The sequence below is a fragment of the Leptodactylus fuscus genome, chromosome 6, assembly GCF_031893055.1.
Source record: "Leptodactylus fuscus isolate aLepFus1 chromosome 6, aLepFus1.hap2, whole genome shotgun sequence".
NCBI lineage: Eukaryota > Metazoa > Chordata > Amphibia > Anura > Leptodactylidae > Leptodactylus > Leptodactylus fuscus.
The window spans coordinates 34,673,311-34,734,777 of NC_134270.1; the positions used below are offsets into that span (position 1 = coordinate 34,673,311).

The window sequence follows — 61,467 nt, forward strand, 5'->3', positions numbered from 1 at the left end:
ACTCAAATAGGTGTGGGTGCAACCTACAGGACCCACACCTATCTCCAAAATAGATGCCCCCCAACCATCTTGCCTGGGTAAAGCAATCCCTAGAGAGGGTGGGAAGTGCACTTGGTCCTTGCGACTGACGGGGGACAAAGCTGAATGGATTTTTACTCTGCCCTTGGCCTCTGTAACTAGTTCCCATTGAAGTCATCTTACTTTTCTATGACTTTGTTACATGTTCTATGATATTATGTGTGAGTACGCCAAACTGGAATGATTGTAGATTCAGAGCAATTGATAGCCATTAATGCAAATATGACTATGAATGAGATTTCCCTTTAAATAAACATTAAAAAAAATATGATAACCTGGAAGAATTACTAAGAAAATGCAGACTGTGCACCGGAGTTACGTGCTGCCTCCTTTATATAGTGGTTGGTACCTTTGGATGGGGGAAGCTTCCACACCGCCAGCTTCTGCCACTCCTCCCCGAGGTGGTACAACATGTTCTGCTTCTGCACCGTCAGCTCTATTCCCAGAGATTTCAGCACCTTCAGCTCAAAGCCTTTCCGGGACTTGAGGATTTTAAGGCAATTCTGGGCCTGAAATTCAAAAAAGATCCTACAATTATTATGGACAAGAGAAAATGAAATAAATGTCCGACCAGCAAGGAGAAGATTACTAGTAGTATCAATAGGACGTCTCATGAAGACATCCCCCATTCTCTAAAGTCTGGCTCCAAGAAGGCTCAGTTATTACTGGCAAGGGAAACTCCTCAGCAATATATTGTGCTGGACACTTAAAGGAGTTTTCCAGGTTTAATTTATGACCTATCCTTAGGATCTGACACCAGGGCCCCTGGTCCATCAGTAGTTTGAAGAGACTGCAGCATTCGAGTTCAGTACTTACCAAGGACAGCGCCATAAAATTGTACGCCAGCTGTGACTGTTATCATAGCTCAGCTCATTCGATTGAATGGGACTGAGCCGAGATCAGACTGTGTGACCGATGAACGTGATGTCACATGTCATGGTTAGCACTGTTGCCGTGAAGGTATATCCATCAGAAGAACGTTATCATTTGCCTTGGATGACGCCTATAAAGTAACTAGGTCACTTCTAAGGTGTCCACCACTGCAATCTTCATATGATTTTATTTATACGTCTTCCGCCGCAAGACGACATCAGAGCAGCAGAAGCGGCGCACCCTGGATAACCTCTTTAATGTCCACACATACGACAAGTAGGATGTAACAGCCTCAGGCTTGGGCCTGCAGTTTCATGTGCACATTATATAACACGTTATAATGGTTTTTCTGGTATGTTAAAATTTTGGTTGCACAATTGTAAATGAGGCTGCGCTGCAGGAAGTAACCTAACATGATTGCGATATGACAGTCGCCAAAATACGAAACGGCTAACTTTTGTTTGCAGATATGCAACCTTGTCACAATAGCTCGCAATGCAAGTCACATACAGCTGCAATTTGCTGCTGTGTGACTATCTGATGCAATGAAATGGCACGCAAGTCAAACAAATCGCACAAACCTTTTGGTCACAGACTCGTCTGAGACTTCATGTCACCCAACCACTGTCAGTATAAGCCCTAGCTTCAATTTAGTCCTTTCCAAACTTGGTAAAACAAAAAAATACTGTAGTTGTACCAAAGGTTTCTAAAAATGCAACAGTAATGTATTAAATTTACCTTTTCGAGTTGCTCGGCTGCACTGATGTAGTTCCTTTCAGACAACGCAGTGTTGTATTTCTCTATGGCGCTATTGAACTGAAGCAAAACACAAGACGACTTCAGGTTAAAGGGTTGACTGTAAAATACAGGGGAGTTTATTCTATATACAGAGCCAGTCTGTCGCAAGAAGTTACTGAGTATGGCCACCTGGTGGTTGGGATGTGAATTACACCCTGTGTATTGCACAGAATTTATTTCATGAGAAACTTGAGTCCTTAGCCAAATTCATTCTGGTATAAGATTCTGACTATGTGGACACCAGACACATTATTGGGAATTTAGTATACGTTCACACATACTGGATGCAAGTTTGATTTGCTAAAAGTCTATCAACTCAATGAAACACTGCAACAAATAGCAATAGCGAATAACTAGGATATGTCATCACTTTATGATCATGGGGCTCTGACCAATGGAAACCCTACCGATCCTGAGATTAAAGGGGCCACAGAAATGGATCTCCCAGTACAGGATCATCAGCCGTCTGCTGTGCAGGGAACTGCTGCAAAGTCCTATACGGTGAATGGGGCTCGATGCAGGAACAGCCAGAAGAGACGCTGTGCAATGTATAACTTAGAAGGGGATGTAACACTACACCTGCACTGTGCCCACTTCTGTACATTGGGGTCCTAGAGGTTGGAGCAGCATGACCATAGTTAGGACATATCCTACCTTGATAGCACTTGGCGAGAAATGCTATTGTGAGCAGTGAATTTGAAGCACAAAGAGTGAGGGTGTCCCCATCCTCTATAGCCAGGAAATCCCAGGAGTCCCCCGGCCTGAATGTCACATGAGCAGGTACTGACCTCCTGCAGCTGCCGCAGCACTCCCAGGATCATGGTGTTTTTCTCCAGCTGGTGCTTCAGTTCTGTGAATTCACTGATGGCCACTTTCAGCTCGTTCTGAACCTGAATAAAGAGAAGTCTATACATCTAGATCTCATCATGTAGAAGTGCAATGTCCGTGTAAGGAAGGTTACCATAAAAACAAAGCGAAATATTATAGGATCCAGCAATGGCGGACGTCGTCTACTTGACTTACTGCTGAGATACAGAACAAGTCTGTAACTAAAGGGTTAATACATCTTATAATATAGTGAGAGGATATTCCATAGCATGACCCCTCATTCACATCTGCGCTGGTATTCCGTCCGGTGGAGTCCACATGAGGACCCCACCCCCGAACGGACTACCGAACACAACTGCAAGCGGTGTGCAGCGAAAGCACATGGACCCCATAGATTATAATGGGGTCCATGTGCTTGCCGTGCACTGGTAAGCGCCATTGTTTCTGAGACTAATCTAAGAGCTAAACAGGAAAGTCGTAGGAATCCTCCACCATTCTCCATACAAGGAATTTAATCCTGAAAACCTTGCACATAAGGGGCAGACATGGGGGCGCCATCACGGACCACACTATCTAGCACTTACCTCATTGTCTATTGTGGACTTTAAAATATCCACATCCCTGTTCAGACTGTTGACTTGTGCCACAAGATCTTCAGCGCTCTGCATGCTGGGGAGGAACTCATCATATTTCTTATTGATCATGTCACACACTTCACCCTATAAAAGGTACAAACACATAATGGAGGTGAATAGAGTCCTACAGTCACTGATACAGCGACCATTACAGGACGTCACATACTCTTATCATCCAAAGACATCCTGTGATCTGATTGGTGGATGGGGGAGCATGTGCAGTAATAGGAGCGGCACAGCAGGTCCATCCACTGTGTAGTGTTGGATCCAGGGAACTGCAGCGTCGCTCCTATTACTTGAATAGGAGCACCATCTGATGAAAACACAGAGCGGCAGTCACCATGGACTTTATGAACTGGATTCCCCCATACAGGTATAAAACAGGCATCACCGATCACGCCAGAAATGGCTGTTTTGCGCATGCGCTCTATCTACAGCTGATCGGTGCAGAGTCCAGTTGTCGGATCCTTACAGATTAGATACTGATGACCTAATCCTGTGAATTGATCATCAGTATGAAATATTACTATGGGGTTGGAAAACTCTTTTAGGCTGAGGCCCCACACTGCAGATTTTGCTTTGTTATTTGTGTCAATGTCAGTAGTGACATCACAAGGAATGGGAAATATAAAGGAAGTTCTTATACTTCTACCTTCTGCTCAGTCCCCTCCTGCAAAATCTGCATCATGGGGTCTCAGCCTTGAGTATACGTGACAATACAGAGCTTTCCAGAGATGGCAGCCTGTACCCTGCAGACTACACAGACGGGGTTAATACAGGTGGAGCTTACCTGTCAGAAGGCGACATGATAGCGCACACATACTACGCCCATTGTACGGTGTATTAGAACAAGTCTAGCGACTAGTTTACATAATGACTAGGCCTGAAACACAACAGGAGTAGTAGTAAGTATCTACAGACATTGTATGACTGGCAGGTTACCCAAGTGTCACATGGTGCTGTATATAGTAACATGGCATTACCCGGGCGCAGCGATCACCTCCGTGCCCCGGCTTCATGTTACTGACAAACTGCTTGGTAAGAAGAAGGATAATATGAACTGTGGCGAAGGCCTAGAATTATAGAGAATGCAAGTAAACAGGTCAGGAGAGGCGATTACATGGTGACTATACATAGCCGGGCGGTGGCTATATAACCTGCAAGGATGTACCTAGTGTATACATCCTTGTAGAGTGACACTACAGGAGCGAGGAGGAGACAGACGCTTTATTACCATCGCTGTATACACTGAGCTCAATGAGGATTGCGAATGCAACGTCCCCTGGGCCAAGAACTGGAATATTCCTCCTGTAACTGGGGTTAATATAGCACAAATCTGATGTTATAATACCCCCAAAGGTCTATGGTTCATGGGGGGCACGATGTGGAAGAAATAAGTAAATAAAAATGTCACCAAAGATGTAAAAAATAAAGTGAAATTGAAAAGAACCCCAGGGACATAAAACACTATTGGTTACCTACACAAAGATTATCGGGAAAACTGCTTAAAAAATATTTTTGTAACCAAAAAAACCAAATATATATATATATATATATATATATATATATATATAATATGCTTTAGTAACAGTGACCAGGTGACGGCCCATTTGTGTGCCCCATGATGCCATCCGTATACCGCCAATGCCCCCATTCACTGCTATCCGAGACACCAGGCTGAAAACGTTTTTCCCCCAGACTCATGGCCGCCGACGCGTGTTTGTGTGTGTGTATGGGGTCATCATAGAAATAAAAGGGTCGGTGTGTCAGCTGTGAAATCCCTTGCTCGCACACTGACACAGCCTATGATGGTGCGAATGGCGGCTTAGGATGCGTTTATATCCATATCATACAATCCGTTCTCCTGGACAGTCATAGGAACAAGAAGAAAACATTAAAAAGTTGGATTTGTCTAGTGATGGATAACAATGGACCCCAAGAGACCCATATGACTATAACGAGGTCTGTTGGGTATGGGCTGTTTGTGATAGACATATCGCCAGACGAAAAAGTAAACGGACGGACTTCTTCCGTAATTTTAGACAGACTCGGGTGCAAGATGTCAACACTATGTGGCTGTACCTGTATGTTATTGTTAGGTTGTCATTATTACTGAATGGCGGCGGTATATATGTGTACAGTCAGGCTGCACACTCTGTACACACACGCCAGATATCCAGGGATCAGGGCCTATGACAACTCTGACTGTCAAGCATACAGAACAAAACAGATGTACTGACAGTGAGGTCTACCGAGGGACATCCAATGCCAGTCACAGCAGCAGAGTCACCTGACAGCTTAGCAGTGCCCTATATATAGCACAAAGCCTATACCTTCACTTCTTCCACCCTCCGAGACAGGCGACTGATTTTGGTGCTCAAATCCTCCTTCTCCAGACGCCCAGAATGGGCCAGCACCTCCGTTACAAAGGACGCCATCCCGCCTGCCAACTCGCAGCCTCCACCGTCCCGGGCGCTGACGGGGCCGCGTTCAAATCAAGAATTCGCCTATCATGCGAGGAATGCCGGGAAATGTAGTCCGTCCTGGGTGCCGCGCGCGTCTGCGCAAAGGGGGGTTCTTACAGCACGAACTACAAGGACCGGCATGCAAAGCGACAAGCCTGATGACGGCTCAATAGGGCCTAGGGTTGTGTTTGCAAAGGACGATGGGATTTGAAGTCTATACAGCGTATACAAGGCATAGCCGATTCACGGGAGGAGACTACAACTCCCGGCATACTTAGACTGTACAATACGGAAAACAGGTTGCCACGTCATTCTCACGGCGGGATGCTGGGAAATGTAGTCTATTTATTATATGAGACGATAAAATATAATTATAGCTCCTGTATATATACTCAGGGTAGTATAGATTATACAGCTGAAGGAGAGTGTGGATAATAAGGGGCAAATGTAGTTACAGATGGAAACATACTCTACTGCCCTCTAGTGGGAAAGCAAGATACAAGGTTATGTACTGCCCTCTAGTGGGAGATATATTTATGTAATACCGCCTAGCATTCAAAGCACTGAGAAAATCTGAGAAGTTACATATTGTAAGCCATGTCTCCTGCCCGTGCCCAGTCCCAAACACACTGTTATCTGCCCTATAAGCGGGCATCATGGCATGGTATAATGTACCCTAATAGCCTCTACAATGTAATGGCTTTTTCAATGTAGCTCCAATATTATAAGACACCCCCCCCTCCCCATTGTAGCCACCGAAATACCGTATAATGCCCTGCTGATAAAGGTCTACACAATATAATGTCTCCATCAGTGAGGCCTCCCCAGTATAACGTATCAATGTCTACTATGGGACATTATACTGTATGGAGGACACTATGGGACATTATACTGTGTGGAGGGGCCACTATGGGACATTATACTGTGTGGAGGGGCCACTATGGGACATTATACTGTGTGGAGGGGCCACTATGGGACATTATACTGTATGGAGGGGCCACTATGGGAGATTATACTGTGTGGAGGGGCCACTATGGGACATTATACTGTGTAGAGGGGCTACTATGGGACATTATACTGTGTGGAGGGGCTACTATGGGACATTATACTGTATGGAGGACACTATGGGACATTATACTGTGTGGAGGGGCCACTATGGGACATTATACTGTATGGAGGGGCCACTATGGGAGATTATACTGTATGGAGGACACTATGGGACATTATACTGTGTGGAGGGGCCACTATGGGAGATTATACTGTATGGAGGACACTATGGGACATTATACTGTGTGGAGGGGCCACTATGGGACATTATACTGTATGGAGGGGCCACTATGGGAGATTATACTGTATGGAGGACACTATGGGACATTATACTGTGTGGAGGGGCCACTATGGGACATTATACTGTATGGAGGGGCCACTATGGGACATTATACTGTATGGAGGGGCCACTATGGGAGATTATACTGTGTGGAGGGGCCACTATGGGACATTACACTGTATGGAGGGGCCACTATGGGACATTATACTGTGTGAAGGGGCCACTATGGGACATTATACTGTATGGAGGGGCCACTATGGGACATTATACTGTGTGGAGGGGCCACTATGGGACATTATACTGTGTGGAGGGGTCACTATGGGACATTAAACTGTATGGAGGGGCCACTATGGGACATTATACTGTGTGGAGGGGCCACTATGGGACATTATACTGTATGGAGGGGCCACTATGGGACATTATACTGTATGGAGGAGCCACTATGGGATATTATACTGTATGGAGGGGCTACTATGGGACATTATACTGTATGGAGGGGTCACTATAGGACATTATACTGTGTGGAAGCCACTATGGGACGTTATACTGTGTTCAGGGACTACTATGGGACATTATACTGTGTTCAGGGACTACTATGGGACATTATACTGTATGGAGGCCACTATGGGACGTTATACTGTGTTCAGGGACCACTATGGGACATTATACTGTATGGAGGCCACTATGGGACATTATACTGTGTTCAGGGACCACTATGGGACATTATACTGTGGGGGGCACTAAGGATATTACATTTTCAGCAGTCTTTGTGCCAGGACTTGTCCATCCTGAGTGCCGCCCCCTCCACCCAACCAATACTAATATCAATCCGCTCAGTGAATCCAGGAAACGTCTAAACATGGCCAACCCCTGTACTGTAGTGGTGCAACCAGGATGTCCTCAAATAATGTGGGGATTAATGTGTTAATATGTGTTTTTTCACAGTTTTTTTTCTTTAATTTTATTACATTTTTCACAGGTTTTTTTTGTCCCCTTAGGGGACTTTATCTTGCGATCTTCTTATTGCTATTATAATACATTGCACTCCTATGTAACACAATGTATTATAATGCCTGACATTTTATAATAGGCTTTTTTATTGGGCCATGCCTTTAGGAATTGACATAGGAAGCTGTGGAGGCCTTCATTAGGCTTCACACTGCAATGTAATGGCATAGGACCCCTTCGATCTTGTAGGTTTCCAGTGCCTCCAGGAGGGGACCCTCTCAGTCCAAAATCCCTTAGATGCCATGGTTACTATTGACTGCAGCATCTAAGGGGTTAAAAGCCTTGGATAGTTAGGAGTACACAGCCTGCATTATTCTATTGCAAATGAAGTAGAAAGTCAATTGCGGTGGAATTACGGCCTATTAGTGACCAACACAGAAAGTCTATACGTTGGTCATTAATAGGTTAAAATGTATTACTAGATCTCATAGTGGACTGTAATGGGGAGTCGCAGTGTGCACCATTATGGACAGTAACATGGTATATGTGTCTGGATGACTCCCTCTGGCTAATATGTTTCTAGCTTTGTTTAGTGTCGTCTTGTATGTTTTTTAATGTGACATTTATTGATGGATATGGATAAGGCTATGTTCACATCTGCGCCAGTGTCTCTGTCGAGTCAGTCTCAGAGTCCGCCAAAAATCAGCAAAGGAAAAAGTCCTACACAGATGACTTGTTCCTCTGATGGTTACAATTTAAAACTATGGATACCCAACGATACCCATTATAGTCAATGGGATCCTCCAGGCTCTGTGAGTAACCGCTATTTTAAGCAATCCGCCTCTCCATTGTTTGGGTACCCCAATGAACCTGAGCAACAGAGAGACATCACCAGTGTGAACCTGGCATCAGACTAGTGGCCACTGCTTCTCTGCGTAAAGTCATGGTGGTAAGTGGTGGCACCCATTAAATTTTTCCAGAAAATTATGTATTTCTCCCAGAAAATTATTGCAATTTATACAAGCTTTGTTATTTACAAGTTTATTTCCTTAGTTTGTATTGGAACAAGACAAAGAAAAAAAAATAGGCCAGACAAAATTGTTGGCACCTTTTCAAAATTGTGTGTAAATAACTTTGTTTCTAGCATGTGATGCTTGTTCAAACTCACCTGTGGCAAGTAACAGGTGTGGGAAAAATAAAAGTCTGTGTCCTGGGGAGGGGATCAGAAAGTGGGGGAGTCATTAGGGCTTTATGGGGTCCAGGAAAGTGTGTTATGTCATGTGGGGGCCAGTAAAGGGGGCATTATATCATGTGGGAGAATGGAAACAGGGTGTTATATCATATGGATGCCAGGATATGAGGATGAGGTGTTAGGCCGGGTTCACACGATGTATTATGGCATGTAAAGTGGTATGTAGACGGCGTGGGAGCTTTTGCGGGCCGTATACGCTCCCATTGTTTTCAATGGGAGTCGGTACCGTATACGCGGCGCTATTTTACGGCCACCGCAAAATCACGGCCGCAAAATAGCGCCGCATATACGGTACCGGCTCCCATTGAAAACAATGGGAGCGTATAGGGCCCGCAAAAGCTCCCGCGGCGTCTACGTACCACTTTACGTGCCATAATACATCATGTGAACCCGGCCTTATACTGTGTGGGAGCTAGAAAAGAGGGCTTTATACCATGTGGGATCCTGTAAAGGGTGTGTTATACCATCTCGGAACCAGAAAACGGGGTGTTATATCATGTGGGGGCCTGGAAATGTGGTGTGGAGCCAGGAAAGAGGCTTTATACCATGTGGGATACAGTAAAGGGTGCATTATTCCATGTGGGGGCCATGTAGGGCTGGGGGGCCCCAGTCTTTCCAAATTACACCCCTGGCTCATATCCATTAGTACTCCCTTCTCCTCACCCCTGTCATCTCATGTTCAGCCTAATATGCTGTTATACATACCGTCAGTGACTGGATGTAACATGTAGCACCTCCTGATGCTACTCTGTGATGGCAGTCTTAAGTCCGGGGCCCCACGGGCCGGAAATGCTGCAGTTTATCCGTGTCGGAAACACCGCAGTAAAAATTGCGGCGTTTTACAGTATCTGCAAAGTGGATGGGATTCATGAAAATCCCATGCCCACTTTGCATTTCAAACCGCAATGCGGACACACTATTATTATTATGTCAATTATATCTACAGAAACGCCATCGGCTTTCCAATAGATATAATTGTAACAGAATGTCCGCGTTGGAAAACTGTGAATTGTCTGTCCAAAGTGCTGCGGGAACAACCACAATGCATTCCAACCACGTTTTTTCCCGCAGCACTTTAGCACTGCGTATCATCCTGTGGGGCCTTAGTCTTATAGTCCCTGGTCCATGAACAGTGGCAGAAGGAGGAAGACCGCTTTTTGACCAGCAAGGCATATATAGGCGGTTACTGCTGGAGTAACCCTAGCAGGTAACTAGCCCTATATACTTACCGATCCCCACTCCTGCTCACGACTGCCTCTGCTTCCCCTTCTGCCTATTAGGGGCTCCTGTGTGTCTCATATCACGTTGCTGGGGTCCCCTGGAAGGAAGAGAGGTAGCGGAGGTGTCCATGAGCAAGAACGGGGATGAGTAAGTAAGGCTCCGGGCCTTAGTGAACCCCAACATATACTTCTATTTCTAAATATGTCCCTTCAAACCCCAGAGTATAATGATCTGCGACCTAGGGAACATAAAAGGAACATAAAAACCAGCGTTACACACCTCTCCTGGGCTCTGATCTCCCTGCAGTCTTTGGATCTCTGTAGTGACGTCAATGAAGATTGCTGAAAACAGGGGAGTCGCACTGGAGCCCAGGAGAGGTGAGTACCACTGTTTTTTTTTATATTTGTCACCTCCCCTAGGACACCGATTTATAATGGTAATTTGGGTTATTTCCTGGGGTCTGTAGGGGATCCAACAGCAAAATGGGATTGTTCCCTTTCTAACCCAATCTCATAATCGCCTGTACCAGCAAATCCATCTGTGCTGCGCTGACTGTCACCCTGTCCATGTAGCAGGTCCCTCCTCCCTGGCCGGCACATTTCTTCCCTGGATCTGTCCCTTGCTTTTACCAGACTGCCTGGATGTTACCTTTTACCTTTCCCTTCCAATGTACCTGAAATAAAGACCCAGATCACAATTTTCTCTTTTTTGGGCAGAGGTTCGGCCACAGCTTTTAATTCTTGTTCATCTTATAACATGTTAAACATTGGCTCAACAACGTGGTATCAGGAACAGAAGAGGTGGGTCCAACCCCGGCTTCTGGATGGCCCTTCCGACTCCCCGTCCACCCCTACCTTATCTTCTCTGCACCACCGCACACCAGCTGTGACTTGGGAACAAATAACAAGGGTTCACTGCAAGAAAAATTACAAGATGAAGCAAAAACGGAGAAAATCTCCCCAATCAAAGAGAGGTGGGGGTCTCCCCCCCAAAAAAAATAACCTACACTGGTACACAATCTTTGTGTTACTCAACAGAGAAGAGAGAGCAGCAGCAAACAATAACACCATGTAAAAAAGCATCATTTTGATCTACAGCTTGGTCATTCTTTGTCCTGATGCGTTACTTGGCGTGTAATTTTTTTGTACAAAAACTTTCTGTTACAAAGTCACAAATTAAAGGATTACTACTTATAACCTCAAGCTAAAACGTGTGTGTGCAGCGAAATTACTACCTTCTGGATACGGATTGGAGAACCTTTTTTGATTAGGCCCGACACACAGGACCACCGCAGATCAGCTGTACCGAGACACCTTCAATCCCAGTAATGTTTACATGCCAGGAGTAGCAATGCTCACTTTCCGTACTAATCATAGTGGCTAGTTCCGGTACTGCAGCGTTGCCCCATTGAAGTACTGTATAAGCAGCATTGCCCCATTGAAGACTAAGGACATAGCCAGTCTTCTGGGTGCATCTATTTTTTTTTTTCTTCTGTGTTTTTCATTATAACTAGTATTGCTTGTTTTTTGTGTAATAGATCATAATTTTCAATGGCAGCATTCTAGAATGCCTAAAACTTGATAAAAATTCTAATAACATTCCGGTGAACTCCACATGCCATTTGATTCTTGTATTCCTAGCCTAGCTGTGGGGCTGAGTGACAGACTCTATAAGTTCACAATGTCGGCTTGTGTGTAGTGTAATCATAAAAATGTAAGCACAGAATGGTTAAAAACATTAAACAAGCATTGCTAATATCTCCAATCCAGTCTTGGCATACAGGAAATTGCTGGAACCGTTTGCTCCACTACTCACTGACTGTGGCGTTCACCGTTGCTGCCAGTGATTGACTGCACTGGCTCTTCTTTGGAGACCAACAGGGACACAGTAATCACCAGCTTGGCACCTAAGGGAGTCAGTGAGGTGAGTGCACCATGGGGTCCATTCACACGGAGGAAAATGGTGAGGAATTTGGTGTGGAATTTCAGCCCTAAAAAAAAGCCTCCCATTGTCTTCAATAGAGATGAGCGAGTACTGTTCGGATCAGCCGATCTGAACAGCACGCACCATAGAAATGAATGGATGCACCTGGTACTTCCGCTTTGACGGCGGCCGGCCGCTTAACCCCCCGCGTGCCAGCTACGTCCATTCATTTCTATGCGAGCGTGCTGTTCGGATCGGCTGATCCAAACAGTACTCTCTCATCTCTAGTCTTCAATGGGTTTCTAGCAGAAAAAGGAACCCATTGAAGTCAATGGGAGGCTTTTTTTTTCAGTGCTGAAATTCCACACCAAATTCCTCACCATTTTCCTCTGTGTGAATGGACCCTTAATATTACTCTCTAATCCATTCTGCCTTTTGGTAAAGAAGCCACTCTGATGGTTAACCCCTTACTTGTAAAGCTAAACATGAGTAAAAGTCATAGCGCACAGCCAGAGGAATTTAAAGTGGAAGTCTGCCTCAAATTTCTGTTCATTTTCTACCATCTGAACATACTCCAAGAAGTAGTAAGGGTGAGACAATTGGAAGTGTGACTGTAGAATCAGACTGCAAAGGGTTTGCTTGTACTCTCTTACCATGCGGCCACATACATCTGCATAAGAGCCTTAAACAAAACCTGTCAGGTCAATTTGGGACCCTAAACCCCCCACAGGTCTTGACAGATTCCCTTTAAATTTGCACGTTTTAGATGTATGAAAACAAAAATTGGCTACAAAAGTGGACATAACGTTGAAGCTTCATATAAAGACAAACTATACCATACATTTGTACAGACATTTTATTTATTGCTTTTGACAGTGTACATCTCGGCAATCTGTACCACCTTACATATCATGGTTTCCATCCTGGCAGAGATGTCATGCAATAATTACACAGCAATCACATGAATACATTTACAGTGTATTGTAGCACATGGGAACGCATACTGTATGCTCAGTCAGGGCGTGACCTCTGGAACGGTCATGGTAAACTAGAACTGGAGATCATGGTCCCCTCTCCCACCATGATGAGTCTACGGTCCATGACAAAACCAGCAGAGCTCCCAGTTCTAGTGATCCATGATGGTCCCAGAAGTTGGACCCTTACCAATCTAATATTTCTCACCTATCCAGGTGATGAATTGTTTTTTGTTTGTTTTTTTTTTGCACCAGTATTACCTTGTGGTGAAATGAAGCAGAGATATCGGACTAGAATTGCCACCACGTCCCTGAAAATATTGCCACTGAAATACCTGCTCTGCTTTAAGATATACCTTATAAAACCATGATGGAGTGTAGGAGACACAATGGCAGACATGATTTAAGAAAGGCATAACTGAGTGTACTGATAGGGGGACATAGAAGTGAATAAAGGATCTTACAGGAACTTAATTTTGTAACGTGATGAGTTCACTTGCCCGTGTAACAGTAAAAGACACTTGGAATGAGAGTGTAAGAACAGACAATATTTAAGTTTCATTAGAGAATCTGGACTCTTCTTACTATAGAAACACAGTCACTTATAAAGTCTCCCTGCCGGAAATAGTCCTACATTGGCAACCATGGGGTCCTCTATCAGACATCAAGGTCATTGCTGTCAGACTCCCTGTTTCCTTCCAGAATGCTGGGAAAGTCCATCCTGTCTTGGTTCTCCTGTGAACCATCCCCAGATCCCATATTGGAGTCTTCAGGGATACCGGTCTGAAACATATTGTCCCAGTAGAGGCTGAGGGTAGACCTGTCATTCTGCTCATTCTCCTTCAGTTCATGCATCTCCTTAGCACTTCCCCATGGCGTTTGGACATCAAATGTCTTATCAAAGTGACTGTAGTCGACACGGAAAGCTCCTTTCTCCAGAGTCATGCAAGGCTCGAACCTGTGGCCCCATAGGATCTCGTCCTCTGTGTAGGAGGTCTTGGCTTGACAGGTCATTCCTTATTACAAAGAGACATTGAAGAAGGGGTTAATGCAGTGCTCTCAAACATCTTATAAGCAGATTATATAAATTCATTTCAGCAGAATCTGTAGACGGGGATTATTGGCTATTTTTGTCTTTCCTATGAATTACGGAGCATATTATATTGGTAGTCTATGCTAGATCAGTGGTCAACAACAGATGGCTCTCCAGCAGTGGAAAAACTACAACAATAGGAACCTATACAAGGCTCCTATATTGTGTAGTATCTCTCATCTTCTTCCCGTCACTTTAGTCTCCAAAAACTTGTCACCATTTCTCCACAGCTGTGCTCCTATTTTTTTGTCCACCATGAACATTTTTTTCAAAACCAGAATGGAGATTTTAGAAAACTTAGAATGGTATAAAATAATAAAATAAAATAAAACTAATACTCAGTAGAACAAAAAGTGGATTGTGGACACAGTGTGTCACCTAACTGGTCCATTGGCCGCTCCCTAGACAATTAGCTATGCAGACTCTTGGCCTTTAATAATTCTACAGGTACCTAAACTTCATAGCAATGGGACCAGTTGGTGGGGTAATTGTGTAGGCGACAGCTAGCCAAAAGCCAAGAGAAACCAACATGTAGTACCAGGGGTTAGGCAAGAGAGAAGTCATGTTAGGGCAGGTGGAGTTTGGGCAGGATTGGTAGTCACACAGAGAGTCACATCAGGTAAGTATGGGTTTTTAAGTCAAAGACAATGGGGTCAAACAGCAGAACAGGATCAGAGACATGAGCAGAGTCAGAAGAACTCCAGGTCAACACCTAGATATTCCAACATTACATTGGCATGCCTCCCAATGTTCAAAGGACAGAAAGAGGGACAAAATATGTGGTGCGCATAGTTTAATGTTCTCCTCCAGCTGCCCCAGTTAAACTGGGAGCAAGTAGAGGGGGACATTAAACTGGGGGCAACTAGAGGGGGACATTAAACTGGGGGCAACTGGAAGGGGACGAATGAGTTAAATCTGGGACATACCTCCTGCCAACCGGGACCGCAAGACAGAATCCAGGACTGTCCTGCTGAATCCAGGACGGTTGGGAGATATGCATTAGAAAATACCCTTGCAGGAATTAGCATGATAAAAACCTATATTGCTCAGCATCCAGAGGATATATAGAGACGTATACCCTAGCTTTGGTGGTGGATGTGGAGATACAGTCAGTATACCGGTGCCTCAATGCTTCCATACTGACACTTCCTGGTTTCCCCCAGGTCATATACTTTTCAGGTCGAACTACAAGAAGCCTAAAGAAACATGCTGGTTACTTCTATTCCAGTGCTGTCCAATCCCCAATTACTGTATGAGTTAAAATAGTTATATTGGTGTATGCCATAAAGTTTAGTATCATCTAGTAAGTGGGGACCATCCCTATCGTTTGAATGCTGCTCTATTACCATTATCAGCCCAATTCGCCTTCACACATCAAACAATTCCAGCACTTTTACTATAAAGTATCTGAAACAAGGTAGGAAAATCTATCTAAGGCTGAAGACCTGCATTACGGAAAAAGCTGCTTTATTCATTGTAGTTAATGCTACAAAAGGAATGCAATATCGCTACGCTCCTGCCCTGCATGAAGCCAGCAGCGGCAGGAGCAATGCTTCTATTCCGGAGGGGAGGGGGCGGAGAAGTGGAATAGCAACATTGCTCCTGCCGCTGCTGGCTTCATGCAGGGCAGGAGCGTAGCGATGTTGCAGGCACCTGTGCTGCCGTCTACACTCCCCGGCATCCGCCTCTCTATTTCAGCGGATGACGGGTCTGTATTTCATTGTGAAGCCTGTACGTCCGATGCCTAAGCTGCATCGGCAGTGCACACGCAGGGCCAGCGGCATAGAAGCGACGACTTCTCGCCGCTGGCTTTGCATATGTAACCCCGCCCACCAATGACGCAACAAAGCCGGAAGAAAGAAGAATTTACAGCAGCGAAGACTGGCGAGTATGCGACGTGGGAATACCCCTGTAAGGGTATGTTTGTCACATCTCCTCTTTAAGGCTGAGGCCCCATATTGCCGAAACACACTTTGTTTTGCTGCAAACTTTGCTGCATTTTTTTGAGCAGAGTGCAGAAGTATAAGAGCTTCCTATATATTTCTCATTCCTTTTGTAGACATTCTTGGGTTTGGATTAAAAAACTACAGCAAAATCTGCAACAAAAAAAAAACTTCATTTCACAACGTGGGGCTTCAACCTAAGGAATTTTTCATTATAACATGTTGATGCGATTTAACAACTGTTGCACTTTAAGTGGCACCAACCAGTTATATAGCCAGATTACATTTTAGGGGATTTATGTAAATTGAGGAACACTGTGAAGTTAATGTTTGGTTGGACCTAATAGTTATAATCCAGCCTATGGTCCAAGGGACAGAATAGACACCTTTTGATGACCGCACCTCACAAACAAGGCATTGCAGGGGGCCACACGGTGGCTCAGTGGTTAGCCTTGCAGCGCTGGGTCCTGGTGTTCAAATCCTGCCAAGGGCAAAAACCATCTGCAAGGAGTTTGTATGTTCTCCCCGTGTTTGCATGGATTTCCATCCCATATTCCAAAAAAGACATACTGATAGGGAAAAATGTACATTGTGAGCTGTACGGGGGGCTCACAATCTACATTAAAAAAAAAACACAAAAAAACAAGGCATTGCAGGCCATTTTGTGGTTTTGAAAGACTTTAGGACAATTTTGAGAGCTGCAAGGGAGACATGGACTGATCCCATGGAGCACCATCAGTCAGTGGAGTGTTTCCCAGAGTTGTGTCTCCATTATATGAAAGAAGTCGTGTTGTGTTACCTATTCTACCCTGCTGATCAAGGGCACCCCAATCACCATCAGCACCTAGTAGTACCCCAAATGCTTTAGCCCCTTCCCCTTGAGCTGCACCCCTGCATGTGTATTGATTAATCTGCCTCTGTACCATCTGGCGGTGACACTTTCTGCACTTTCTTTTGTATTTCACACAATACTACCAGTATTACACAGTACTAAAAATGTGCAGTCCTGTGACTTCTATGAGAGGAATAAGTGTCTCGCATGTCTCCAAGTGAAAATGAGAATTGGACATTTTTCATCATTTGATATGTCAGTTTTATCAAGACAGAAGGAAATGAAAGTGCAATGTGCTGACCTTTAGTGACTTTGGTGAAATACAATAAGTTTCTAATATCAGAATATGAATACTAGTCTATAGTGTTATACATTTGTCTCCCTGTAACTCTGCCGTAGAGATGGGCGAACCTCTGAAGATTCACGTTCTTTCAGGTTTGTTTTGGGCCGAACTTGTTCAGATAGAACCAGGAGTGACATTATTATAGTGTGGGATCTCTTCAGGCCCCAGAATATAATAGGTGGAAGTTCAGGGGAGGTGTAAAAAACTAACACTTATACTTCTGTCTCTTCTGGGCTTTCAGTGCACTATCTGGGTCCTCTTCTGGCCCCTTCCGACCTCCTGGGTGATGTCATAGACCTCAGTGGACTCATGGGGTCCTTATATAAACCCCCTTACATATGTGATTGGGCCTCAGTGGTAACCCTGGGATGCATAACATCATCTAGTAGGCCAGAAGATTATTTAGAAGGAGCACCAGACTCTATGAGATGAGGAAAACTGAGTACAACTGTGTCTTATTTTTTAACACCTCCCCTGGACCCTCACCCATTCCACTTCCAATTTGCAGGTGACAAACCACCAAATTTTGGAGAAAGAAGAAAGAATATGTGCCTATTGTTCTCCAATAAAAGGACCTGTTTTCGATCAGTGAGCGCCGCCAATATTCTTTCTTCTTTCTCCATTGTCGTTCCCGGGTTCCTTTTGGTTTACCGGTGGATATAAGGCGTGCTGCCCCCTCCATCTGTTCTTTCAGCCCATTATGGCAAAGCTCTAAACGTGGTTGTGAACGCAATTGTCACAACCGGAGCAGGTGAGAGGCCATCTGGTCTATTAATCTTTTTTTTGTCTATATATTAGATTGTTATACAAAAATACTATACTATCATTGGTTTGCTCGGTGTTGTTTTGTGTTGTCTTTGAGTGAAACCACCAAATTTTGGCCTGAGGTGGAACCTGAAACTTTTGGAAAATTTGAGTCAAATCAGCTTCGACTGTTTCGCTCATATCTAGTTAGAAGTCATATTGTATTTCTTCATTGGCTTACATGCCACTGCTGCGCTGTTTGGAGAATGGGAGCTGAGCTGCTACACAGTGGATGGAGCTGTCTGCTTTAGGCTTCATACACAGGAGGAGTGCTGTGCAGTTAAAGCGCACGGACTCCATAGACTATAACAGGTCCGTGCGCTTTAACTGCACAACACTTGCAGTTGCGCTGATATTCCATTCGGGGGGGTCCTCCTGCGGACTCCTTCCGGACAAGAGGCAAGCGCTAATGTGAATTTACTCGTCCTGCAGAACCAGCGTTGATTTTCCGAATGCTATACACTGTATAGCCGGCCAATCATCGCTGGTTCTGAATCAAATCTTTACTGCGAATAGCTAGTAGTATTCAAACGAGTACGAGTATTTCAAATACCGTAGTATTCTATTGAATACCTACTCTATTGGATACTACTCGCTCATCTCTAAAGGCGAACACTGGCACGGTGCAATTCATGGAACAACAACTCTACAACCTATGCTGATTATAGTGACAATCTGTATACACAATAATCCATGCTAGAAAAAAGAGGTCACATTTTGATCATGTGACTTATTGAAGAAGGTGAAAGCAGGATAAGGAAAGACACTGTGAGTAGACGACTAGTCTTATCATTGGAAAGGTCTTTCAGACAATATAATAAATAAAAAAAATACCAGAATGTTCCTTTAAGAAAATTCAATAGCAGATGAGACAACAAGACTCTGACAACTTACTGCACACAAAAGCCATTTAAAGAGTTGAGTTAAAGTTTTGGTGCCACAATGTTTTTACACACTAGGTTCATGCTAGCGTCACCTAAGTATTGTTTGAGTCCATTGATGGAACAGAACAACGGACAGGCGGACAACAAATAAAGTGGTTACACATAGAGTCTGACTGTAAAGGGGTCCATCATAGATTTAATATGCTTTATAATATTGAAGCTTCTGTTTACATCATGTTTATGACCTCTCTTTAATGTATCCACCAAGACAGGCATCAATGACATCAGTTTATGTCACCCACAGGGCTCTATTGTAAAAAAAAAAAAAAAATTAAGCACAGGATTTTTTTTTGTTTTTCCCCCCTGTATTCCATTATTAATAACACTAATAGTCTACTATACTATGCTATACCTTTTATTTATTTTTTTGCTGTACACTGACATAGTGGCCAGACATAGGTTGAAAGGATACTCTATTTGCCACCCTGTGGATAGAGTGGGACGGAGACTGGGGAGGGCAGGGGCCTATTGGGTAGATCTCTACCTGTGTGTCAGATTTGTGAATAGGCCGGATCTTCTTGATAAATCTGCCGTGCCTTGCACTGAACTTTTATTAAGACTGGTGTACCAAATTCTAGTATTAATAAATCTACCCCAATGTGTTCTAAAACAGGCACAGGCTGTGACAAGTCCGTTTTTGACATTAGTGTGAATAAGGTCTGTCGTAGCATATGCCATTGGTACTTAGTGACTCTCTGCTCTGGAATAGAATAGAATACACCATCTACCGTATATACTCGAGTATAAGCCGAATTTTTAAGCACAGTTTTTGTGCTGAAAAAGCCCCCCTCGGCTTATACACATGTCAAGCAAATATTTTATTTTTTTTTCTTTTGGGGGGGAGGGGTGTCTATGACCAGCCGCAATAGTAATGTATAGAATCTCCCATAAAATAGTGCAAAAAAAGAAGCTTTACAAAATATAATAAAAAACTAAAATAAATAAAAGTTCTAAATCCCTCCTTTCCCTAGAATACATACAAAAGTAGAAAATGACTGTGAAACACATACACATTAGGTATCCCTGTGTCTGACAGTGCCCGGTCTACTGAATATAGGGGATCTGCAGTGCTCCTGTTCCATCGGGAAGGGGTTAATAGGAGCACTGCATATACCCTATATTCAGCCAGGCTGAATTCCACGTGGGGGAAAAAAAAAAAAACAGTCCTCAAGCACAGGGAAGGGGCAGACAGACAACCAAAACACCCCCTCCCCTTTCCCAGCACCCAGCAACTACTGCACCCAAAAACCATTAAAATTTTTGAAATTTTCCAGTACCTGCTGCATTTCCCCCCTAGGCTTATACTCAAGTTAATAAGTTTCACAATTTTTTGTGGTAAAATTAGGGGGTTCGGCTTATACTCGGGTCGGCTTATACTAGAGTATATATGGTATATAATAGTTGGATCGCCACCAAGGGCCAATTGAAGGGGCCACATGAATGGGTTGAGCTGCAGTACCAGATCCAGCTGATTATATTGATGTCTGGAAAAAGAGTAGAGGAGCCATGGTCCCTTCACTGAGCTAACTGGTATAAATCCTGGACAGGCATTTTACTGTTCTGGTGCCTTGGTCAATTGTGACCCAAGCATGGGCGCTGCCATATTGTTTCAGTTCACCCCCAAGAGGATGGGGGACGAAAATCAGTTACTATCATTAGAACACTTCTCTTCAAGGATTCTCTAGCCATGGACTGAATCAGGTGTGGAGTATGCGGCAAAATTGAGTAGGTACCTTCTTTTTCCCTCTCTGCCTCTTATTGAAAACAATGGAAGGTGGATTCCAGGTGGAATCTGCCCTGGATTCGGGGACGAAATCTGTCCACAAATCCGCAGCAAATTCATCATGTGAGCATACCCTAACCTAGATCACAAATAAAAATAAACAAAAATAAACCTAAACACATCGGGTAGCTTCATGTCCGGAAATGGCCAAACTATAAAAATATAAAGACATTTGTCTCCCAAAGAAAACATTTTAAAAAATTATCCAAACATTAGAAATTCCCCAAAATATAAATATGCTGTGCACGGTTCCTTACATAGTAATTGGTAAAAAATTAAAAAATTTAAAAAAAAAGGTTGAAAGTGTCATGATGACTCAAAAAAATGTTTGTATTTTTCAAGGTTTTACCTTATATACTCGAGTATAAGCCGAATTTTTAAGCACAGTTTTTGTGCTGAAAAAGCCCCCCTCGGCTTATACTCAAGTCAGCAAAAAAAGATTTTTTTTATTTTATTTTATTTATTTTTTTTGGGGGGGGTCTATGACCAGCCACAATAGTAATGTATAGTATCTCCCATAAAATAGTGAAAAAAAAGCAGCTTTAAAAAAATATAATAAAAAAATAAAGTAAATAAAAGTTGTAAATCCCTCCTTTCCCTAGAATACATATAAAAGTAGAAAATGACTGTGACACACAAACACATTAGGTATCCCTGTGTCTGACAGTGCCCGGTCTACTGAATATAGGGGATCTGCAGTGCTCCTGTTCCGTCAGGAAGGGGTTAATAGGAGCACTGCAGATACCCTATATTCAGCCAGGCTGAATTCCAAGTGGGGGGAAAATAACTCCGTCCTCAAGCTCAGGGAAGGGGCAGACAGACAACCAAAACACCCCCTCCCCTTCCCCATCACCCAGCAACTACTGCACCCAAAAATCTCCAACCATTTTAATTTTTTAAATTTTCCAGTAGCTGCTGCATTCCCCCACCCCCCACCCCCAGGCTTATACTCGAGTCAATAAGTTTTCCCTATATAAATTTGGTATAATTGTGGCCATGCTGATCTGCAGAATGCAGGTAACGTTTCATTTGTACTAAAGTAAACACCATAAAAACAAAAAAAACTCATAGGAAAATGCTGCAACTTAATTATTTTGTCTGATGACACACCATTCTGAATTTTTTTTCCAGCTTCCAGTACATCCTATGGTATATTACATGGTTACTATTGTGAAGTCGAGCTTGTCCAGCAAAAAATATGACCCCCACCAATCAGATATTTATGGCCTAAGAATAGGACATCATAAATAAAAAAAAATTCCTGGTCAATCCCGTTAACCTTTACTAACTTGCTTCTTACCTGTGGCTTCCACAATGCCCTCAAGTATTACAATAATTTCAAACTGCTCCCTCTTCAGAGACTCCGCCGACATCTCCCAGAAAGGACTATGGTCATTGATGAAGTGACAGATGATCTGAGGTTCCACCAGGAAAAGACGGTCCTCTCCAGTATCGTAACCAAGGTTGATTTCCGATTGCTCCAGAGGAATAAACTCCCCTTCCTTTGTCTGTCGAGATTTGATGAGTTTAGCTCTTATCTTGGCATCCACCATGTGGCTATCTCGTAGATCTCCAATTCTGAACATCAAGCAAAGCTTTTCATCTCTGTGGGACACTACACATTTCTTACTGAAAATCAGTGTCTGGGCTCTCTTTTTAGGCCGAGAAATTTTAACAAACATGCAGCCCACCATGAGGGCATCGATCACCGAACCTATTATTGACTGAGCCATGAGAAAAATAACACCCTCGGGGCAATTGGGAGTTACCATCCTGGTGCCATAGCCAATTGTGCGTTGACTTTCCACAGACAAGAGTAAGGCAGAAAGAAAGGTGTCAACGTTGTCAAGACAAGGCTTCCACTCAGGATCCCCAATGTGATTTACGTCATCTCTGATCAAGGCGTCCACAAAATATATAACTCCAAATCCAACCCAGGTCAGGATATAACATAACATGAATACAAAGATGAACCACCGATACTTTAGATCCACAATAGTGGTGAAAATGTCTGACAAAAACCTCTTCTTTTCCTCAATGCGTCCAAGGTTGACCCTACACTTGCCATCCTTGGTAACGTATCTCTGTCGTGTCTGCCGATTAGTGAGGTTGAAGAGCTGACGGTCATCGTACATGAGCTTACATCGCACCCTGTGTGATTTCGTGGTAACTGGAGCTGAGACAACACTACGGGTTGGGGTTTTACTTCGCATTGGGATATTTGGAACACTTAGGGCATGTTTGGGATGCCACTTTGAAATAGATTCCCTTAAAGGTGTTTCTGGCTTGGCAGCTCGTTGGTAACGTGGTAAGTCCTCTGTATTAATAGTCACACTAGGCCTATGCTTGGCAACTGGGAGAACAGTACCCGTGTTTGTTTGTTCTACAGCACTGAATCTCCTAAAGTTGGAGATGAGGCTGCTTTTCTTGGGTTGAGGAAATTCCACTTTTTGATGGTTATCTTCACAGGAGGTCACAGGCAAAACCATCGTTTCAGGCTGAAAAAATATAAGTAAGGAGAAAAATATAAGTAAATAGATGAACGTAAAATGTAACAAATTTTTTTTATGAAGAAGTGTCCTAAAAACAAAACAACTTCTCATAAAGAACCTAATGGGTTTGGTTTCTCTAAGGGTAGGTTCACATGGCGGAATTTGCATTCCGCGTGTGAACATTTCCGCGCAGCTAGCCGCCATGGGAGGCTGGTGCAGTGCACCGGCATCCAGTTGCAGCATTCTACTCTGCAATAGGCCCAAAGAATGGGCCTAATCAGGAGGGAGCCTCGCGCCGTGGACATTGTGGCTGAGACAGCTGCGGAATCTGCGGCAAGATAGGGCAGCTCACTTCTTTTTTCTTCTACTAGCTAGCGGAAAAAAGAGGCGAGCGGCCCCATTTAAGTCAAAGGGAGACATTTTTTGAGGCGGATTCCGCGTCAAAATTCTCTCCAAAAAACTGAACATACCCTAAAAGTGTCTGGCTCGTGTTAGCCGAATCTGCCAATTTCAACATTACCATGTAGGGCACTGACTTTCCTGCTAAGGTAAAAAGGGTCAGGGATTCTAACATGCCCATTACTTTTTTCTTTGTCCAAACATCTGGGCAGAACATCTGCAGTGTTTGGCTAAGATAATTCCCTAACAATAAGAATCTGCTTTATGTTCTGCCCCAGAGGGTGATATCGAGCACCTCCACGAGGTCCATGTACCCTATTATGACATATGGAAAAGCAATGCTGCTTATGTCCAGGCTCTGCATTTTGAAGATACAGCAGAAGCTGTACTGTATTCTACTGGACATATGTTACAAACATAGCCTGAATAGAATGACGTGCACAGACCTATACATTTTAAACACTGGGGTGCTATTATAATATTGAAATATTTATGCAAGGAGACATTTTTTTTAATAACAAAACCTTATAAGTAGGGTTGAGCCGATCTTGAGATTTCAGAATCGATTTTAAAATCCGATTTCCGATCATTTTCCAGCCGATCCCTATCGTGAATCCGATCTTTTCCGATCCCGATTGCTCAACCCTAATCAATGCTCCTCTATGGGAAAAGTCACTTTTAGGGTTGAGCCGATCTTGAGATAACCTCTGACCTCGATCCCGCTGGAAAAGATCAGGACTGGAATTCCGTTCGTGATCGTGAAATTTACTCGATCGCCAATCGGAATCCGATCTTTTCTGATCCCGATCGCTCAACCCTACTATAAGGTTACTCCTAAAAGGATAGTCATTTTAGTGATTGCCATTTGTATTGATCACATAACCTAGTTTAAAAAAAGCAGCATGTTACTGGCCCTGTGTAGTGTAGTTGCCCTGTATTCAGCTCCTATTGGCTGAAGTTGCAACTCACAGACTTCCTGTTGTGCCCCCTACATTCATGCCCTTTGTACCCTCTATACATAACGCTGGAGAGCCACCAGTTTCCCAATTCATTTACTTACATCCAAACAAAGCAAGTATGCTAATTGATCGATCAGTTGCCATAAAGATGTCAGTAAATGATTGATATTTCTTGTAAAATAGTATCATTCCAATTAGAATTCTTACTATACCTTTTGCGGGAATGTTCCATATCTGTTGGTGTCCGTGGGTGGCCTAGGCAGATAGGCTAGCATGTGCTTCGCCGTGGGAGCCTGAGCTGGCGGGATGGAGTTCCTCCTGATTCTTGGATCATCTACCTTCAGCCTGGAGTCATTGATGTGATTTCGCAAACAGGGTCCATTGCTCTGGGGCAAGTCCATGCTGTTACTAGGAACAGCCAATGCCATTGTGGCTCAGATGAAGAACATGTAGGTTTACGCAAAATCATGGCACCTTCTGTCTCTGTTCCTAAAATAAAAGACAAGAAAACTTACACATGGCTGCACTATGTTCAATATTTTTCGTGTTACATGTCAAAAAGAAAAATTTTGGAAACAGATTCCAAATACACTAATGTACATGAGTTAGGAAGCCACCATACACACTAGATAGGTGGTCAACCTGGCCGGAGTGGTTGATATACATCGAATGTGTATAACTAAACTAACTTACCAATTTACTTTACACCATACACAATAGCCATAGAGTCACTGTCCATATTCATAGAATCTGTTGCTAGGGAAAATCTGTACTCAGGGATCAGTAGATGTTAAGTGCGGTACAATTGTTCCTCACCCTGTTCTCAGAAACCTGCTACCCTGGTAGACTTGGTGCATCGGGGGCAAATCATTAAAATGATAAGCAAAATTGTGTCATCTGTCTGTGCCCGAGTAACCTTTCCAGTTCCCTCTTACCAGGATTTAATAGGATTACTTGCTTAGCAGTCTGGCAAAGAACATCAGAGAAAGCGCCAGAAGTGTAACATCATTTACATACAATATCAAGTTCTCCCGTTGTCAAGTTCTCCCGTTGCAAGAATTTGTTTTTTTTTTTAATTTTCTAACATCATTTAAAAGTATTAATAAAGGGGTAAAGTGATCCCTGGATGTTACTGTCATGCTCTTTGGTAATGTGCTTTGAATATAATACAGATGTACTCACAGTAACTTAGCCTAAAGAAGAACTTCCAGCACCTCCAAAAATTCTGACCTTTTTGTATCCTTTAATCTAATTCTGGCACAGTTGGAATTTTTTTCTCTAGCCCCCACCATTCCCAAGCAATCGGTGCTGTCAGTTTTGTCGGCTGATATGCTCTTTAGGCTCTGTACTGTCAGGTAGGAGGTGTCAGGCAGGAGCTGAAAAGGGGGCGTTATTGAGAGCACCAATCAGGGGTGAGCCTAACTTATCTATCTGTGTTGGTAGCTTAAAGCGGACCTTTCATGTCCTTGGGCACATGCGGTTTTATATACCGCTAGAAAGCCGAGAGTGCGAGTTTCCCGTTAAGTTCTCCGGGCAAAGAGCTATCGGTGCCATTACCGATAGCTCTTCACTGTTCCGTGTTAAAAAAACTGCGACAAAAAAATGCATCATGTAAAAAATAGAGATGAGCGAGTACTGTTCGGATCAGCCGATCCGAACAGCACACTCCATAGAAATGAATGGATGCACCTGGTACTTCCGCTTTGATGGCGGCCAGCCGCTTAACCCCCCGCATGCCGGCTACGTCCATTCATTTCTATGCGAGCGTGCTGTTCGGATCGGCTGATCCGAACAGTACTCGCTCATCTCTAGTAAAAAAAACTGTGTCAAAAAAACTGTTCCCTAATTCCTGAAATAGTTTTTTTTTCAGCTTGCAAAAATCTCCACGTGAACATACCCTAAGAAATTATTTTGCAACGTTTTGTTTTTAAGAGGTTAAAATATAAAATAAATTATATAAATTTGGTATCTCCATGTTCATACCCTCCCATAGAATACAGCTGACATGTCATTCTGGCTGCACAGTGAATGCCGTAAAAGTAAGACCATAAGAAAGTTGCGCAAATGCATTTTTTTTCAATTATACCCCATTCAGAATTTTTTTTTACAGCTCCCCATATGGCACTGGAAGCAGAAAAAAAATATAAAAGTTATGGCGGAAAGTGGGGAGTCAAAAATTAAAATTAAAAAAGGTCAGCAGCGGGAAGGGGTTAAAAGAGCATCACAAAACGTAGTACTAACATACTGTAGTTTTATCACCGTTAGGGTCCGTTCACATGGAGTAAAGTGGTGCTGATTCTGCCACGATAACTTGCGTAAGAATCAGCTCTGCAAAAAAGACTCCCGTTGACTTCAATGGGTTCCATTTTCCGCACGGAACCCATTGAAGTCAATGGGAGTCTTATTTTCAGCGCTGATTCTTACATAAGTTATCGTACCAGAATCAGCGCCACTTTACTCCGTGTGAATGGACCCTAACTGTTACAACCCAAACATTATAACGACACAATGTTTATAGTGATTACCAAATGGTGCAAAACATTTTTTAACCAGTTTAACCATTTTTGCTGCGATCTAATATTCACAAATCAATCTGTCATGGGTCTCCCAGGTTGATTAATGTCTCTGAGGCCGGCGAAAGTGCTTTGGGTCTCCTTTCAGGCCCTGCATACAGTGTTGGCCAAAAGTATTGGCACCCCTGCAATTCTGTCAGATAATACTCATTGTCTTCCAGAAAATGATTGCAAGCACAAACTCTTTAGTATTAATATCTTCATTTATTTTGCTTGCAATGAAAAAACAAAATGAAAAAAAAACAGAATGAAAAAAAAGTCAAATCATTGATCATTTTACACAAAACTCAAAAAATGGGCCGGACAAAAGTATTGGCACCCTCAGCCTAATATTTGGTAGCACAACCTTTAGACAAAATAACTGCGCACAACCGCTTCCGGTAACCAGCAATGAGTTTCTTACAATGCTCTGCTGGAATTTAGACCATTCTTCTTTGGCAAACTGCTCCAGGTCCCTGAGATGTGAAGGGGGCCTTCTCCAAACTGCCATCAAGAGATCTCTCCACAGGTGTTCTATGGGATTCAGGTCTGGACTCATTGCTGGCCACTTTAGAAGTCTCCAGTGCTTTCTCTCAAACCATTTTCTAGTGCTTTTTGAAGTGTGTTTTGGGTCATTGTCCTGCCGGAAGACCCATGACCTCTGAGGGAGACCCAGCTTTCTCACACTGGGCCCTACATTATGCTGCAAAATTTGTTGGTAGTCTTCAGACTTCATAATGCCATGCACACGGTCAAGCAGTCCAGTGCCAGAGGCAGCAAAGCAACCCCAAAACATCAGGGAATCTCCGCCATGTTTGATTGTAGGGACCGTGTTCTTTTCTTTGAAGGCCTCTTTTTTTTCCTGTAAACTCTATGTTGATGCCTTTTCCTACTTTTGTCTCATCTGACCAGAGAACATTCTTCCAAAACATTTTTGGCTTTCTCAGGTAAGTTTTGGCAAACTCCAGTCTGGCTTTTTTATGTCTCTGGGTAAGAAGTGGGGTCTTCCTGGGTATCCTACCATACAGTCCCTTTTCATTCTGACGACGACGGATAGTACGGGTTGACACTGTTGTATCCTCGGACTGCAGGGCAGCTTGAACTTGTTAGTCGAGGTTCTTTATCCACCATCCGCACAATCTTGCGTTGAAATCTCTCATCAATTTTTCTTTTCCGTCCACATCTAGGGAGGTTAGCCACAGTGCCATGGGCTTTAAATTTCTTGATGACAGTGCGCACAGTAGACACAGGAACAATCAGGTCTTTGGAGATGGACTTGTAGCCTTGAGATTGTTCATGCTTCCTCACAATTTTGCTTCTCAAGTCCTTAGACAGTTCTTTGGTCTTCTTTCTTTTCTCCATGCTCAATGTGGTACACACAAGGACACAGGACAGAGGTTGAGTCAACTTTAATCCATTTCAACTGGCTGCAAGTGTGATTTAGTTATTGCCACCACCTGTTAGGTGCCTCAGGTAAGTAACAGGTGCTGTTAATTACACAAATTAGAGAAGCATTACATGATTTTTCAAACAGTGCCAATACTTTTGTCCACCCCCCTTTTTTATGTTTGGTGTGGAATTATATCCAATTTGGCTTTTTGACAATTCTTTTTGTGGTTTTCCATTGAAGACAAAATAAATGAAGATAATAATACCAAAGAATTTGTGATTGCAATCATTTTCTGGAAGAAAATGAGTATTATCTGACAGAATTGCAGGGGTGCCAATACTTTTGGACAACACTGTATGACATTCTATAATATAGGAGGAAAATTCCACATCACATGGAAAAAATAAGCTGCTATACAATGCTACAAAGCAGATAAAAGTAATACAAACCACATGGTAATGGAAAGACGTACACAGCGACCCATCTCTAAAGACAAAATTAAACTAAAAAAACCCCACAATATTCATAAAAGCCTTTTTGTTAAAATGATAGCCAACAGGAAATAATGCCCAACATCTGTGCTTCAGCGTCTAAGCCGCCTTTTATTGGAGAGAGGGTCTTCATTAACACAGAGCAGCACTCTGTAAATGACGCATGCATAATCTATGGAGAAAGAGAACGGGTTTAGGGCCTGGATTATGGAAACATATAATCCCCAACAAATGAGGCCTGGAGCTCATCAAAAGCTAAGATTACTTTGCAGATAAGGCAGGAGACCCATGCTGGTGAATGGCGGCCCCCTTACAAGCACAAAGATTTTCTTCTGTACATTTGATTTCTGGAGGATTTGCTGTAAGTTGCCATGTTTGGCAGCTAAAGGTGAATTTCGCTATTTATAGATTCTAATTTGTAACTGGTAACGTCTGAGCTGGAATCCCTAACCCGATCGCACGTGTCCGCATGGTGCGCAGAAACCACTGTCCATGTGCATCTGGTGGAAGAGACTCTAATCTGATTATTAACCCCATGGAATATACAACTTTCTAGAACATTGATACAATGCACTCGAACCCAGCTGTAGGTTATGACCTTGATGTTAACAATCTAAAAGTAACCAGTTATGGAAACGTATCTCTGTCATTGATAGATTCTTTTTTTTCTATTTTTCTAAATAATTTTTTACTTGTATTTTTATGCATATTTTCTGCACATGTTTATGGAGGCAGCCATCTTGAATGAACTATTCTGAGCAGTAAACAGCAGTACATAGAAATGCTTTAGGGTAAGTTCACACGTGAGTTTTTTGGACCGGAATTTGACGTGGAGGCCGCCTCAAGGTTCCGGTAAAAAAAAAACAGCTAGCCACGACTGGATGCCGGTGCAGTGCAGTGTACCGGTATCCATTCACGGCATTCTGCTCTGGATTAGGCCCAAATGAATGGGCCTAGTTAGGAGGAAGGTGTCGTGAAGCCGACGTCTGCGGCTGAATGAGCCACCTGCCAGTGTCCGGAGATGACTCTCAGCCTGCACTGTGAACAAGCAGACACCGGGGATCCCTGCATCCCGCGATCAACCCATACGTCCTTTGCGATCTACCAGTAGATCACGATCAACGTATTGGGCACCCCTAATGTAGTTGCTTCTCCACTGATTCTAAAACTGTTGAATTTTTTTCTCTAGCCCCTACTGTTCCCAAGAAATCAGTGCTGTTATTTTCAGCACCCGGTATGCTAATTAGACTTTATACTGTCAGGAGGGCGGTCCTGGGCTGGAGCAGATCATCTGGGACCACCCAACTGACAGTAGAAGGGCTAATCAGCATACTGGGTGCTGAAAATAACAGAGCAAAACGTATTGTATAAGGAGGTGTCAGCATTAGTGTAGGCCCAGGAAAAGCCTCATGGGCATTATGGTGCTGAAACACTATTCAAGAACACTGATATGAGGGACAGAGAAGCGGTGATATAAGAGACTGGTTTGATGCCAAGGGGTGGCGAAGAAATCCTTAAAATTACCTATGTAGCTTGTCCATTGAAAGTGCATTATTATGCCCCATAGAGGCCCCTGCACACAGTATTATCCCCCATAGTTGCCCCTACACACAGTATTATCCCCCATAGTTGCCCCTGCACACAGTATTATGTCCCATTGTGGACACTGATGAACAACTATTATATTCGGGGTCTTTTCAGACCCCAGAGTATAATAATCGGATAACTAGGGGAGGATACAAACATAAAAAACACTGTTACTTACTGATCCGGCTCCTGCTCACAGCTGTCTCCACAGAAGGTCTCCGTAGTGTACAGAGTGTGAAAGCAGACAGCTTTATATACTGCCAATTTTTGGGGAGCAGCTATTAAATAAAAATAATATAATACAGAGCAGGAAGGGGTGGATAAATCTACCCCTATGTGTGTAACAATGATAAAAAAAAGCCCTATATGTATGCATCTACATCAATAGCATACCAGATATATAGAGTCACATTCCCATGAATACCCCCCAGCAGCCATATAACACATGAATACCTAATAAATGGATATGTTTAGCAGTCTATTTGGATGTTCATGTGTAAATGAACTGGTGTTAAAAAAGACCTATAATTACAGTAAAAATTATGTCATAATAATAAGATTCTTCCTCAACAACTTGTAACATGTTAAAAGGAATTTATCACTAGGAAAATGCAGTGCTGTCTCCGGATATCATGTTATAGGGCAGGTGGCGCTGAGCAGGGTGATATATAGAGTCTTTAAATATGGTAGCCACTGTGAAGCCCTCCTGCGCAGTGAGATTATAGGAGCCGTCCTGTTCCTCGTGAAGGCTGCCCGTACTGTCATAGGAATACAGCTATTGAGGTCAGACTATGACTGGCCTCAATAGCTATATAGCAAATCTCCCATAGTCTATAATACAGTTGTATTGCACTCTATCAAAAGATTGCAAGTTCAAGTTTCCGAGGGAGATTTCTCCCATATGGTGAACGCCATGGGAAAAAAAAATCCCACTATTATCCCTCCCATACAAATTAGAATAAAAAGTGATCAGAATAGCAGACATTCTCCAAAATGGTATAAATAAAAAGTACATATGGCCCTGCAAAAAAAAAAAAAAAGATGGCTTATACAGCTGCATATATGAAGATATAAAAGTTCTGGGTGTTAGAATATGGTAAAGCCAAGAATTTTTTCTTCAAATGTTTTGAATTTTTCTCTTAAGGTTTTAAAACTTAACAAAAACTGTATAAGGCCGGGGCCCCATGGGACGTAAACGCCGCCATTTGCCCGTAGCAGAGACGCTGCAGGAAAAATCGGGGCGTTGTACTGTACAGTGCAGGCAAAGTGGATGGGATTCCTTCGAATGCCATCCCCACTTTGCGGAAAAGATTGCAGCGCGGACACGCTGCGATTTGCAAAGCCGTTGCGGCTTTGCAAATTGCAGCATGTCAATTATATCTACGGAAACGTCGGCGGCTTTCCCGTAGATATAATGTTAAGAAAAAGTTCGCAGAGGAAAACTCTGTGAACTTTCTCTCAAAAGCCCTGCGGAAACAACCGCAATGCATTCATTGCTGCGGATACGGCCCGTGGGGCCTTAGCCTAAATTTGGTATCACCATAATTAGACCGCCGTGGAGAATATAGGTGACTGTTAATGTCACAAAAATGAAGCCCATAAAAATGTGGCACAGACACAGTTTTTCCCCAATTTCACCTCATTCTGATTTTTTTTTCCAGCTCACAGTATAACGTACAGAATATTAAATGGTACCATTAGGAAGTATAATTTGTTCCACAAAAATGAAGCCCTCATATGGCTCTGTGAATGGAGAGATAAAAAAAAGTTATGATTTTTGGAAAACCAAGAAAATGGCTGCTTCAGGAAGGGGTTAAAATACAGTAAGATAGAGCCATAAGACTGAGTGAGGGGTCGCAATAATAAGAAAGTGCTAAAATAGGAGACAAGCACTAGAGTACTGAAACACAGAGATGACTGCAGGGAAGGTCAGACTAGAGATGATCTTTTCTCAAAAACTTGCTGGCACTCCGAGATAGACTGAGCATTGAGGAGACTCTGCCATGTTGTCTGTTTGGTGTAAGTAGCAGATGTGTAACCCCTCGGTTACATCTGCGTTTGGTAATCTGTTCAGGGAGTCCGTATGGGGACCCCCCAAATGGACTACCAAACGCAATTGCAAGCGGTGTGCAGTGAAAGCACCTGCATCCCATAGACTATAATGGGGTCCGTGTACTTGCCACGCGGTGCCCGCACAAATCATGCGGACAGTAAAATAGATTGTGAACTACTTTCCTGTCCGCATGTTCTGTGCGGAGATCTGGCGGCAAGCACACGGACCCCATTATAGTCTATAGGATCCGGGTGCTTTTACTGCACAGCGCTTGCAATTGCTTTTGGTATTCCATTTGGGAGGATCCTCATGTGGACTCCCCCGGACAGAATACTAATGCAGATGTGAATGAGGGGTAAGGGAGGGGTAATAGTTTAGTAGTCTCTGACAAACTGGGGACATTGAATGACTTGTTGGCTTACAGTCAGTGTATCACTGTTACGTGTCGGACTGTGACCTGTTTATATGAAGGAACATTGGGGCAGATTTATTATGACTGACTCTTCTAGTCCCAATAGGGGCCCCGACTGACGCAGGACATAATGAATTTATGTAAATGGAGAACTAGGCCAATTCTTAACTGGAACTATAACCTATAGCAGAAAACTCCTCACCCTGTTTTGCCCACATTCACACAATATGGCGAGTGCCAAAACTGCACCACAGTATCATCGCTTTACAGAAGAAAACCGCCATGGATGGATTGCTAATTTCCTGGATGTGGATGAGCCTGGCATGCCAACTTCTACAACTGTTCTGTTTGCAAAGCTGAAGAATATTTGCCAATGTCCGTGTTGTAACCGCCAAGATTGTTGTGCCTTCTCCAGATCTGCAATGATCTGCAGATCTCTAGATCTCCAATGAGACTGAACATTGCAGATGTGTTAGTGAAGTTTGTGTTTACCGCCAGGGTTCACGTTTATCCTACGGTCTCCAGTAGTGTAAGTGATGTGTTACTAAGTTAATCCTTTCTATTCCTGTCCAGGGCTTCCACTCAGCTCTGCCATGGCCTCCGCGGTGACCCACATTATCCGCCCGTCATCCTCCTCACACACAGCCTGCTGTGTCAAATGAAATGGTTTGTTTTGTGATCGGATAAATCTCCACTCCATTTGATTAGAGTTATTGCGGCGAGCCCTGCGTGTATCACATGTCACATGTAGACATGGTGATCATCCCAGGGCCATGTGTCTAGTCTGGGCTGATAAAATGCTCATCAACTATTTGTCATCTTCTAGGTTATTAAGCCATTCTGTGATCCTGGCCTTGCTAAATATGCCGTTCCTCTGTTATTCCTCCTGGAAATGTGCAAATAAATTAACAACGGAGTGTAACTATTCCTTTTTAGTGTGCGTCAATACACAATCTGATACTATTATACATGTATTATTCGGTGGATCGTCACATACCCTTGACAACGGCAGAAATTACCTTGAACATATGTTCTCAATAGAAAAATCAGAGATAGTATAACATAGATTTTTCACCAGCACTGTCACTGAGAATATAAGTATTTACTAAGATGGACGTGTCAGAAGGGTTAATAATAAACCTTTAATAGCCTTGTCCTGGGCTCGCCAGGATTGGTGGCCCTCATTGCACTTCTTAATACCGAGGTCTGGATTCTAGGATAAGCTGGTCATGGAAGGTAAGAAGCCAGCACACAGAAAATTCTCTATAGAATGTGCCACTGGAATGAATATGGCGACTTCTGTTCTTAAAGGGTTTCTCGGGGGAATTTAAATACCAGAATCTGGACTAGGTCCTGTAGATTTAGAACCTTGGACTTCAGACCCAGTTCAGATTCCATCCTCCCCAACATGTACGAAGGGGGATGGCTGATTCACTCATTGCAATACCAATTCCCTTTTCAGTCACATACATACATAGTTACATAGTTGATGAGGTTGGATAAAGACATTAGTCCATCAAGTCCAACCTATAACCCTACAATCCCTACAGTGTTGATCCAGGGGAAGGCAAAAAAAAACCATGAGGCTCATGCCAATTGCCCCATTTCAGGGGAAAAAATTCCTTCCCGACTCCAAATCTGGCAGTCAGTATAAAAACCCTGGACCAACGTGTCCTTAAAATCTAGAGTCACTACTGATACAAGCAGAGAAGAGGGTTAGCTTTTCTATTACAATGAGTTGGACAGCTGGCCCCAAGCTGGCAGCAAGCAATGGGGGTTGTGAGAACAAGAAAAGGAGGAGGAAGCCTGGTCCTGGATACATGATCTAGTGCCAAGACCAGGCCGGAACCCTGAGGTTATGAACAGTGATGGACAGTATCCAAGATACGGGAGTTTTTCCCTCTTTTGTTTCGGGCCAATTTTGTTGGGCATGGACCCGAAGTGCTATTATTATACTCTTGGTCCCCCTCAGACCTCTTAGTATAATAAATGGAGGCCCAAGGTAGGTGAGTAGACATAGCAAACAGTTAGATACACCTTGTCTCACATCTCCTGGGCCTCCTTGTAGTGTCCAGTGGTCATCTAGCATGTTCTTTTAGCACTCGGCCATTCAAAACAAATCACAGAGCAGATGAAAATGGGTACAATGGGGGTTAATAATGAACAGAGTCATTAAAAATGGTCCAGTTGTGTAAATAAGTACTTATTCACATGACTGTGTCCTTTTTTGTCCGATCTAATGTCCATGATAAAGGCCATGAACATCCATTTTGGATGCCTATTTTACATCCATTCCATTCTGTTTTTCTATTTTTGATGGCTATGTGTCAACCATTTTGAATTTGGGATGAATTTCATTGGTCTTTTGTGTCTGACCCGACCCACTAATCCATGATGTAACGGACGTCAATCTGCCAATGTTTAGCTAAATCCATTAAGGCATTCCAAATATATAAGCCTGTTTTAGGGTATAGTAGCCAAGTGGGTGGTAACACTGCATGATATACAGCACACACAGGCCCTTCTATGGCTCATAGAGAAACCACAGTGTTACCGTCCACTACGATGCAGCCCTATGCACTCTATAGCGGTGGCGCCGGAGTACTGCAGGGCACCCTATCCAATGTAGCAACTTCTGACTCCCAAAGGCTGCTGATCTATGTGGAGTCCGGGTGTTGGTCCCCACAGATCATGAACGAATTACATGTATTTGGGGCCAGAAAATCCGCTTAATGTTGAAATAATGTCCTAGGATGTTGAGAATGGCAAAAGAGAACAGATGCTCAGTTATCTGGAGACAACACATACATGATAAACTGTTAATATCTAAGGAACTCTGCAGATTTTACTCTGTCTCATACAGCCTGAACCCAAAGTAATTTCTACAATCTACTGTATCAACCCGCCAAAGATTTCAGAGGAACAGACCAATCCATCATGTTTTGCAATTCGAAAGTCTGAAATCCCTATTGCATTAGATACTTGTATTCCCTCCAAACTAAATGGCTTGGCCCATTCCCCATATTATTATATTACTTTCCATATGGTTCTCCACCCCTACCTAACCAAGTTATTCGGTACAGTTCTGACTGGGAACCCTTCCCCTCCTTTCCCTCCAATACACAATAGCTAATATATCCATCATACACAAGGAGGGGAAAGATGCTACACCCTTTAGCAATGACAAACAGATATTTTCACTGCCCCCTTCCTTTTGACTGGTTGGGACCACCCATATATCTTTTTTACTGGTCAAGACCACACAAGCGTTACCTAGGAGTAATCTGAGTAAATTGTACAAATGAAGCTACACAACTCAAAGCAACATATAGAGAATATTTCACTCTATTTCAATCTTAGTTTTCTTTGTGTCTTTTATAGAATGGGAAAACCCTGATAAAATGTAGAATTATGCCCAACCCAAAGTATTTCTAACCCTCCAAATACTTCTACAAACTTAGACTACCTTACTAAATTTGTTTGGTTTCCCAAAGTCCCAAGAATAGCTCTTAAGATGCTTATCAGACCAGATATCCAAATCCATTCCACCCTATGGAGTCATAGACTGATTGGGACAGCCAAGTCACGAAGAGACAAGTCAACGAACCCTTATCCCAAGTATTTCTGAGGCTCTTCATCCTATCCCAGGCTAAAATGTTCCTCCAATCTACTCACATGTCCCTTAATATGTAATGCAAACCATCCAGACCCCCCCCCATCCTTTCCACCACCAGCTATAACTGGTCACACTCAGACTTACATTATTGCTCAACAATAACCATGCTAACCTTACTTTTAGTCATAAGAACTAACGTGTCTCTACAACAAGTTACTTAATATTAGAATTAGTTCCTCAGGCCAAGAGTTGCAGCACCTTCTGGGTGTTACCCAAATTAACTCCTTAATGTACAACACATAGACATTATAACTTTATTACCTTGTGAAATTCTTCAAGTACCAGTTTATGGTAAGACCCCCTACTTGGGCAAGCACCATGGTAGAAAGATAACAATTATAGCAAATACATAAGTAACAAGTAACAAAATCCTGAGCCTAGAGGAGTGTCCGAGTGACCTCAGATGAGTTCAGTGACCTTCAAGGGTCAAGGGTATGTGATAAGTAGAGATTTTTATTTGTAGAGGGTAACCAAAGAATTGGGTCCTTGGTTCGATTCCGGCCAAGGCAAGGAGTTTGCATGTCCTCCCCGTGTTGGGGTGGGTTTCTTCTGGGTACTCCATTTTCCTCCCACACTCCAAAGACATACGGGAATGCAGATTCTGAGCCCTATATGGGACAGTGACTGACAATATCATATCTTATTATTAATAACAGTCCCTGGAGTCTCATCTTCCTCTTAGTTGGTGACAGCTGTATGGGGGGTGGGGGAGGTTTGGGGTATAACAGTCCGTGGAGTCTCATCTTTCTCTTAGTTGGTGACAGCTGTATGGGGGTGGGGGGTGATTTGGGGTATAACAGTCCGTGGAGTCTCATCTTCCTCTTGTTTGGATATTATTAATGATAATATCAATATTATTATATTCACTATTATTATTACTTCATTATTATGTAATACAGTTCACCAAGAGGTCAAATTCTAGAGAAGTTCAAAGCGGTTCTGGGATTGTGATCAGTGTTCCGATACTACAGATGTTGCAACGTTGTCACACTGGAACAAGTTGATAAGGGAATGGTGACGCCCAGTTGTCAATTTAATCAAACATTTTTAGGAGAAGTTCAGGAACGGCACAATGTAGACAAAAAATGCTCCAGAATTATTAAAGTATTTCCCAAAATCAGTCTGTCCAGAGCGGTGCCAGGTCTGGATATTGTAATTGCGAATTATCTCTTTCCTTCTGTTTTACGTGGAACCTTCTAATTCGATAAATCAGCTAACCGCGCCACGCCTGCTTTGCTTCGCTTGCATATATAGAGTTAAATCTTAGTTTTCATCTCCCCAAGACTCCAACCAAGAAAGAAAATTAAATTGCAGATTACTTCGCAGTGCCTTTAAGCTCGAAGTCGGGGAGAAGAATTGTAACATCCAAGAGCTCTGCCGGATTTAGCCGGATTTAAGAAAAGAAAAAAAAAAATCAGAGGAATAATTATTTGGCATGAGTTTAGAGGCTTTTATTTTGTTATCCGTCTAAACATATCCAATGAGGATAAATGGAAAGCAATCTTTGGTATGATCAGAGAGGTGCACGAGGTGGAGGAATCATCTGCTCTCGGCCCAAATAAGCTAAACACAGCACAAAATTACTAAACCCCGCTGCCTAATTCTGCTCTTATTTTTATCTTCTGATCAAGCCCACATTATGGAGTAGTAATTCTCTTCCATCTGCCTTTAATCTCTGCTCACCAGAAGTATCCTGTAAAAGGCAAAAACTAGACGCCTGCCCATAAATATCCTTTCAATAATTTATCAGTGGATATCAGTTCTTATTGAACAGCGGTTAGTGATATGTTTCCGGCCATGAAAAATGAGATTTCTAGTAGATGAAAGCACCTCATGTCCTCCTGTAGTAGTAAGAATACACAGCACCTTATAAAGGGGGGTAGTGACAGCAGGAACAGCAGAGGAACCGTGGACCATGTGGAAAACTCATCATTCATAGTAAGGGCTCGTTCACATCTGCGCCCGGGACTGCATTCTGCAGGTTTTTGTTTCCTGCATAAAACTGGGCAGGAGACGGAAACCTGCCGGCATCTTACAAACCCGTTCATTTGAATGGGTTTGAAAAGTCTCCGGCCGTGAGCGGTGTTGAGCGTTTTATGCTCTCCCAGGCGAAACCATTTTTTTTAAACCGGATGCAGAGTCAGACATGCAGTAGTCTGTGTCCGGTTTAAAAAAAAACGGTTTCACCGCGGAGAGCATAAAACGCTCAACGCCGCTCACGGCCGGACTCGGCATGACAGGTCTCTGTCTTCTGCATGCAGAAGACGGAAACCTGAGAACGGAAATCGAATGCTAGTGTGAACCCAGCGTGAGGCCGTAAGGACCTGCGATTGGCTGAGTGTAGGTTCATATTAAGAAACCAATCTATTCAACCAGGTTAGATGAAACCCATAGCCAACTGTAATGACCCACACAAATGGATTTATAAAAATGGCCCAGGTGCCAAATCAGGGTCTAAAACTGCACCTACACTTAGTGCCTTATAGGCACACAATGGCGCATCTCCTGCTCCCCAGAAATATATGCCAGTCCTGAAATGTGAGCTCAGATTAATAAGGGGCTGGAAGAAGCTCCTGTGGGGGGATGAATTAGACCTGGCATAGGAAACGCCAATCTTAGTAAATGCCCCCCATTGTTTGCTTAACCTCTACTTGTCCTTCACTGACACATTGCATGGCAGTCTGTATTATCCTTCTATTACAGTGCTCTTTATTACCCCTGTGCTGTGACATCACTGTGTGTATTATCCTTCTATTACAATGCAATTTAATATCTCTGTACTGTGACATCACTGTGTATATTATCCCTGTACTGTGACATCACTGTGTGTATTATCTCTGTACCAGTGGCGTAACTAGGAATGGCGGGGCCCCGTGGCGAACTTTTGTGGCCCCTTAGTGGCCCCTGCACACAGTATTATGTCCCTTAGTGGCCCCTGCACTCAGCATTATGTCCCTTAGTGGCCCGATAACTGAAAAGTACCTTTATTTATTTTATTTTTTTAAAAAACCCAACATGTAGGGTTCTTCTGTCCGCTTGAGAAGTCGGACATCTTTACATGCGGACAGTGAAGGAAGGGCACAGAGTGCAAAAGAACGCACCCGATCGCCATTTAAATGAATGCCAAGTGTCACGGACACAGCTAGTGTCCGCTCCTAATGTCCGTGACAGATTTTAAGCGGACACTAGGAGCGGACACTACCTGTCGGACACCGACGGTAGTGTGAACGCTCCCTTATATAACTATATTATTGATCTGTTCTGTAACATCATTGTACCCACTATTTTATGTACGTTTAGTGTTTTATCCATATGGTGTGACTTTGCTACACTTGCTTTGTGAAATCACTTTTTGCATTTTTCAGGGGTAGTGGTGGACAATGATCATCACTGTGTATGACATCATTGCGTGAAGCCCTGTAATGTGACATCACTGTGTGAGTCATCTATATACTAAGATATTACTGAAGTATGATGTCACTATGTAACAATCTCTGTACTGTGACATCACTGTATGAATCATCTATGTACTATTATAAAGTTATGTTTTTCATTGGTCCCTAGGAACTTCAGGCTCTATCTCTGGGTGCGATTGTTGGATTACAATTCCCATCACGCTTTTTTTTTCTTAAGTTTGTACTCTTACAAGCTAAACAGTGGGGTACAGACTCTGCTTTGTCTAATACAACGTGATGGACAAATTAAGAGACCAGATTATATTTTATAATCTAGAGGAATTAGATTCAATCAAACATGACACTGCACAGTGAGAGGGATGGCCGGGGGAGGGGGTGGCCTATCATTGTGATTAAAGCTGCTTTCACATGGCAGTAATTTGGCCAGGAATTTGTATCAGTATTTTCAGCCAAATACAGGAGTGAGTCCAAAACACAGAGATATGAGAATTTTTGCAATACACTTGCATACCTCCCAACTTTTGAACAACAGAAAGAGGGACAAAATTTACCCCCGCCCACTTTTACATTGACTCCGCCCATTCTCATTCATTTTTCATGTCCCCCGACACAGTATAATCCTCCTACAGTCACCCGCACACTATATACCCCCATATTGTAATGTCCCTCTTCCAACTGCCCCACAGTATTAAGTCCCTCTCCTGGTGCCCCAGTTTAAACATGAAACTGGATCTGCTGGAGGGGGGACATTAGCAATGGGGGTAGTTGGAGGGGGCAATAAATAAATGGCAGATGAAGTGGGACATTAAACGGTGGGCAACTAGAAGCAGACATTAAACCATAGCGGTAGCTGGAGGGTGACATTAAACTGGGGGCAACTAGAGGCAGACAGGTCCCCCTCCAGCTCCTCCCATGGTTTAATGTCCTCTCCAGTTGTCCCCCAGTTTAAGTGCCCCCTTTATCTGCTCCATTTCATGTCCCTTCCTCCATCTCTGCCCCCGGTTTCATCTCCCCCCTCCATTTCTCTCTCAGTTTCATATCCCCTTTCATCTGCCCCCAGTTTCATGTCCCCCCTCCATCTCTGCCCCCAGTATAGTGACACACACACACTCTCCATCCTGCATCTCAAATACCGCCTCCCTTCTCAGTACCTTACACGGATCACTGCAGGGACACTGACACGCCCACCTAGTCACGTGACCGTGTGAAATCACACAAGGTCCTTGAACCATAGTAAAGCATTCCTCCGATCACTGCAGCCTCTTATCTGTTATAAGAGCAGGCGGTGATCGGAGGAATGATTGCTCAGTAAATCATTAAAGAGACATAGCAGGACATGTAGGGAGCTGTGCGGGATGGTGGGACAGGAAAGCGTGAGTGTCCCGAAATCGGGACGGTTGGGCGGAATGTACTTCTTTTCTTTGTAGACTGCACTTCTAGCAATGGTTTACAGATACAGATGCAAAATATACTGATGTCTCACAGATTTAAAGAACTACTCCAGTACTCTCCCTTCCTTTGTCTAGATGTAGTCTATGTGTATATGAGCCTATTTGTAGTGTAATGTTAATGGATAACCTACTGACAACTTTACTGTGAAGTTATATGCTCCCCTCTGGAGCACTGACCTCTTCTCTGCCTGTCTGATGCACAAAGTGTTTCCTGTATAAACACAAGGTGAACCTGACAATGCAAATTTACAGGCTCTGACTCCCATAGATCTGCATTGGTAGTTTGGCCTCCTGTTCATACTGGAGGTACTATGTGTATCAAAGGTGCAGAGAAGACATCAGAGAGCATATAACTTCAGAATAAAGCTGTCAGGAAGTTTTTCAGTAATATTACACCACATACAGGTTCATCTTCAAATGAGAGGGACAAAAAAAATATATTCCTGGAGAGTTTCTTTAAGGGCTATACCCATCTTAGACATAACATATCCGTATAGATCATGGATCTCAAGATTGGGGTTTTGACAAAGCTGTTCTGAACTGCGGACCACAAGAATAAATAAAGAGGTGGTCGGAAACGGGAGCTTGCTGGGCTATGCTTTTTCTGTAATACCCATGGTGCTAAGAGTAGTTGTGGAAATTGCCTAGAACACTATCATTTGCCACCAAGAGACAAATCGAGAAGCAACTCAGAGGGTTGGAGCGCTGCTTCTTATCATATGAAACATGGTTAGGACAAGACCTTGTCAATCATCAAGAGTTTGCCGGATCAGGTAAGCAAAACAAAACTAAACGATAGCCCACTTAAAGGGCTATCCCTTTAAGTGGGTGGTCCAAGATATCAGCTATTATGGGCAGAGAAAGTCTAAGCTTTTCTCCTACAGCGACCACCATTACTAGCTAACAGTTCTCTGCTCTGGTTTGTAGGGAGGCCACGTTTTATGGTATTGATATGTCCTTTCACATGAATGGGACCTGTGCAGCAATACACTGACATAACCATAAGTCAATGTGCAGAGTTGTCTTTGTCTGGCCCTGTACACTGTGTACACTTGGCACAGCAGCTGCTGCTATCAGCTGATTGGTGGTGGTGCCAGGGGACAATTTGCTCCTGATAACCTTGGTCATCAATATCTAAATTCCTTTAAAGAGGACCTTTCATATCCTCGGGCATATGTGAGTTTATATACCTCTAGAAAGCTTACAGTGTGCTGAATTCAATGCATTGAGGACTTTCCCGTTGTGTGCCCGGGATTGGAGATATCAGTGCAATTAGTTTTGGCACCTATCTCTCCCCACTGGCAGAAGGGCTTTCCTGACAGTCTAGCATCATTGTTGGGCTGTAAGGATTGTAGCATTGTATTATCAGAGGGGGTGTTTCTTACCAGCCAGCAATGATGCTGAGTTCTGAGGAACAACCCCCCCCCCCCCCCTGTAGTAAAATGCCATATTATCGGGCCCGCCCCCAAAGCACTTGCAGGGTAGGCAATATTGCATATTCATAGAAAGAGGATTATCTCTACATTGCAAGTTTGTGCTCCTATTACTATCCCCTACATGGCACTATTGCTGGTTTAGTAGGAATTGTGGACCTCAGTGACTACTTATAAGCTTTATTTACATCAAACAGGAATCTAAAGTATAGGATCCCCTACAGAAATATTAGGGAATTGCCGTAATGAATGTTCCCTAGTATGATGATACTGTTACTGTCCCAACAGCATGTAGCCTATGAGAACGTTCCTTAAAGTCCCGCATATGTATTGAGTCCTATTAGTAAATCATATTGCTAGAAATGTCATTCTTTAGTACTAGTAAGATCATAAAACAGAGGGGTCATATAAAAAACCCATAGGTGTGCATTTGGAGCACTTCCTCTGTGCATCAACTCTTTTGGACGGAGGCAAAAGTCGGACTTCCAGCACTTTTACATAGTCCTAAAAATTAGAATACATGACGGACAGTAACATATCGGTTTTTTTTATGATTAAGATCTATGGACGGCGGACACAAACAGATTACCAAGGGATAGTAATCCATTTGTATCTGTATTGCAATCCATTTTCCCTCCTCATTCTCCTCTGTGCATGCTCCATTGGACATTCATTTTGAAAGACATGTTCCGGTTTGGCTTTAATCTCAATATCACAAGGTTTCAGAAAAAAACAGGCATTGAGCTATAGGGTATTACTTTCTAAAAGTTGGTGCTAGAGCAAGTTTTCCTTTTTTCCATCAAGGAGAACTTAGTTGCACATCCCTTTCTCTAAATTCCTAACAGATCATGTATGATCTATAAGACTGCACACCACAAGGCAATGCCTCCCTAAGATGATATAGTCACACTTGTCACACTTCTTGGCACAAAATAAGTCAAGAGAAGAGAAAGTTAAGGAAATAAAGATCTGAACAGGTTATGGCTCCAACCTAAAAAAAAAACACTATGACACACAAAAGACAAACAATTCTCTTTAGTTTGATATAATCGTCCTTATAATGAGTATTATTGTATCCGGACCGCCATGACATAACTGTTATCATATCGCGTATACAAATCAGATCCTTAAAAAAATAAAGAAAATAAAATCTGCTATATCTGGGTATTAATGTGTTATCCAGTGTTTGGTGCATGGTGCGGCAAATGTTTCACCATTATGGAAAAAAATTATAAAATTCAGTTTTCTATTATCGGTTTAGTATCAAGTAGTAGGACGACCACTGAATACAGGAACAACATTGAATGTAATAAAATATAATAAATCTTAATCTATAAAATATGCATAGAATATTATTTAATAATCATATAAAAGAAAAGTAGAATTGGAACAAGAATATATAAAATAATAATAATAATAATAATAATAATAATAATAATAATAATAATAATATTACTATTATATAGTAATACTGACTACTACTACTAACAATACATTTCTCAAGTATATCATATCATATTATATTATATTATATTATATTATAGTACCCTGTTGTAATCCTGGGCAATATCTTGTTCTGGCTGAGACACATCTGCATGTTTATGTGTTGGATTCTTGGAACAGTCTTTGGAGAAAAGTAAAAGTCCCCTATAAAATCTTCTTCCATCACTATCAGAACCTCAGTATGGGGTATACAAGGGGCACGGAGCAGGTTTTTGCTGTCCGTACAGGGGCATTAGTCTGTTTTGCACCTACACTTTGTTGTGCATGCGACAGGACTTGATGTACAAAACAGGTTACAAATTCCTACCTCATTCTGGTGTCTCTGAGGGTCTTAAAGTCCCAATCCCCTATGAATGGTGCCTGTTACAGTGGCAGCAGGAAGGACCATTTAGAAGCAGCGAGGGTCCCGGACCCCATACATGGCTGATGGACGTGATGCTGTGTATATGTGTAGCAGTGTCACTGGAGCTCCAATCCCCTTCGGAAGGAGGTCACTCACTAATCTGTCTCAATGTCAGGCAGAATTACCGCCAGATGATTTAATCAGTGGACAGGCAACCAGAAGCTTGTGGCCACTGCAGGGTTAATCTCACTTTTGGCTGCGCCTTCAGCCATCAGTTTTGACCTGATGCCAGATAAGGGGTGAAAGTAGCTAATTTTCCTCTGCTATATGTTATCCTCTGCCCATCATCCCCAGTCCACATCTTATAGACCTTGTAGACGTCCGAGGAAAAGTCTTGGAATGATAGAAATCACAGGATTGATGGATGCTGATATGCAAATGATAAAAAAAAAATCTAAACATCTCAATTTATACAATATGGAGCCATGTGCAAAAATATAGACACTTACAGGCCTTGGCATGCTATCGGTGAGGTTATTAATGGCCCTCTCTACAATTGCAATGGTGTCCCAGATGTTCTTGATGGGAGCCAAGTCCAGAGGCACTGCCAGCCATGGTAGCATGTTTAGGCCACGCAGGATGCTCATAGTAGGAGCAACATGTTGTCCCATTGAAAAACAGCTCCTGGGACATTTTGGAGTAATGACCATAACCCCTGGTTCCACCAGTAACACCAAGCTGTGAATACAACTGAAATGACTAGTGGGGTCCATCTATTGTACATTATGTCACCCCACACCATAATCCCAGGAGTAGGACCATTCCCAGGTCTGATGTCCCCCTGCGAAGGCATTTTCACAGTATTGTTCACTTGATCTCCTAAATGGGGACCCAATGTTGAAGAAGATAGACCTTAATTCCAGACTACATTGTCATTTTCCTGTTGACCATGATAGCCTTTGAGAGCAATGGTACACCTGGATATCTGGCTCATAGCCCAATATTGTGCCAATGCCTTCCGATAGGTTGTTTCTACACTGCTTGCTGCCAAAGGTTTGGGATGTGACGTTTAATTTAATTTGCAGTACAGATGATCCATTTAGATTCACTCATATGCGGCACAGCCACCGGACAGTCCACACTGAACATTGCCTAGATTACAGGCCACCTCTCTGGTCAGACTGAAGACTCAGTCCCAGTTCCTGACCACCTGTATTCTCTTCTTTTTCTCTGTAAAGTGCTCTCAGTTGCTGAGCCCTGATAAAGACTAGGACAGTGCTTGATCCGTGCCTCTTATCTCTAGTGTGTAAATACAGACATAACTGTGCAGTATACAACAAGCATGAGCAGGTTTCTGGCCTGAGCTTAAAACATTCCGTTCATGTAGTGAACTTGGGCCACAAAACGGACAGGTATACTTTTGCCCCAAGTTCACTAATACATACACAAGCCTTTGATAATATGCGGACATGTGTATAGGACCATATAGAGAAATCAGTCAGTGTGCTAGACAGGAAAATGATATGTACGGTAGCACACTGACATAGCACATGGGTCTGTGCCTAGAGCCTTATAGTGTCTTGACACCATCTATTTATTATACCGGTTATCATTAGGCTTTATTTTCTGTGCTGTCACACTGTACACATACATTATTCCTGTGTTAAGATATCAGGTATTCATGATCCTATATCCCAATAGCACAGATAAGTCTCTGATAAAGGCAGATACTGTCAAACTATTAGAGTACAGTGAATTTCCCTTACATTCATATATAGCCATGACAGGTCCCCCACTGGCACCATACACCCACAATGTAGTGCAGAACAACCAGCAGAAGGGCGGATTTTGGCACCGAGAATGACGCGGGAGGCCAAAATCCGCCTGCCACGACTGTCGCGGCTTCTGACAGTCGCGGCTTCTCCCTCCGGAGTAGGCTCAAATGAATGAGCCGACCCCGGAGGTTGCTGCTGCGAGGTGGATGCCGCAGCTCAACGAGTCGCGGAATCCACCTGAAGGAAGGGCATGCCGCTAGCGGAAAAAAGAACGTTAGTGGCAGTGGCGTAACTACCGCCATAGCAGCGGAGGCAGCTGCCACAGGGCCCAGGACATTAGGAGCCCGGTGACAGCCACTACCGCTGTTATCATTATACTCGGGGGTCTTTTCGGACCCCCGAGTATAATGATTGGCGGACCGGGAGAGGTAAGAAACATAAAAAACACTGTTACTTACCTCTCCACGATCTGTACAGGCTTCGGCCTAGTCGTCCAACGTCACATGAGCCAGGCCTGCGTCCCGGGTCATGTGACGTCTGACGTCATTGCATTGAAGAGCGACTACTTCGGAGGCCAGCAGCGTAGGAGCCGGGAGATAGGTGAGTAACAGAGTTTTTTAAAATGTTTTTCTCCCCCTGGGTCTCCGATTATTATACTCTGGGGTCTGAAAAGACCCCAGAGTATAATAATTGTTTATGGGTGTTCATTGTGGGGCATAATACTGTGTGTGGGGGCCACTATGGGGGATAATGCTGTGTGCAGGGGCCACTATGGGGGATAATACTGTGTGCAGGGGCCACTATGGGGGATAATACTGTGTGCAGGGGCCACTATGAGGGATAATACTGTGTGCAGGGGCCACTATGGGGGATAATACTGTGAGCAGGGGCCACTATAGGGCATAATACTGTGTGCAGGGGCCAGTATGGGTGATAATACTGTGTGCAGGGGCCACTATGGGGCATAATACTGTGTACTGGGGCCACTATGGGTGATAATACTGTGTGCAGGGGCCACTATGGGGCATAATACTGTGTGCAGGGGCCACTATGGGACATTATACTGTGTGCAGGGGCCACTATGGGGGATAATACTGTGTGCAGGGGCCACTATGGGGGATAATACTGTGTGCAGGGGCCACTATAGGGCATAATACTGTGTGAAGGGGCCACTATGGGGGATAATACTGTGTGCAGGAGCCACTATGGGGGATAATACTGTGTGCAGGGGCCACTATGGGGGATAATACTGTGTGAAGGGGCCACTATGGGTGATAATACTGTGTGCAGGGACCACTATGGGGCATAATACTGTGTGCAGGGGCCACTATAGGGCATAATACTGTGTGAAGGGGCCACTATGGGTGATAATACTGTGTGCAGGGACCACTATGGGGCATAATACTGTGTGCAGGGGCCACTATGGGGGCATAATACTATGTGCAGGGGCCACTATGGGGTATAATACTGTGTGCAGGGGACACTATGGGGCATAATAGAGTGCGCAGGAATGTGTAGGAGGGGGTCGGTCGAGCTCGTCATTGTCGGTCGGGAGATGAGCCCCATGTCAAAAGTTCACCACGGGGCCCCGCCATTCCTAGTTACGCCACTGGTTAGTGGTCTCCATAGACCACCATTGTGAGGGGCGGATTATGACGTGGATTCCGCGCCATAATCCGCCCCCTCTGCCCGTGAACAGGGCCTTATTCAGGCAGGATGGGGTTGCTGCTCCACAATTCATGACTTAGGTGCAGGTCCTAGAAGTGGATTAATGGACAGAGATGGGCGAACATCTCAGAATTCATTTCGTTTCAGGGTGGCTTGGGTCCAAGTTTTCTTTCGGGACAAACAAGTTGAGTACGAACCGCGCTGTAAAATGGCTTAAAACATAGTGTAGAACACTGTCAGCGCTCCTAGGAGCCCATATTTTAGTTTACCTGAATCTCCATTTATTCGGTTTTGTGATGTGATAAAAAAAAAAAAAAATTGGATTATTTGGGTCAAACCTGGCTTTGTATGAGTCTGTTCTCCCATCTCTATTAATGAAGTATTTCCTAGATATAATGGCTTATTATGCTGTAGACTGTACGCACCTGTTCAGATTTATGCAGCCCTTTATATCTTCTTTTTGGAGGTAAAAAACGAATTACAGTATGTATATAATTTAAGTACTTGCAGAAGAGAATATAATAAAGTCAGAGCAGTCCTGATACCTGGCCGGGGTATTACACTGTATATTACTGCTTATACACCATCTCGTATACTCCCATCTCCATTTCTGTACATACATGAGGTGTGTGGCCCAGAATACTAATAGATTTAGAACTGGAACTCTTTCCTGCATGTTTAATATCCCCTTGGCTAACAATGGAGATGGATGAGTGGAGGCTTACAGCTTTAATCCCCTATAAAGATGAATTTCCGAGAGCTCCTATTTACGCCGCCTTTGTGTTTCTGAGCAGACAGATGGGAAATCTGCCACACAAAGCGGCGGAGAACTAGCGGCAGAGAGATCCTTCTCATCGTACAAAGGGACAAGTCACATTGCAAAGTGAAAGATTAAGCAGTGCAAGGAACTTTTGGCAGTCCGGGAACTACATTTCCCATGATGCCGGGCTGATCACTGGTGAAATACTGCGGCTTTATTTTTTCCATTGAGAACAGATGGATGGGATTGTTTATTGTTCTGATACATTTATATTAAAAAATTAAGTAACACTTCCAATAGGCCAGAAAAAAACCTTTTGTGCTCATGACTTCTATGCCTTCAAACAGGCTGGTGAAAAAATGTTTTGTGTATATGGATCCTGTGCATATACACTCACCGGCCACTTTATTAGGTACACCTGTCCAACTGCTCGTAAACACTTAATTTCTAATCAGCCAATCACATGGCGGCAACTCAGTGCATTTAGGCATGTAGACATGGTCAAGACAATCTCCTGCAGTTCAAACCGAGCATCAGTATGGGGAAGAAAGGTGATTTGAGTGCCTTTGAACGTGGCATGGTTGTTGGTGCCAGAAGGGCTGGTCTGAGTGTTTCAGAAACTGCTGATCTACTGGGATTTTCACGCACAACCATCTCTAGGGTTTACAGAGAATGGTCCGAAAAAGAAAAAACATCCAGTGAGCGGCAGTTCTGTGGGCGGAAATGCGTTGTTGATGCCAGAGGTCAGAGGAGAATGGCCAGACTAGTTCGAGCTGATAGAAAGGCAACAGTGACTCAAATAGCCACCCGTTACAACCAAGGTAGCCAGAAGAGCATCTCTGAACGCACAGTACGTCGAACTTTGAGGCAGATGGGCTACAGCAGCAGAAGACCACACCAGGTGCCACTCCTTTCAGCTAAGAACAGGAAACTGAGGCTACAATTTGCACAAGCTCATCGAAATTGGACAATTGAAGATTGGAAAAACGTTGCCTGGTCTGATGAGTCTCGATTTCTGCTGCGACATTCGGATGGTAGGGTCAGAATTTGGCGTCAACAACATGAAAGCATGGATCCATCCTGCCTTGTATCAACGGTTCAGGCTGGTGGTGGTGGTGTCATGGTGTGGGGAATATTTTCTTGGCACTCTTTGGGCCCCTTGGTACCAATTGAGCATCGTTGCAACGCCAAAGCCTACCTGAGTATTGTTGCTGACCATGTCCATCCCTTTATGACCACAATGTACCCAACATCTGATGGCTACTTTCAGCAGGATAATGCAATGCCATGTCATAAAGCTGGAATCATCTCAGACTGGTTTCTTGAACATGACAATGAGTTCACTGTACTCCAATGGCCTCCACAGTCACCAGATCTCAATCCAATAGAGCATCTTTGGGAAGTGGTGGAACGGGAGATTCGCATCATGGATGTGCAGCCGACAAATCTGCGGCAACTGTGTGATGCCATCATGTCAATATGGACCAAAATCTCTGAGGAATGCTTCCAGCACCTTGTTGAATCTATGCCACGAAGAATTGAGGCAGTTCTGAAGGCAAAAGGGGGTCCAACCCGTTACTAGCATGGTGTACCTAATAAAGGGGCCGGTGAGTGTATATCTTTATACTGTTACATCACTATGTATATCATCTTTATACTGTGACATCACGGTACATGATTCATGAACTATAGAGTAATTCTCCCTATGTTGTACTATCACTCTGTACACACCTCCCAACTTTTAAAGGACAGAAAGAGGGACAAAATGTGGGCGGGCCATGGCAAATTTAGCCCAACCTACTTCTAAATTGACTGCACCCATTACCATCCATTTCTTTGGGTACACCCTGCACCCCACATCTCTCCCCTCACAGTACACCCATGCACATACCTCCCAACTTTTGAAGAACCGAAAGAGGGACAAAATGTGCGTCGCGTGTAGCGCGCCGCAGCAATTTAGCCCCGCCCACTTTTGTGTTGACTCCGCCATTCTCATTAATTTTTCATGTGCCCGCACACAGTATAATCCTCCTACAGTCACCCGTAAATTATATGTCCCCCCTCTATCTCTCCCCCAGTTTCATATACACCCTTCATCTCCCGAAGGTTCATGTCCCCTCCATCTCTGCCCCCAGATTCATGTCCCCCCATCTCTGCCCAGTTTCATGTCCCTCCATCTCTGTCCTCAGATTCATGTCCCCCATCTCTGCCCCCAGATTCATGTCCCCTATCTCTGCCCCCAGATTCATGTCCCCACATCTCTGCCCCCAGATTCATGTCCCCTCCATCTCTGCCCCCAGATTCATGTCCCTCCATCTCTGCCCCCAGATTCATGTCCCCACATCTCTGCACCCAGATTCATGTCTCCACACCTCTGCCCCCAGATTCATGTCCCTCCATCTCTGTCCCCCAGTGTCATGCCGTCCTCTCCTTCATCTGCCCCCAGATTCATGTCCCTCCATCTCTGCCCCCAGATTCATGTCCCCACATCTCTGTCCCTAGATTCATGTCCCTCCATCTCGGCCCCCCAGTGTCATGCCGTCCTCTCCTTCATCTGCCCCAAGTTTCACGTTCCACCTCAGTGTACACATTACACTTACCTTCTCCTCGCTCCCCCGCCGCTCTCTCCGCGCCTCTCTCTCTCTCTCGCACACAGTTGTAGACGCGATGTGACGTCATAACATCGCGTCTACACAGCCAGTAGTCGGCGTGCAGCGGCGAAACAAGGAGCTGAGCTGTGACAGCTCCTTGCTTTAGCCGCATATGTGTTCAACTCAGATCTGAGTTGAAATCAGGACATACCTCCCTCCAACCGGGACCACGGGACACGTCACCGGAATCGTGAATGTCCCACGGAAATCGGGATGGTTGGGAGGTATGCCCATGCACCCCACATCTCTCCCCCACCCACAGTCCACCCTGCACCCCACATCTCTCCCCTCACAGTACACCCATACACCCAACATCTCTCCCCCACCCACAGTCCACCCTGCACCTCACATCCCCCCCTCCCCAGACCACACATCTCTCCATCGCTTCCTGCACAGGATACAAAGACACGCTTACCTAGTCACGTGACAGTGTGATGTGACACAGGTCCTTCTGAGTACAGGAGTCTACCTTTTCCCCAATCACTCCCACTCTTATCCCTTTTAAAACCTTTTATCTGTTATAAGAACCGGAGGGTGATCGGGGGAAAGTTTGTTAATAAGAAAAACACTTCAGGGGCAGAGCGGGACATGTGGTAACCATGCAGGACCGCGGGACAGCAGTCTGAAATCGGGACTGTCCTGCTGAATGTGGGACGATTGGGAGCTATAGATAGATAGGAGATAGATAGAAAAGCTGTTTTTTTATTGCAGATTTTGCAGCGGTTTTTTGAACCAAAGCCAGGAGTGAATGCAGCCGAAGGTAGAAGTATACGAGCTTCCTATATATTTCCTCATTCCTTTTCCAGCCATCCTTGACTTTGTCTCAAAAAACCGCTGCAAATTCTGCAACAAAAAAAAGCTACTTTTCTGCAACATGGGGTTTCAGCCTAAATCTGATAACAGTCTGGACTCCATGCATGTGAATGCAGTTTCCACTATTCTGTTTCCTTACAACAGATTTTTGGCACAGCTTGAAGCAGCAGAATCTTGCTCCTTGTTCAAATCTGCTTTGGTATTCCTCCCCGAACGGAACGCAATTGCAAGCAGTGTACAGTAAAAGCACACGGATCCCCATAGACTATAATGGGGTTCATGTGCTTGCCGCCAGATCTCCGCACAGAACATGCGGACAGAAAAGTAGATCACAATCTACTTTCCTGTCCGCATGATTCGTGCGGGCAGCGCGCGGCAAGGACACGGACCCCATTATAGTCTATGGGGGTCCGTGTGCTTTTACTGCACACCGCTTGCAATTGCGCAGATGTGAACCAACCCTTACTTATTCTGTGCCAGAAAAGCAAGGATATAACCCCAATGCATGAAAAAAAGTCTGATCATTCAACTCAAGCGGATGCAGAGGAAATCTGAGGGTGAATATACACTAAGGGAGAATAATGGACCACATAGAGGCAGCATATAAAGAACCTACAGGTCCATAATACAGATCCATAGTGATTTCATATATGAGCCCAATATACTTTACACTGCAGCTCTGCTTGTATTGTAGTAAATACTTATAATCTGTGAAGGATTTAATATATCATAATAGAAACTATAGAGGTCTCTGTACCGCAGCCAAAACTCTCATCGCTCTCCGATGGAAGAATGCCTCTCCTCCCTCTGGCTCTGATCATGTAGCCCGAGTTAAGGATGTCCATAGCATGGAGAACTTGACAGCCACACGTAACCATACTGTTGAGGCGTTCCAGGCTATATGGTCCTCTTGGGACACATACTGTATTTTGAATGGTCTCTGACTCCTTCCCCTTCCCTTCCTCCCCCACCCCCTCATTTCTACTCTCAGGTTTTGTAATATGTATACATTCCCAGTCTATTTGACATTATATGCATTGCTTCACTTTCATGTTTTTTAGATTTTCAACTCTTGTGTTGTATTGTATTTTACAAAAATCCTTTCAATAAAAATTCCAGTTTAAAAAAAAAAAGATACTATAGAGAAAATTCATCAATAGCTTTGTGCCAGTTTTGGTATTAATATTAATAAGTACTATATTATTAAATTATTATTACAATTACTAATTATTAATACAATACTTATAATAATACATAATAATTAATGTAATGCTTAATATAATATTTACAGTGTTGGCCAAAAGTATTGGCACCCCTGTAATTCTGTCAGATAATATTCGTTTTCTTCCAGAAAATGATTGCAAGCACAAACTCTTTGGTATTAATATCTTCATTTATTTTGCTTGCAATGAAAAAACACAAAAGAGAATGAAAAAAAAAGTCAAATCATTGATCATTTTACACAAAAGTATTGGTGCCCTCAGCCTAATACTTGGTAGCACAACCGCTTCTGGTAACCATCAATGAGTTTCTTACAAGGCTCTGCTGGAACCTTAGACCATTCTTCTTTGGCAAACTGCTCCAGGTCCCCCCTAAGATGTGAAGGTGGCCTTCTCCAAACTGCCATCAAGAGATCTCCCCTCCCCCACAGGTGTTCTATGGGATTCAGGTCTGGACTCATCGCTGGCCACTTTACAAGTCTCCAGGGCTTTCTCTCAAACCATTTTCTAGTGCTGACCTGAAGTGTGTTTTGGGTCATTGTCCTGCTGGAAGACCCCTGACCTCTGAGGGAGACCCAGCTTTCTCACACTGGGCTCTACATTATGCTGCACAATGTGTTGGTCGTCTTCAGACTTGATAATGCCATGCACACGGTCAAGCAGTCCAGTGCCAGAGGCAGCAAAGCAACCCCAAAACATCAGGGAACCTCCGCCATGTCTGACTGTAGGGACTGTGTTCTTTTCTTTGAAGGTCTCTTTTTTTTCCTGTAAACTCTATGTTGATACCTTTTCCTACTTTTGTCTCATCTGACCAGAGAACATTCTTCCAAAACGTTTTTGGCTTTCTCAGGTAAGTTTTGGCAAACTCCAGCCTGGCTTTTTTCTGTCTCTGGGTAAGAAGTGGGGTCTTCCTGGGTATCCTACCATACAGTCCCTTTTCATTCAGACGCTGACGGATAGTACGGGGTGACACTGTTGTACCCTCGGACTGCAGGGCAGCTTGAACTTGTTTGGATGTTAGTCGAGGTTCTTTATCCACCATCCGCACAATCTTGCATTGAAATCTCTCATCAATTTTTCTTTTCCGTCCACATCTAGGTTGGTTAGCCACAGTGCCATGGGCTTTAAACTTCTTGATGACCCTGCGCACGGTAGACACAGGAACATTCAGGTCTTTGGAGATGGACTTGTAGCCTTGAGATTGCTCATGCTTCCTCACTATTTTGCTTCTCCAGTCCTCAGACAGTTCTTTGGTCTTCTTTCTTTTCTCCATGCTCAATGTGCTACACACAAGGACACAGGACAGAGGTTGAGTCAACTTTAATCCATTTCAACTGGCTGCAAGTGTGATTTAGTTATTGCCACCACCTGTTAGGTGCCTCAGGTAAGTAACAGGTGCAGTTAATTACACAAATTAGAGAAGCATCACATGATTTTTCAAACAGTGCCAATACTTTTGTCCACCCCCTTTTTTATGTTTGCTGTGGAATTATATCCAATTTGGCTTTTTGACAATTCTTTTTGTGATTTTCCATTGAAGATAAATTAAATGAAGATATTAATACCAAAGAATTTGTGATTGCAATCATTTTCTGGAAGAACATGAGTATTATCTCACAGAATTGCAGGGGTGCCAATACTTTTGGCCAGCACTGTGCAAAGATGGAGGCGGCGCTGGAATGAGCTCTCTGGCAGCAGTGGAGACGCTCTCATTGCCGTTTCAGCGCTGGGGCCCGCCCTCATTGCTGCGGAGAACTAATTTTCATACCAGTTAAAACCGGTATTTCTAAGGACCGGCGCTGCGGAGACCACGTAAAGGTAAGAGACAAATAGCCTTTCTTAAGGGTATTCTGACGTGGTGATTAGAAAAAATGTTTGTTTTGTGGTAGAATCCCTTTAAAAGCTTTGAGAACAGTACCAGGGCTTACCAGGAGGGGACAGTGTTGTCGCCAACTTTCCAGCCTATTTATGATTTTGAAGCCATAAAATGGCGCAGATAGCGCGGAGCGACACCTCTTCAGGGTAAATTTCATTTTGTTGCTTAGACCAGGCCAAAATGAGCCAAATGTAAAAGAGAATTTGGGTTTTATAATAAGTAATATAAAAAGTAATTTCTATTCCTTTATACAGAGAAAGAATTAAGTATCATTTCTTAATAACCAAAAATAAATAAATAAATAAAAAGAGAGAGAATTCTTTAATAATAGTATCTGTACAAGTGGCCAGCTATTCACACTTTGGCCACAGGGTGGCAGCATCTTACCAGTCTCTGCAGCTGCTGATCTGGAATTCTCACATTATTTGTGATAATTTGTTAATTCAGTCATTTATGGAGTTATTTGGTTTTTATTCACAGATATTTTTAGTAACAGAAGAATCCATCTTCAGTCTGATCTCTTCATCAATATGTATAGCGCACAAGGAAACACATTAGTACAGTAGGCGCTTGTTCACCTGGAGTGAATATTTGTTAGATACGTAGAAGTCTACTCTGTAGAATGAGGCTCGATAACAAGCAATGATCAGTTACCTGATGGTGAAATCAATCTCTGCAGAATCTCTGAATCTCTTGGAGATTCCTGGAGTCTTGATAGTTATCTAGGCATCTATCACTAGCACAGACTATACAGGACACATCATTATTTTACATCGCAGGGGTGCAGCTATAGGGGACGGACCCTGAGGCGACCCCAAAGGCCTCTGCCACATCAAATATACCAATATTCTAAATGTCACTAGGTAGGGGGCACCAATACAGGCTCTGCAGAGGGGTGAAGGCTTCAAGTTAAAACTCTGCAAGGGGTGAAGATTAGCAGTGAAAATGACCCATCCTTTGCGCGTAAATGTCTTCCCATGAGACAAATAGCTTGATGGTTACAGAACATGGTCCCCGGTGCTTGGTGGTTATACGTCTGTACAGGGACACAGCTACAGAATCAGAACAGTCCTTGTAGCAGCGCTGTAACCTTATCGAGCGTTCCCTTTAGCACTACAGTGGTCCCTTGACTTTTGCGGGTCCAATCTTCGCGGAAGGGCTATACGACGGCTTTTAATATTAATATTAATGGAAGGATACTCCGTTGCTTTTTAGAACACCACAGGTTTTCCCGCAGCCACTCATCAACATCATCAGAAAAGTTTTGTGTATCTTCTTCATTGGTGAGTACCCATATCATTTCATATACTGTACTGTACGTAGACTGTTTTGGATATGAACAGTATTGCAGGACATCCCCTAACATGAGATTAAACACCGCATCTCCACTTCACGGAAATTTGACTTTCGTGGACGGCCTTGGAACGTATCCCCCGCGAAAGTCAAGGGACCACTGTTTTTGTAATCCAGTAGGTGGATCCCTGTACACGTCCGTAATCCACAGGAAGACACCCACAATATGGCAGCAATGCTCAGTCTGATTGTATAGGAGTAACAGCTATTACTGCAGGGTTGCAGGTGGCAGCACAGCACAGACCGCTGCTCTTGTCCAGACTACAGTGCAATATATATATATATATATATATATATATATATATATATATATATATATATATATATATAAAATGACACACACTGCTGGAGGACAGTCTCTCACACACAAACACACACATACACTCACACTCACAGGACGTCTATGTATCAGGACCTCATGACAGCAGGGCCCTGGATATACAGAAGATGTAGCAGAGTTAACCCGAACTTCTGTCATTGGTTAAACTGCTGCAGCGAGATATCTTATCACATAAGACAACAAAAAACAATAAGTGTCATTGGAAAAACATCTTCCATTGGTTTTGTTGTGTTCTGTGATACCCTTTGCAGCAGTTTGGGTTACCTCTGATCCATCTGTAGCTTGATGGTGTACACAGATACACGTCTCATACTTCATATACCCCTAAGTCTTGTAATTTACATGTACATGCAATTCAATCTCTTCCTATGGATAATATGCAGGCTTCATGCATCACTTATCGCACATATTACAGTCTATTAACCTTATTGGCCCTTCATATTGTATTAGGTAGAAATTCTACAACCATTTCCAGCGTGTCCCATTACATTCACTGCATTACCATAAAAACACCTTCAATATTTCCCTGTTGAAAATATAGTTACAATTGACCGTGTGGCCATCACACAGAACCCAACCATACCATGCTGATGGTCGGCACCAGAACTTTAGTCCATGGAATCAACATTTTGAGATTTTCTCTGGAGACTACCGATCCCTAATATCATGGTCTCCTCTAGTGGTTGTGACACCACTCCATAATCTGCAGTCTCTATTTGGATAGTTGACCTTCTAGTCCATCCTAGTTATGCAAGAATAACCAGAATACCTCTGATGCAAGGAATCTTCCCAAACCACCACAGATCAAGTCTAGTCCATCGCAGCCTTAGCCTTGCAAGAACAGAGACAGAAGACCTCTCTCTAGTGCAAGGATTCTGCTGAAGACCATTATGGAACTACTATATATCATCCAAGTCCTTCAAGAATAGACATCCAGAAGAACCATGTGCTGAAGACCACCTCAGATCTACTCTGTTCTTTCAGGACGAGGACCTGGATGTGCTAAAGACACCCAGTGCAAGGAATTTGCTGAATACCACCACAGATTTACCCTAGTCCATCCAAGCCCTAGTTCCAAAAGAACAGAGACCTCCAGTCCAAGGAATCTGCTGAAGACCATTACAGATTTACTCTAGTCCATTCTAGTCCTGCAGGAACAGACACATCGAAAAGACCTCTAGTGCAAGGATTCTGCTGAAGACCACTATGGATCCACCATAATCCATCCTAGTCCTTCAAGAATAGACATCCAGTAGACCCATACATGCAAAAAATCTGCAGAAGAACGTCTCAGATTTACTCTCTCATCCAGGTTCTAGTGCTAAAGAACAAAAATACCCGATGCAAGGAATTTGCTGAAGACGACCAGATTTACTGTAGCCCACCCAAGTCCTGTTCCTAAAAGAACAGAAACATCCAGAAGACCTCTAGTTAGGGTTGAGTGATTGGGATCAGGAAAGATCAGATCCCGATTGGCGATTGAGCAAATTCCACGATCGGCTGGAAAATGATCGAAAATCGGATTTTAAAAACGATCCTGAAATCTGAAGATACTCTCAACCCTACCTCTAGTTCAAAGAATCTACTGAAGATAATCAGAGGTCTTCTATGTCTGCCACTACAATGACCAGACTACTCCTGTCCTCGGAGTATAATGGTCGGAGATCTGGTGCAGTGGAGGATACAAACATGAAAAACCGCACTGTTACTTACTAGAGATGAGCGAGTAGTATTCGATCTAATACTACGGTATTCGAAATACTCATACTCGATTGAATACTACTAGCTATTTGCAGTAAATATTCGATTCAGAGCCAGCGTTGATTGGCCGAATGCTATACAGTGTATAGCATTCGGTAAATCAATGGTGGTTCTGCAGCAGGCTCGTCCTTGCTAGTCAGGAGAGCTGGCAGCTTGCTGTTACGAGGGAGCTTACTTTTTCTCATAGGAACGAATTGACCAGCGTTTATTGGCCAGTGTACAGGCATTCGGCCAATCAACGCTGGTTGTGCCGGAGGCTCATCTGTGAGGAGGCGGAGTCTAAGATTGGACCACAGCCTGTGGCAAGCCTGTCTAAGCCTGTGGCAAATCAACGCTGGTTCTGCAGCAGGCTCGTCCTTGCTAGTCGGGAGAGCTGGCAGCTTGCGGTTACGAGGGACCTTACTTTTTATCAGCGCAACTACAAGCGCTGTGCAGTTAAAGCGCACGGACCCCATAGACTATAATGGGGTCCGTGTGCTTTAACTGCACAGCACTCCTCCTAAACACTCTCCTCCTGCTACTCGTGGACTTGGTGACTCTCCTTTAGTCGAATAGTGGTTTCCCCTGAAACGAGCATTTTTTCCCATAGACTATAATGGGATTCAATATTCGATCGAGTAGTCCAATATTGAGGCTCTACTCGAAACGAATATCCAATCTCGAATATTTCACTGTTCGCTCATCTCTATTACTTACCTCTCCCTGGCTCCGGCACACTACCCGCTACTTTCGGCCATCTTCAATGTTGGACGAGACGTCACCAGATGATAAAACCCTAAATCCGAGACAGTGCCGTTAATATGGACATACAAGGTCTGTGCATTCGACTTTCCAGAGCCCATGGTCCCCTAGGGTCGAGTATAAAGATATTCCAATATATGACACTTGGACTACTAGTTGTACACCATTTATGATGGGACTACTACCGGTAAGATATAGTGGCCAAAAAATTCCCCCTATAAAAATGGAAAGTGTATTAGCGGCAACTTGTTTAGTAAGCTGTGGCCACGATGCGGCAGACATCGCCTCCTCGCACATACACACAATTTCATTTCAAATAACAGCAAAATAAATCTCCGAGCATTGTTTCAATTTGCATACGTTAACAGGCTGGGCTTTAATAGCACATTTTGCTTTTTTTATAGCTGAATTTGGCTTTCTTTTATTCCCTCGGGGTTCTTTACTCATAAGGTGCTTGATAACTAAAAAGCTATTATTATTTTTATAATATACTGCTGTCACGAGTGATTTAACTCTGCGGAGAGACATAAACATTCCCATTAAACATGTTGTTTTCTGACTGGCAGGATTGGTTAATTCCTTCTGGCTGTGACTTGTTATAAGGAGAGAAAGCCGGGGCCGCGCTCTGACTCACTAGTCGTATGAATGGATATTAAAAGGCTCTTTATGGCTGCAGAGCTGCTAGGCAATGACGTGGAATAAGGAGACAACTACCTCACTCTATACTCTTCCTATGGGTTAAAGGGAACGTGGCATCAGGGAAAGATCAACTGGTTACATTGTACAGATTTTCTAAAATCTTTAAAATCTTTATTTTTTTTTTATTCTACATATCTATATTATAAAAACTTCTGAAATTTTGCAGTCTAAGCCTGGTCACTAAGCCTCGTATTAGGGCGACACTTCCTGCTCTATAGTGATCACTTTGCAGTAGTTCATTGATTGGCATAAAAGGCCGGATTACAATGAAGGATAACACCTATGTATGATGTGCAAAAGGATCTCATTTTACATTCTTCCTATGGGTTAAAGCAGTGGTTCTCAACCTTTCTAATGCCGTGACCCCGCAATACAGTTCCTCATGTTGCGGTGACCCCAAACCAAAAAATAATTTTGGTGGCTACTTCATAACTGTAAGGGCTAGTTCACACGGGGCGGTATAGCGGATCTATAGCGGATCTAGGCACTGAGAGTGACGCAGGGAGCCGCGTCACTCTCGGGTCAAAACACGCTTGCCACGACTGTCGCGGCTTCCCCCCCGGAGTCGGCTCAAATTAATGGGACGACT

The 61,467-nt window shown here is 43.5% G+C and overlaps 2 protein-coding genes across 2 annotated transcripts in view; both read right to left on the minus strand.

Annotated features, from left to right (window-relative positions):
* Positions 1 to 5,733, minus strand: part of ZW10 (zw10 kinetochore protein) — a 24,277-nt gene extending 18,544 nt beyond the window's left edge. Inside the window, exons 1-5 of the mRNA XM_075279688.1 lie at positions 5,546 to 5,733; positions 3,162 to 3,296; positions 2,538 to 2,639; positions 1,690 to 1,767; positions 428 to 587 (exon numbers count right to left, since the gene is read on the minus strand). Of these exons, the coding sequence (XP_075135789.1) occupies positions 428 to 587; positions 1,690 to 1,767; positions 2,538 to 2,639; positions 3,162 to 3,296; positions 5,546 to 5,650 (580 nt within the window). The 5' untranslated portion in view covers positions 5,651 to 5,733. The remainder of the gene's footprint in view (positions 1 to 427; positions 588 to 1,689; positions 1,768 to 2,537; positions 2,640 to 3,161; positions 3,297 to 5,545) is intronic.
* A 7,463-nt stretch (positions 5,734 to 13,196) lies between these two features.
* On the minus strand, positions 13,197 to 45,360 carry LOC142210498 (G protein-activated inward rectifier potassium channel 4-like). Its single transcript, XM_075279689.1, has 4 exons — positions 45,186 to 45,360; positions 25,127 to 25,403; positions 22,365 to 23,562; positions 13,197 to 14,338 (listed from the first exon to the last, which is right to left on the minus strand). The coding sequence occupies exons 2-4, from the start codon at positions 25,340 to 25,342 to the stop codon at positions 13,980 to 13,982; spliced, it is 1,773 nt and encodes a 590-aa protein (XP_075135790.1). The 5' UTR covers positions 25,343 to 25,403; positions 45,186 to 45,360; the 3' UTR covers positions 13,197 to 13,979.
* Between the last annotated feature and the right edge of the window lie 16,107 nt (positions 45,361 to 61,467).

Coding starts and splice junctions, on each gene's coding strand:
- LOC142210498 (XM_075279689.1), bottom strand. CDS start 25,342: ATGGCATTGGCTGTTCCTAGTAACAGCATGGACTTGCCCCAGAGCAAT. Junction 23,563..25,126: donor ATGGAACATTCCCGCAAAAG/GTATAGTAAGAA, acceptor ATATTTTTTCAG/CCTGAAACGATGGTTTTGCC. Junction 14,339..22,364: donor GGGCATTGTGGAAGCCACAG/GTAAGAAGCAAG, acceptor CTTTGTAATAAG/GAATGACCTGTCAAGCCAAG.